The sequence below is a fragment of the Manis javanica genome, chromosome 16 (assembly GCF_040802235.1).
Source record: "Manis javanica isolate MJ-LG chromosome 16, MJ_LKY, whole genome shotgun sequence".
Classification (NCBI taxonomy): domain Eukaryota; kingdom Metazoa; phylum Chordata; class Mammalia; order Pholidota; family Manidae; genus Manis; species Manis javanica.
Window position 1 is genome coordinate 61906065 of NC_133171.1, and position 72089 is coordinate 61978153.

At 41.5% G+C, this 72089-nt stretch overlaps 1 long non-coding RNA gene and 2 other non-coding genes across 3 annotated transcripts; 2 read left to right on the forward strand and 1 right to left on the reverse strand.

Moving 5' to 3' along the window:
• The first annotated feature begins 3879 nt into the window (after window positions 1-3879).
• On the forward strand, window positions 3880-54664 carry LOC118966978 (uncharacterized). The gene is made up of 3 exons (XR_012126049.1): window positions 3880-6269; window positions 50474-50602; window positions 50699-54664. It is a non-coding gene; the product is annotated as an uncharacterized lncRNA (long non-coding RNA).
• On the reverse strand, window positions 4770-4842 carry TRNAR-CCG (transfer RNA arginine (anticodon CCG)). Its single transcript has one exon. It is a non-coding gene; the product is annotated as a tRNA-Arg (tRNA).
• TRNAA-AGC (transfer RNA alanine (anticodon AGC)) lies at window positions 32083-32154 on the forward strand. Its single transcript has one exon. It is a non-coding gene; the product is annotated as a tRNA-Ala (tRNA).
• Window positions 54665-72089: the final 17425 nt, after the last annotated feature.

Consider the following 72089-nt stretch of genomic DNA (forward strand, 5'->3'; position numbering starts at 1 on the left):
TCTGACAGATGTGGGCTTTCTTGGTGCTGGCTCGATATCCCAGTTCACCTAGTTCAGCCAGCAAGTTCCCCGTGGCTTCTTCGCACTCTTCACGGGTTTCTGTGGCCAGCAACAGGTCATCTACATACTGCAACAACGTCACGTGGGGGTGGCTTCTGCGAAAGGGCTCCAAGTCCTGGCTTAGGGCTTCATTGAATAAGGTGGGAGAGTTCTTGAAGCCCTGAGGCAGTCTAGTCCAGGTAAGCTGCCCTTTTCTTCCTCCCCCTGGCTCTTGCCACTCAAAGGCAAACAAAGGCTGACTAACTTCAGAGAGTGGAATACTAAAGAAGGCATCTTTCAGGTCCAGAGTAGTATACCACACATGCGTGGGTGGCAGGTGGCTGAGTAAGGTGTAAGGGTTGGGCACTGTAGAATGGATGTCTTCTACCCTCTTATTGACTTTCCGCAAGTCTTGCACTGGCCTATAATCTTTACTGCCAGGCTTCCTCACTGGAAGCAGAGGCGTATTCCATGCAGATTGGCAGGTCTTAAGGATTCCTGTCTCTAACAGTCTATGGATATGGGGTGCTATCCCTTTCCTAGCCTCTTCTGGCATTGGATATTGCCGGTCCCGGATGGGTAGAGCTGCGGCTTTGAGTTGAACAACAACCGGGGATAGGTGTTTAGCGAGACCAATTCCTCCGGTCTCGGCCCATGCAGAAGGGAACTTCTGTACCCAAGAGTCTATCTCTCCCTGGCTCCCCTTTTCTTGATCCGTCTGAAACAGACGATGTTCATCGGCCAGGAAAAGAGTTAACACATGCGCCGGTTGTAGGGGCTGCCCTTCTTTGTTCATGATTTTTATCCCTTCGGGTTCAAAATGAATGCGAGCCCCGACCTTGGTTAATAAGTCTCTGCCCAGCAACGGTGCGGGGCTTTCGGGTACGACCAGGAATGAGTGAGAGACCTGATGCCTTCCTAGGTCCACTTTTCTGTTAGTAGTCCAGGCACATTTCCTGGACCCTGTCGCTCCCTGGACTATACTTGTGCGTCCTGGGTTTAGGGGGCCGTGGGCCTGGTTGAGAACTGAATACTGTGCCCCAGTATCTACCATAAACCCAATGGGAGTCCCCTCCACGCACAGGGTTACCCAGGACTCGGGGAGGGGTGCCGAGCCCCGTCCCCGTCAATCCTCCTCTCCTAGGTGCAGGGTCTTAACAGGGTTCCCTCTCCCTTGTTCCCTCCTTTGGGGGCACTCCCTCTTCCAATGTCCATATTTCTTACACAGGGCGCACTGATCTTGTCCTAGTCGGGATTGACGGGGTCCTGTTCCTTGAGGTGGCCTAGGGCCTTCCTTCACCCCGGCCAGGAATATCCTGGCCATCTCTTCCCTCTGCTTCTTGTTCTCCCTTTTCTGAAATTCTCTGTCTTCCTTCCTATTTTTCTCCTGCATTGCCCATTTCTCTTTCCTCAGCCTTCCTTCTCTATCTTCCGGAGTTTCTCTAGCATTGAAGACCTTCTCTGCCTGCTGCAGCAGCTCTCTAATAGAGATCTCCCCTAGGTCCTCCCGCTTGTGGAGTTTTCTCTGGATATTGGGGGCTGCCTGGTTGATGAATGAGAGGACTACAGCTGACCTATGTTCCTCTGCTTCCGGGTTTATGGGGGTATACTGCCGGTAAGCATCAAACAGCCTTTCCAGATACGTGGCTGGGCTTTCCATTTCCCCCTAAACAATAGTTTTTACCTTAGCCAAGTTAGTGGCCCGTCTGGCGGCCGCCCGGAGACCGGTCATCAGAGTCTGGCGGTAGATCCGGAGACGCTCCCTACCTTCTGCAGTTCCGAAGTCCCAATCTGGGCGCGTAAGTGGGAACGCCTCGTCGATGATGGGCTGGAGGGTAGTGGGTCTCCCATTTTCTCCTAGGACATTTTTCCTGGCTTCATTGAGGATACGCTCTTGTTCTTCCGTTGTGAAGAGAGTGCGGAGTAATTGCTGGCAGTCGTCCCATGTGGGACGATGGGTAAACATAATGGACTCCATTAAACCTATAAGACACTTGGGGTCCTCTGAGAAGGGAGGATTCTGAGTCCTCCAATTATAAAGGTCACTAGATGAAAAGGGCCAATATTGATATTGCTGAGCAATGCCGGTACCGATGGCACGCACAGGCAGAACTGGCACTGCTAATTCTGAGGTGGAGGAGGGAGCCTCCCCTTCTTGTTCCCTGGCCCCTCGAGACCTTAGCTGCATTCCTCCAGTTCTACCTGGCGCCCAGCGTGGGACCAGGGAGGGGGAGTGTGAGGAAGCTCTTTCCGGCCTCCCGCCTCCCTCTGCTGAAGAATCTGGGGAAGCTGCAGCCGCCTGGTTCCTGCTGGGTTCCCTAGCCGCATTTTCTATCCCCCCGGCAGCTTCACCCCTCTCCTCTGCATACGGGGGTGGCTGCTCAATCGGCGGGAGGGGGTAAAGAGGAGAACTGTCGGGGAGGACAGGCAGCGCACTTGGGCGCACAGGATTTCTGGCCCTGCGATCAGAGGGCTTTGATTTTTCCTGGGCAACTAGGACGCAGGTCTTTTGTGGGTCAGTATGAGGTTTCTCCACCAAAAAGGGCTCCAACCAGAAGGGGGATTCTCGGCCAATTTTTCCCAGACAAGAATATTGGGAAGTTGGTCAGGGTGGCCCTCAGGACCTGGCCGGGAGATAATGGCTTTGATCTTGCCAATAAGGTCCAAATAAAGAGACCCCTGGGCCGGCCAGCCTACTCCGAAGGAAGGCCACTCAACTGAGCAAAAGGTGTCGAGCTTACCCTTCTTGATGCCAAGGCTCATACTTAAGGCCTGTTCCTTGACCTTGGGGAAATGGGAAAGGATCAGTCTCTTAGGAGTAGCCTGAGTCTGACCCATGGTGAGAAAGAAGAAGGAAAAAGAATATGAGGGAGACAAAGGCGAAGGATGAAGATGCCACTTCAAACAAAATGACTGTTGTATGTGCTTATAAACGAGTGCCTGTCGTTGCACAGTTTTTCTTCCGCGGGGGACGCGAATTTATCTGGGATTCGCGGCTGTGACCCCCTTATCCTGTCACGGGAGTCTTCTAGCGGCGGGCGCCCTAATGGCTCTTAATTGCCCCACCCGTGCCCGCGGGGAAAGATGTAGTGGCAGAAAGGAGGAACGGAGAGAGCAGGAGAACCTTGGAACAAGGAAAACAAGGCAACTTAAAATGAGAAGTGCAAAAAGAAATATAAACCAAAACCAAAACACAGTAAAACAATCAATGATAACACCAAACATACACACCACATCTGATCGCACTCGTTCGGACCGGTCCTTCTCTCACTCTGGTGCGCACCACACTCACCATTTTCAGGGTCCTCAAAAACTCTCGTAATTCTCCCGAAGGGCGTCCACTCGGACTGCCGCAGGGTGACGAGCTCGATTTTTTCCTCCTCGGGTGCCAGTTTTCTGCCGATCGGATTTGCCTTCCTAAGGCTGAGTCACTCGGACCCTAGGGCCAGGATTGGTTACCTGGACTTTTACCCAGGGTCACTAACCTGGGGGCTGGGACTACCAGCCCGGACTTCCTCACTCGGGACCACTAACCCGAGACCATACACGGGATGGCGACTCCCGCTTTATAATGGATTTATGCAGACACGAGGGGGGGACCCTCGAATTACAGTGCCCCGTCCTGACAATTAGACCTTGCCTCCAGCTGTCATTTGTTCTCAGGGAAGCCGCTCGAATCCCGGACGAGCCCCCAAATGTTAGGGTCCAGGCTTCCGAGGCTTCCCCAGAGAACAAACTACACAGGCATAGAGATGTAAATTCAAGCAAAGTCTTTATTCAGCTAGCTAGCTGAGGTCCAAGTCAGCCCGATGCAGCAGGTCTCAACAAGGACCTCGAGCACTCAGAGCCAAGGGTTTATATAGCAATTTCAAAGCACTTAACTCATAGCAATTTTCTATAACTATACATTATTCTTGCAAGACATATATCCTGGGGTTAAGCAAGGGCAGGGTAAGACTACTCCTCAATGGTTAGGGAGGTTCTGCACGATAAGCTTGGTATGTAAGATTTACTGACCAAGGTTAGCTGACCAAGGGTCACAGCTGCCCACCACCCGGTGCTCATGATTAACTTGTTTTTCAAGGCCTTACCCAGGCCCAGGGTTTGTTTTTTGTTTTTTGTCCTCTGAGTCACACTCTCAGAAAATGGTTTCTAGGTTTCTAAGATGGCTATGCTTATGCTAATTTACTAATCTTACTAATGCTTAGATTCTACATTTCCCCACTTTCCTTTGACCATTCCAATCATGGAATGTTTGTTTCTTCCTGCTGTGTGAGTGAATGATACTGCGGTCTCAGCATTAGCACCTGAACAGCACTCACTCTTTCCCTAACAAAGGCTATTAGCCTGTTTAAGATACAGGGACCTAAAGTGAGAAGCAGTATAAAAATAAGCAAGTGCCCTGCCAGGGTGGATATCAGGGTTGTAAACCATGGGGATTTAGTAAACTAGGATTCAAATAGCCCTTGGCTGGCCTCTCGCTCTCTCTTCCTTTGATCTGGTCTCTCTCTAAGTTTAGACATTGAATCTCTTACTATTCCGGAATGGTCTGCTGTTAAGGTTTAGCTAAGTTTTATTAGTTCTTTTTCCTGACTCTTAATGCTCTCTGCACTCCTTTACAAACTGACAGCTAGAGCACAGCAACAAGAAGGAAAAAGCTGCAACCCAAACTGCAAGTGTTTTTAAAATCATCTAGTGCAGCAGAGAAATTTGACCAGGAAGGAAAACAACGACCACGAAGGGACTCGAACCCTCAATCTTCTGATCCGGAATCAGACGCCTTATCCATTAGGCCACGCGGCCGACTGCTAAAATAGCGTTTTTAATGTAATATACCAAGATTATCTAGAGATGTGAAGGAGGAGCCTATACTACCGCGGATCTGAATATCCGAATATCCTTTTAGTGAAGTGTTCCTTGTTTGGGATGAAATTCACCAACAGTTAAAACTACTCGCAACACTGTAAAATTTGCAAAACCTAGTACATAGATGTCAGGAACTATTAGATCGTTCCTCAAAGTGAATCCTGTAGTCTTTGATTAATGACTGGGGACGGGGTAGGGAGGAACACTGAGTCCAGGGCTGATGCGACCCGCATGGAAAACAGCAAAGACGGGGAGAGAGCGTGATACCAGGGTGGGAGTCTGAGAGGAAGGTCGCCAGGCCTGGAGGAAGAGGGTGATGACCTGGAAGCGTGTAGAAGGTACTGCTGTAAGTGCAAGGTTGGCCTAAGCCTGGAAAAAAGGAAGTTAATCGGTTCATATACACTGTAGGTTTGAAAAGAGTGGAGTGAATGGATGCTGTCATGGAGCTTGGTAACTTCTACACTTGACTTGGAGATTTCCCAAGTTTGACTTGATCTTGACAAGATGTCCACTGGTTCATGTGTTGGTTAATCCACGGAGCGGTAGTGTCACTTTTTTTTTTTTTTAAAGAACCACACCAAAAGTGTGGGTGGAATAGGAAAGACATGAAATGTTCAGTCCTAGAAGTAAAGCACTTACACCTGCCTACCCATTCACTTAATGGTTTTGGTCCCTTGAAAATGACGCGTTATTTGAAACAAAACCACATGAAAGCAAAACTTCTCCCCTCCTGCAGCTTACACTCTCTCACAAAGGGAGTCTTTCCAACCAATGCCTTCCATTTCTCCCACTGTTTCTGACAGGGAAAAATTTACAAGGGCAGCAATCTAGTCCAGGTGGCTCCCTTCTGTCTCTCTCTCCTCAATACAAACAGAAACAAAACACTCCCTTGATTTCCTGCTCTGCCGAGCACCCACTCCCTAGGTTCACTCCCTAAGCTCCCTCCCCCTTGCCTGCTCGCTTGCTGTGCACATAGGAATGTTACAGATACGGAAGCAGAAAGATATATATTGCTCCCTTTCCTTTGTTCGGGGCTCAGACTTTTGGGAGATTACTCCCCTCTGAGCCCGCCGGTGTGAAATAAAGCCTCAACACTTTAAGACCTTCGAGTGCTGCTTGGTTCTTCTGTCAGTGATCCAGTCCAGGCTTTCCAGTATTTTCCGTAACTTTTGGGTCCCTAACCAGGAAACCCAACCGCGCTGGCCCTTTGTTGCCACTGGTTTGGGGAAACAGCGGAGCGGTGAGGGAAGAGGAGATCACAATGGAGAACGCGCGCCCTGCCTGACCTTTCGGTAGTCTCCCACCCGGTCTCTCTGGACGAGTCCCGCTCCGCTGTTCCCGCCGGACTCCTGGAGGCTTGGCAGGTGAGGAACTGGTTCTGCCGTCGAATCCGGTAAGGCCCTGGGGCCCCTGACCCAGTCAGTCCCACCCTTTGGGGTGGAAGGGGAGCCTGATCACCTCCCGGAGACTTCTTAGAAGTCTCACAGGTAGACATTCCCAGGGAGGGGAGTGCAGGGCAGCTGAAGCCATTCAGTCTGCACCGAATCTGTGATTTCACCGCCTGTGCTACGGAATCTAAGTGGGCCCTTCACCTCATTGGCAGTCAGCTGCCACGACATAACAGTGACTCAGCTTCGGCTGACCTGGCCCGGGACTTATACGGGTGCACCTTAGTCAAGGCTGACCAAAGTCTCCCCAAGGAGCACGAACGGACGGGCATCTGACTGGTCTTCTCTCAAGAGGACGCACCCCTCCCTTGTCTGTTGTCATAGCACCTTTACACGGACACATCATGGGATCAGGGCACAGTAAACCCACAGTCCTTGACACTATGATCAAGAATTTCAGGAAGGAATTTTCAGAAGACTACAGAATGAAATTAAGTCCTGACAGGTTGAAAGCCCTGTGTGAATCTGAATGGCCCACTTTCAGTGTAGGGTGGCCTCCGGAAGGGTCTCTAGATGTCCCAACAGTCTGCCAGGCCTGGCAGGTCATCGCTGGAGATCCAGGTCATCCTAATCAGTTCCCATACGTTGACTCATGGTTAGGAATTGCCCAGACTCTTCCCCCTTAGGTGCAATTTGCTTGCAACAGGCAGGGACAGGGTAGGGTCTTAGTTGCCTCAACAAAGAAGCCTGCAAAGAATCAACAGAACCTTGGGCCTCCATAAATTCTTGCTGGTGACCCAGAGGAAGAGGTAGTATTGCCCTCACCTTATGTGCCCCCAAAGCCATCAGCACCCAGCCCCCCCGTCCCAGACACCCCACCGCTGTTGGCCTCCCTGCCATCTCCAGAACCAGCGGATCCACTCTTTTCTGGACCAGCAGCCAGACTGTGCCCTCAGCCAGGAACAGGTGCTTTTCAGATCCTGGTGCAAGAGACACAGGAGCCTGAGAGGCGTGATGAAGACAGGACCATCCAGCCCGGCTGGTCCATGTTTTACTGTCAACCCTTCTCCACGACTAACCTCCTCAATTAAAAACACAACATCCCATCCAAAAAGCCACAAGCCCTCGTTGGTCTCATGAAATCCCTCTTCCAAACCCATCGGCCAACCTGGAAAGACTTCCAAGAGCTTCTATACACCCTGTTCACAATGGAAGAGAGGAGGCAGCTGGGGTCCTTGATTGGGGTACATGGGCTGAAATCGCTGTCCCCGAGTAGCACCCCGAGTGGGACTTCACCACCCCTGAGTGACAGCACCAGATCTACCGATATCAGGACACCCTCCTCCAGGGGATCAAAGTCTGGTCCAAAAAGCCTATGAACATGACCAAAGTATCTTCGGTCACTCAACAACTAGGAGAGTCTCCTGAGGATTACTATGAAGGACAGTTGTGAAGATTATCATATCTACACCCTCTTTAATCCTGAGTTACCAGGGAGCCAACAGATGGTAAACACCTTATTCATAGCTCAAGCCACCCCAGACATCAGACAAAGGCTCCAAAAACTTGAAGGCCTTGACAGGATAAATATCACTCAACTGATTAAAATTGCCCACAAAGTATATCTAAACAGAGAAGCCCAGGGTGACAGAGAGGCTGAAAGAAAAATGAAGTAAAGGTCCTGGCAGCTGCCCTAAAACAAAGAGAGATGACCAAAAGGCAGAGAAAAGTGGGCAGCCAAGAAGGGGAAGCCTAGTACGCCCTTAGCCAGGGACCAGTGTGCTTACTGTGAAGAGAAGGGGCACTGGAAGAACAAATGCCCTATTGGAGGCAAAGCCCCAAAGCCCAGTCGCTGCCAGGAGAAGCCTCACAGAGAAAGGCTCATTAGTCTGGCAAGAACAGACTCAGATTGACAAGGACCTGGCTCTCTCATGCTCAGCCCCCATGAGCCCATGGTAAAAATGAAAGTGGGGGAACAACAGATGACTTTTATCATTGACACGGGGGCAGAACACTCTGTGGTCACCCTCCCTGTAACTCTCTTCAGTAAAAAGACTGCAACTATTCTTGGAGCCACTGGAACATAGGAGTCCAGTAACACTTTTGCCAAGCCTGCCAATGTGAACTTGGAAGCCACAAAGCCCAACTTAAGTTTATCTACCTGCCCAAGTGCCCTGATCCCCTCCTCAGCCGAGATATACTCTCAAAGTTTGGAGCCCAATTAACTTTTGAACCAAGTGGATGCACCACCCTCAAACTAAACCCAGGCTAAGAAGAGTCAGGGTCCCTCATACTGGCAATAACTGCACCTAGGGAAGAGGAGAGGAGGCTATGATGTGCCCTCTCAAGTAGCCCACCTGAATTCAGAGCTGCCTTCCCCTCAGTATGAGCTGAAGACAACCCACCTGGACTTGCTCATAACCAAGCCCCTGTCACTGTAAAATTGACTCCGGGGGCCCAGCCTCAAAGAAGGCAGCAGTAACCCCTCTCACAAGAAGTGAGAGTGAGAATCCAGGAACACCTGATCAGACTCAAAGAGGTAGGCATTCTGACCGAGTGTCAGTAGCCCTGGAACATCCAGCTTCTACAAGTCAAAAAGCCAGGAGGAGGACACTGGCCTGTTCAAGACCTGCGAGCCATTAACAGAGTGACTGTTTCTTTACACCCAGTGGTCCCAAATCTCTACACCCTTCTCAGCCAGATTCCAGGGTCTGTCAAATGGTTCACTTGTTTAGACTTAAAAGATGCCTTTTTCTGCCTCCGGCTAGCCCCCCAAAGCCAGCTCTTGTTTGCCTTCAAATGGACTGAACCGGATATGGTGGCAGATGCGGTTAACATGGATGCAGCTTCTTCAAAGGTTCAAGAACTCACCCACTCTCTTTGAAGAGGTACTGGCCACAGACCTTGCCAGCTTTCCAAGGGAAGCCATGCGCTGCACCCTCCTGCAGTATGTAGATGATCTCTTCCTTGCCAGTGACATCAAGGAAAATTGTGGAAAAGGCACAAAGTCCCTCCTGCAACTCCTGTCATTCTCAGGATACAAGCCTCATTTAAAAAGGGCACAAATCTGCCAGCAGCAAGTCCAGTACTTGGGCTTCCTCCTCACCTAGGGAAAAAGGGCACAAGGGCTGAAGAGAAAAAAGGTCATTATCTCCTTAGCCCAACTCCAGATGAAGAAAGGCTTATGAAAGTTTCTGGGGGCTGCCGGGTTCTGCAAAATCTGGATTCCTGGATTCTCGGCAATGGCAAAACCCCTCTGCAGCCTCCTGTGGGGGCCATACCGAGAACCCCCTGTCTACACAGAAGAGGCAAGAGCCACCTTACTGGAAATAAAGGCTACTTCAGAACAGGCACCAGCCCTAGGCCTGGTAGATACAAAAAAGCCCTTCAGTATCTTCATACATGAAAAAAAAGTAGCCCTTGAAGTTCTCACATAAACTGTTAGGACCTGGCAAAGGCTGGTTGCATAGCTGTCAGAAAAAGAACCTAAACCCAATTGAGGCAGGATGGCCACCCTGCCTCAGGACACTGGCAGCCATAGTTCTATTCTATTCACTAAAAAAAGCAGATAAACTTACTCTGGGACAAAAAGTAAATGTCAAGGTCCCCCATACTGTTGTGTCCCTCTTAAACACAGGGACACTGATTCCTCTCCACCTCTCAGCTGGCACAATACTAAAACTCCTCAAGGCTGCCTGGCTCCAAAAAGAAAAGTAGCAATTCTGCATTGCAAAAAATACCAAAAGGAAAACTACCCTTTAACACAGGGGAACCAGCTGGCAAATAAGGCAGCTAAAACAGCAGCCAATAAAAACAGATAAAGCTCCTTCTCTCACCATGGCTCTAACGCCCCCAGTGGTGGCCCCTCCACCCAAGTACAGTGTAAAAGAGAAGGACTGAGCAATGGCTGAAGGAGCCACCCTAACTAAAAAAAAAAAAATAATGGTTGCTGCCTGACAGACACATCTTTGTCCCACCTGCAACCAGAAGGCATCTAGTCAGCAAATGCCATCAGCTCACCCAACCTAAGAAAAACTGCACTAGAAGCCCTCCTCAAAAAGCAATACTAACCTGCCTTTGTAGCAGATGCACTACAGATTTATTATTATTATTATTCTTATTATTTATTTATTTTAAAAATTCTTTTGAAGAACATTATGTATACTAGGCTTTCCCCTACCCCAAGTCCCCCCCACAAACCCCATTACAGTCACTGTCCATCAGCATAGTAAGATGTAGAATCACTACTTGTGTTCTCTGTGTTGCAAAGCCCTCCCCTTTCCCCCAGCCCCCACATTATACATGCTAATCATAATACTCCCTTTCTTCTTCCCCGCCCTTATCCCTCCCTACCCTCCCATTCTCCCCAGTCTCTTTCCCTTTGGTAACTGTTAGTCCATTCTTGGGTTCTGTGATTCTGCTGATGTTTTGTTCCTTCAGGTTTTCTTTTGTTCTTATGCTCCACAGATGAGTGAAATCATTTGGTATTTGTTTTTCTCTGCTTGGCTTATTTCACTGAGCATAATACCCTCTAGCTCCATCCATGTTGTTGCAAATGGTAGGATTTGTTTTCTTCTTACGGCTGAATAATATTCCATTGTGTATATGTACCACATCTTCTTTATCCATTCATCTACTGATGGACACTTAGGTTGCTTCCATTTCTTGGCTATTGTAAATAGAGCTGTGATAAACATAGGGTGCACTACAGATTTTAACTAAATCTCTCAACATTACCTGGAAACTCCATACTGCATACAGGCCACAAAGTTCAGAGAAAGTGGAGTGAATAAATTGTATCCTTAAAGGAACTCTAGCTAAGTTTTGCCAAGAAACTGGCCTTCCATGGCCAGACCTACCACCCCTGGCTGTCCTACATATTGCTGTACACCTGGGACTCAAGGCTTTTTCCCTTTTGAATTAGTGTATGGACACCCTCCCCCATGTCTAGGAATCCTCCCAGGGAACCTACACCAGATAGGAAATAAGAGAGTAAGAGAATAGCTCCAAGCCTTAAGAGCCACCCTAAATAAGCTGCAGCAATATACCATAGAAAGAGCCCTGATCTCCTTAGGGACCCCAGTACATTCCTTCCAGGCTGGAGACTCAGTCTGAGTCAAAAATTGAAAAAGGGACCCCCTCAAACCTCAGTTGACTGGGCCCCACATTGTTTTCTAACCACTCCTACTGCCCTCAAAGTTACAGGCATCACTCCATGGGTCCATCATTCCAGAGTGAAAAGAGCCCATATTCCAGACAAAGAAATATGCCAAGAGAAAGCCCAGCCAGATCTCCAGATCCTCTCCACCTCTGCATCTGACGATTACCCTCTGAATAATGAACACCTGCACACCATGGATCCTGGCCCTGGCCAGAATCTCTCATCCTGAGCATTAAACTCTCTGCTGCTGCCCCCTCTGACTAAACTGTTCCTTAAAAAGTTGCCCTTTCTATTGTCTATTGGGTAATTGTTAAGTTGTTTTGCTGTGCTTACCTGTCTCTCCTAGCTGAACTCAAGTCTCAGCCTGCATTTCCAAAGTATCTCTCTATAATATTTAACTGTACAAAAGTTAAAAAGTGCATAGTGGGCCTGAAGGGAGCTACTCCTTTCCCCCAGTGAGATTTCCCAGGTGAAATGGCTGCCCCTTTGCTGATCCCTGCCCTAGTTGGGCTCAGTGTAGCTGGATCAGCTGCAGTAGGCACAGCGGCCCTAATAAAGGGAGACTTAGGGCTTACTGCCCTAACAGAGGAAGTTGATCAAGATTTAGAGCAGCTTAAAACCACCATGATTCAGCTGCAAGATGAAATTGATTCACTGGCTGAAGTGGTGTTGCAAAATCGTAGAGGACTGGACCTTCTGTTCATGTCCCAGGGAGGCTTATGTGTAGACCTTGGAGAAGATTGTTGTTTTTATGCAAATCGGTCTGACATAGTTAGAAGCTCTCTAGCCAAAGTAAAAGAAAACATCCAGTGTAGGAATAACATGTTAGAAAACAAAAAATCTTGGTTCCAGGGTTGGTTTGAAAGGAATCCATGGCTAACAACTTTTCTAACTGGCCTTGCTGGGCCAGTGGTTTTGATGTTCTTTGGACTATTAGTGGAACCCTGTATATTTAACTGGCTCATTAACTTTATCAAGGAATGCATTTCCTCCATACATCTCATGTATATGCAGAGCCATTATGAACCTATCATAAACCAGGGAGATGATGCCTCCTAAAGCAAAGTGTTTGAAGGGGCATCAGAAGGGGGAGTGATAGGGAAAAATTTACAAGGACAGCAGTCTAGTCCAGGTGGCTTCCTTCTGTCTCTCTCTCCTCAACACAAAACAACAAAAACATTACCTTGATTTCCCACCCTGCTGAGCACCCACTCCCTAGGTTCACTCCCTAAACTCCCTCCCCTTTGCCTGCTCACTTGCTGTGCAGGTAGGAATGTTACAGATACAGAAACAGAAAGATATATATTTCTTCCTCTGCCTTTGTTCAGGGCTCAGACTTTTTGGGAGATTAATCCCGTCTGAGCCCACCGTTGTGAAATGAAGCCTCAACACTCCAAGACCTTTGAGTGCAGCTTGGTTCTTCCGTCAGTGATCCAGTCCAGGCTTTCCAATATTTTCCATAACATTCCCTCCTGCAGTAACTTCTCTTGTGGTTAAAGGAAAACAAATTATTGTGGAATCCTCCAGTCAACACTTTTGGAGTGCCTTCTGTAGACTTTTGATATCTAGCTCAGGGCTGGAATCTAGGACATTGATGAGGGAGAAACAAAGGGTTGGAGGGTGTCCAGAATAAGCACAGATTTGGAGTAATAACACATGTGCTTCTCCTTTATTCCAATCCACGATTATACAAACTGTTACAGAGCACAAAAAGGGACAAAAATATCCCAATTCATTTTAGGAAAGTAATGTAGGGAGGAAAAGTTTTCCTTTGATGCAGGGGTTCTTGTTCACAAAGCTGAAGAATGAGCTTCACAAACACTCAAAGTAGGAGAGCAAGGTACAGGCTTTTATTGAGAAATAAAGTGAGAGGAAAGAGCTCCTGGCTCATGCCCGGAGGGGACAAGAGAGCCCATAGTGGTGCGTTGTCTAGGGGGTTTTATAGGCAGTTGAGGATTTTTGGAGAACATGAAAAAACTTAGGGGTGTGGACTTGCATCACCAGCCCTATCCTCAAGGTGGGCTGGGTCATAGTTTGATTGCTAGGGCTGACAGCGGAGTCATGGGTTATGCTGATACCCTTGCGAAACAAACATTCCAGGCCAAGTTGCTCCTGGCCTTTTGACCTTTGCTCTCACTGAAGATGTCTATATTCTTAGATATCTTTCCCTAGAGAATTAGTGTGACCTTGACTTTGCATAATGCTTAACAGAGTTTCAATGGGGACTTCTTTGCCCAGAGACTTCTTTGCCCATTGTTATATTGCTCTGACTGTAAATAATCTGCTCTGCTTTTCCCAGGAGGTGCTCACCCTACTCTGAGTACACCCATGGTCCCTGTCTCACCTTGATCCACTTAGGTTATGCCAAAAATTAAAATAACAAAGAGAGATTAACAGGAGAATAGCATACACATTTAATACAATTGTTTTACATGACACAGGAGCCTTCATAAGGAAATACAAATCCCGAGAAATGGTTAAACCTGAATATTTTTATTTTGGGTTTGATGAAGAGTACATAGTGATGGAGAAATATGCTAGTGATGCCAGGGTTCTTGTTCACATAGTCAAAAAATGAACGTCACAAACACTCAAGGTAGGAGAGCAAGGCAGGGCTTTTATTTAGATAGAAAGCGGGAGGACAGAGCTCCTGCCTCAAGCCAGGAGGGGACAAGGGAGCCATGGGGTGGTGTGTTGTCTAGGGGTTTTATAGGCAGTTGAGAGACAAAGGGCTAAGGATGTACACCTGCTAAGTGGTCCCAAAATGTTTACCTTTGAAGAAACACTAAGTTTCTTATTAGTGTTCCTGGTTATTTACAAGAATTTTACTGCTCTGATTTCCTCCCAGGATAGCAGCTTCCTGGTCTGGGAGCATATCACTCAAGACTGCCTGGTTTGCTCCCAAGGTGGGCTTAGTTATTGACTATTTGTTAAGAAACTTACTTTTTAACTAATTGGGTTTTAAGATGCAATCTTATTTTCAAGATAGCATTCTTTCTGTTTTTACTATGTTGTTTTGGGCTTGCAAATCATTTGTTTAGGGCTGGAGGAAGAAAAGCAGCACCTGGGTAAAGTCAGGGGAACAAACTGGGCTCCCCCATTAGGCCAAAGCAAATCCCACAATGGATTATTTTGCTTTGTTTTTTCCAGAGGCCCTCACCCTACTCTAAGCCCATGGTCCCTGTCTCACTAGGTCAAAAAGAGGTAAATATAGTAAACTGGGAGAAACTTAGCAAGGTCTGTTTGTTAGGATTTTCCTGGTGTCCCTTTTTCTTCTGAGATAAGAATGCTCTTTTCCTCTGAGCATAGGGAAGACACATCTCACTTGAGGGTTTTATAACCTGTTTCAGGGAAGAAGAATGGGAGAAAGGTCAGAATGACCTTTGTTAACTGCCATTTTCTCAAACTCCTAAAATATTCAATATGCCAAGGCACTATATTTTGGGGTAGCATGTCCTGAACCCTATGATATTCTTTGGGTAAATAAGAAAGATTTACCATCCCTGTTCACCATGTGTTGTCATTCTTTCAGATTTATTTCTGCAAGGAGTGGGGATTTTTAGTCAAATTTCTTGTAGAAGAGTTGCTGGGGTTCTTGTTCGTGGAGTCAAAGAATGAATTCCTTTGTGAATAGCCAAGGCAGGAGATTTACAGAGAGTTATTATTCAGATACAGAGAGAGAGCTTTATTCAGGATAAGAGAAAGTATGGAACTCCCCACAGGTGCAGGGAGTGGCAAGGTTGCTGTTTGGAGTATTGGTGTCAAGGGTTTTATGTTTGTTGTGGTGGGAGCTTTCTATAGATCCAGCCAGAATGCTTGTGATATTTTAACCTATGTCTGTGAAGGTTTCCCAGATACTCTTTTGTAAGCTAATGGGCCTACACTACTATGAGCAATGAGCTGTTCTATACCACTGGGTCCCGATGGGGAATAAATTGTTACATTGTTTCAGTTTCAAGCACCCTGTTTTGTAAGTCTTTCTCCTTTCCCAGGGCCCACATCTACTCTAAATGGGCAGGAGTTATGCCCTGCTGCCTCCCTGTCTCAGTAGGGTTGATGTCAGGGTTCTTGTTCCTGGAGTTGAATGAACTTTGCAAACACTCAAAGTAGGAGAGCAAGGCAGAGGCTTTTATTTAGAGATAAAGTGTGAAGACAGAATTCGTAGCTCAGGCCAGGAGTGGACAAGAGAGCCCCACGGTGGCACATTCTCTAGGGGATTTATAGGCTGCTGAGAGACAAAGGGCTAGGGATGTATACATGCTAAGTCGTCCCAAAATGTTTATCTCTGAAGAGACATTATTAAGTTTCTTATTAGTCTTACTGGTTATTTACAAGAAATTTATTGCTCTGATTTCCTCCCAGGATAGCAGCTTCCTGGTCTGGGAGCATATCACTCAAGACTGCCTGTTATGTTCCTAAGGTGGGCTGAGTTATTATCTGTTTGTTAATGAGCATGTTAAACTTACTTTTTAACTAACTGGGTTTTAAAATGTAATCTTATTTTCAAGATGGAATCCTTTCTGTTTTCACTAGGTTATTTTGGGCTTGCTTATTAAACTGCCCAGGTTGCAAATCACTTGATTAGGGCTGGAGGAAGAAAAGCAGCAGCTGGGTAAAGTTAGAAAAATAAGATGGGCCCCCCAGCAGGCCAAAGCAAATCTCACAATGGATTATGTTGCTTTTCTTTTCTGGAGGCCCTCACCCTACACTGCCTAGGCCCATGGTCCCTGTCTCAGGGTCACAAGAAAATAATTTCAATTAAACCAAGATCTAATCATGGAGCCTAAAACCTTCAGCTCAACACTGCCAACTAAACTATTTTGGTTATTAAGAACATTTTACCAATCCTTTGAATAAGGTGATCTTTTGGCAGATGGGCTTCCCAAACTGCTAGTCATGATCAGGAAAAGCCACCTGAGGTCTGGTTAGAGCTGGAGAAGAATGAATGGATCTTTTGTTTCCAGGGACCTAGTTAATGTTTGGGCCCACTTCCCCAAACCTCATAGAAAAAGAATCTGCACACATTCTCTCTAAATTGACTGGACCTTAATTTCTCTGTTTCTGTCTTTCCTTCCCCTCCACTCTTCTTCTTCCCCTCCAGGTCCTACTGTAAACAGATCATAAGACTCCTTGGTGAGAGGTGTTCCCCCCACCCCTTCCCACAATACCAGAGGGAATGGGTTATCCTTACCTGATATCTCCTACAGATAAAATACTGATTTCTCTGCTCTTTCACTGTCATTTCCATATTTTTCATGGTGGTCCATTTTACCTAAAAAGTCTTTCCGTTTCAAGGACAGTTACACCTTTTGTTCTTCCAAATACATATCTTTTCTGTCATTTGCATGGTTCCTTAGAAGGAGGAGAGATAGTGCTGAGCTGCCAACTTTCTTCCCTTAGCCCATGCCTTACCTGCCCTTTTACTTTTCTCCATCCTTCACATTCCCAAATTTTAATTTCTTCAAAAATCAGAGCATCTTAAAGTATTATTCTGATAGTTTTTTGGCTGATGAATTCACAAGCACAACTGTTGGATAGAGCAGCAACTGTGAAAGTGAGACCCAGACCATGGGCTTAGACACACTGTGTAGGCTGCATCCTGCGCGTGTTTTGGGGAGGAAACACATGGACCAATGCTCAAGGAGAAAGCAATCTCAGAAAGATCAACATCTTTGAGGCAAGATTATGTCAGTTTACAAATGCTGTGATTGTCTTTCATGAAAAACCAAGAGAACTGACTTAGGAGCTCAGGTTCCAAAAGTTTAATATTGTCTCCTCTTGAATGTAACTATCAGCCTTCCAATTTTAGGCACTAAATGGTCATGTAAAACTCTTAGTTCTTTAGTCTGGCTGAAATTTTTGGAATTTGTTGTAAGAAAGGGTGTTAATAAACTCACTGATTCTAGTCAAATCTTGATCTTGCATTTTCTATTTAAAAGATTTGAGGCCTGGCATCATTTAATCTAACAGTCTGTAACAGTATGGAGAGAAAGGAATAACTTCTGTCTTGAAACAAGAGGAACCTAAAGAAACGAAGTCCTGTCTTCCACCTTCAAATAATCTAGCCATGCTCCTTATGCAGAGCTGCTGGACAGTTTTAAGTGATTAAATTAAAATGACTACCCAGCTTCAAATCATTTGGGGCAAAAAAGCCAAGTACTCCATGCTATCAGCCTGTACTAGGAAAATGAATATTCTAGAGCACTGAGAATAGGACTCCACAGTGACCATGTCCCACATGTAGCACATGCTTTTCATGCCAGGGTTTTTGTTGGCGTAGTCGAAGAACGAACTTCACAAACACTCAAGGTAGGAGAGCAAGGCAGAAGCTTTTATTTAGAGAGAAAGCAAAAGGAGGGGAGCCCCTGGCTCAGGCTGGAAATATTGCAATTTTACCCAATTGCTTCAAGGTGATATGAAGTTTAGACATTTCCAAATTTGAACACAGCATTCCTTTTAGATGCTTTCAAGTTCTTCCCGTATTTTCATTATGGCTCCTGCACCTAATTTGAAAATATCTATTTTTCTATCAGCTTTCTTTTATAGAGCCCCTTCCAAAACAACATAACATTACTCTTTTGGGGCACACTGCTAGTTATCAGTTTACCTAGTAAATAAGTAAATTGTATAATTTCCAACAGTAAGTACAACTAAAAGACAGAAGTTTGTTTTGGAAGCAATATGATAGGCTCTTGGTAAGCATACAACTAAATTCATGGAATAGGATTGGGGTGTGAATACATGAGCATTCAGGTTTTATAGGTGTCTATTAGCATCTTCACAGAGATAATAGAGATCCAGTCAGCTAAATGTGCATTACTCTACAGATTCTATTAGTACATAAATTAAAAATATAGACTGTAGATTGAATTTTTCTTAACTCCTTTTGCCATTGAGATCATTAATATTTCCTTCAAGCTATCAACTCATCTTAATAATGGATTTTTTTCTGATGCTAATTCATTCTTATGTTCCCTGGAAAAGTCATTGTTTAGGTCAATATGGTGTTTACTTTAACATACCAACATTTTATTAATAAATTTGCAACACTACACATGGATGAGATTGGTCTTTAGTTTCTTTTTCATTCACCTTTGGAAGCTTTTGGGGTCGAGATTACAGGTGTTTCCTTAAATGAATTGGGAAACATAGATTTTTTTTTCTGTGTTGCAAAACCATTTAAATAGTATTGCAAGTGTATTTAATGTTATTCCAAAGTCTGCTCTCATTTTAGGTCACCATGTTGTTTTCCTTTTACTGGCTGCTCAAGGATTTTTGGAAATTGTTACTAATATGCTCTGAATATGTTTTGGATTATGTAAAAGATTTGAAGACTGCTCAATGAAGGCATTCTAACTATAAACAATAATAAGCTGTTGACTGAATGAGTTGGAAACAATTAGGAGTGGCTCAAGTTCCCTGAAAACAAGTAATTTCAAACTTAATTTCTTCCTGGGTTATAGAGCTGTCCAACAAGAAATCATTTCAAGCTAAGAGTAACCAAGCCTTAAGAATTTTATTTTCTAGCAAGAAAAGAAAGTCAAGACTGAGGTCAGAATGCTGAGCTTCAAATTGACCTTATGTTTCTGTCTTGCTAAGCACTACCTGGCCCATGGAAGGGGTGTGTTTAAGTGGTACTATTATCTGTTCTAACATAGTGTGGGTAAAATTGCAATATTTCCAGAATCTCTCTCCCTGCCTTAGTGCATCTCCATATCAGTAGGTGTTTCCAAGGGGTGAAGAGAAATAGTCCATTTCCATATTAATAGATAATTACAAGGGTGAGCAGGACCAGAGAGGTTGAGTGCGGTTTCTTCTTCTGCAGCCAGGTCACGAGAGACACTGGAAAGCAGAAGTGGATGACTGCTTGTAAGAAATAGATAGGTTTCTCCAACTTTTTTTCTCACTTTGACTGTTTTCGGTTTCAAAGGTATTTTGCTCCCCATCCAGAGTTACACATAGAAAAACAATTAGTGGTATTTTGGCCACAAATTACCCTTAAAAGTAGGTGAAACTAGAAAGCAAAGCTATTGTGACAAGGTCCCAACATGCAAAGGGAAGTCCTGTTAAAGTTTAAATCCAACACCGTAACCACTTAGCCATCACGGTGTTTACCAGCTGAAATGCTGTTCTCCCAGGATCGTGTCTTGGAGGTGATGAAGAATGAAGCCAACAGACAAGAGTACAGAGCAACCAGCAAAGCTTTTAATGAGATATGGAGAGAAGAGAGCTTCCACTAATTGGGAGGGGCTCCAAGAGAGGAAGCCATTTAGGTGATGGTATCTAGGGGATTATAAGCACTGGAAAGGGGTAAGTCCCCCTGGTTGTCTAGGACTTGTTGCTAGGGCTGGACTGGCAAGTCCACATGGTTGCCTAGGACTTGATGCTATGGATGGGCTGAAATCAGAAACCCCCCTTCCTTTTCTCAGGCTGGCCGTTCTAGGGAGTGATCCAGGTGTCCTGCTTGGATGGTTGATCACAATGCCTGATGTCAGTGTGTTAGGGTCCAGGCTTCCGAGGCTTCTCCAGAGAACAAACTACACAGGCATAGAGATGTAAATACAGGCAAAGTCTTTATTCAGCCAGCAAGCTGGGGTCGACAGCACCTCCCCTGACACGCAGGCCGAGTCCGAGCTGCCGACCCCCAGGCAACTTTAGGTATTGCTTATATAGGATTTTCACAGCGTTACACCGAAGCCCACGCATTTCTACAACCAATAATTTTAAAACACATTCTATATTGTAATCTTTCAGGAAACACTCCAGCTGCTTGACCGCTTCAATTGTTATCTCTTGCTTACCCAAGCATGTCTATGTGACTTATCACGGATCACGCCCCCAGGCTGTTGCCCACTTCTAGTTATCTAACTTAGAGCAGGAGCATTTCTAAGCTTAGCCTCGGGTTGTTTATTTAAAACTGGATGGCCCATGCTGAGAACAAAGCACACAGGCAGTTAGGTTAAATGTTATTAGTCCTCTTTCCTGACTCTTGATGCCCTCTGCCCTCCTTTACAAGTGTCCCACTTGGCCAGTCTCCACCAAAACAATGTGCCCTGTTTTACCTATCCCACTGGCTACCTCCTGCCTCAATGACCCTACAAGTTTTAATTCCTTATTTAGCTATATCATTCAAAATATTTTGGCTCAACGTAGCAAAATTTGGGGTTTGTGGGTTTAAAAGTAATAGGCTACTAGATCTGAGAAACAGAAAATGTGGAGGAAATATAGTGTGTTCTGGGATGGACAACAGGACTGTCAGGTACAGAGAGAAGAAGGCCTCACTTCCCCATGTCTTTCTCTGCCAAGTTCTAAGAAACTGAGAATGTGTTGTTCAGCACTAGATTTGTACTGAAGGGGCAGGTTGCCCACTCTTGGAACTTCTTCAGAGTTCATTTTGCCTGTTCACTATCTTAAACCTGGGTGTGGATGGATGGGCTCTGCCTCTGGGAAAGACAGGGAAATAAAGGGATTATGACTCCTGAGCCCTTAAGCACAAAACTGAGTAGGATTTATGCATTTTAAAGGTAATGAAGATTCTACAGTTTTCCTTCAAGTACTTTGTAACTACTGGGGAAAAGTGCATTCCCATCCCATGCAAATAAACCTATGAAGCTGAAATCAGTCAAGGGGAAAAAACCTTTACTTTATCTAGGTTCATCTCTCTCCTTCTGGCCTCAGCTCTCACTCACCCACTATTTCTCTCTGTTCTGGCTGGGGAGGCCAAAAAAACCTCTCCTGTCCTGACACTCACTGGCTTCTTCATCTACCCCTTGTAGACACCTATTGATATGGAGATGGACAAAGGCCAGGTGAGAGATTCTGGAAATACTGCAATTTTACCCAGAATTTCAAGTTCTCAGCCTCAAAAAATAATGTTAATCACTGTATAACCAAACAAAATATGAAATAAAATATTTGTATTTCTTCTTAACTCTAGAGAAAATACTTTAGAAGAATACTTCAATATAATGAATCATAAGAAATATATATTTCCCAGGTATATTTGACCTTCATCCACATTTCCTGAAAACAATTCAGTCTTCAAGTGAAACAGGTGTTTTGTCATGTTAATAAGAGATGGTTGGACCCTCACCTAAGGGCGGGGCTGGAGGTTAAGTCAGCCAATGGTCAATAATTCAGTCAACCATGACTATGCAATGAAGCCCTCACAAAAGCCCCTGAGAAAAACTCTTTGCTCTGTTGGATCCTGCTTCTCAGTCAGGGAGGGCTTCTGTGCTTGGGGAACCAGAACTGCCTGCAAATGCCACTGAGCCGGGCCACCAGCTCTATGAGGATAGAAGCTCCTTTATTTGGGACCTTGTTTTATGTCTCTCTTCATCTGGCTATTAAGTTGTATCCTTTACAATATCCTTTATTAAACTGATAAATGTTAAGTGTTTTTCTTAGTTCTGTGAGCCACTCTAGCAAATTAATTGAACCTAAGGGGGAGGTTGTGGGAATCTCCAGTCTGTAGCTGGTATGTCAGAAGCACAGGGAACTGCCTGGGGCTTACAACCGGGGTCTGGAGTGGTGGGTGGAGGGCAGTCTTGCAGGATGGAGCCCGTAACCTGGGGAATCTGGTGCTATCTCCAGACAGACAGCATCAGCATTGAGTTGAGTTCTCCAATACCCTGCTGGTGTTCAAGAATTGCTTGGTGTCACGTATGGGAAGACCTCATATACTGACACACATTGGAATAGGGTCCAGGAACCTGAATGAAGTTATATTACTATTACTGCTGTGTATGATATTGTTATTTTTAATATGTATATGTAGGAAAACACCCCCCCACAGACACCTGGGAGGAAAGATAGACTTGGAGTGGTAAAAGAAAACCTGCTCTCTGTGGGGGAAAGTGGCAGTTGGACCCAAGAGAAGGTACTGTTGTTCTGTTTGTTGGTAATTCACCCAATTCAAGGAACATAACCACAGCATACACCATTGAGGACAGGTGTGATTTCCTTTTTTTTCCGTAATTCAGTGGCAGGGACAGATCCACTCTTTCTGGGGCCTAAACCTTATAGAACATTGGGGTTCATCTTTAAGAAAAAAATATGCAAGTATGAATACAAAATTAGATATAAAAGTAAATGTATATTTGGAACGAGAAAATAAAAACAAATTACAAATATAAAAAAGCTGAATACCACAAACATCACAAAAACATAATTAAAAACTTAATGATATGCCTCTGTAATAATACACTTCCCTGACATTATTCAATTGTATTATCTTCTATTATTTCATATGAAAATTTCATAATATTATTTTCTATGAGAGAAGTAGTTAATTCAGCCTTTCCTCTAATGTTGAATGATTTTTAAAAATATAATTTAGAAGTTTCTCTCAGCTTCAAACCATTATTGGCAATACCAAGCATATTTTTCAATTTGTTGTTCAATTTGAGATATCCTTGATGTTTTTTCATATGTAAACTGTAAGATTTCAGGCTCCAGCATTTTAAATATTATTTCCCCTCATTATTCACTTACAGGGTCAAGTATGGAAAGTAAATTGGCACAATGGGAAGTGTATATATAGTTGGAGGCCGTATCAGGTTGGTTGGGCCAGCAATTACTTAACCATATGTGGAAGAGGTCTTCAGGAACATATTATATCACTTTAAATGGAAACTAAATGTATTGCTGATTCAACATTTTCCCAGCTGGATCCCCAGAATGACTGATCCTACTCCAGTGCCACTGCATATGAGTAAAAATGGAACACTGGGGAAGTTGGAGTGGAAAAAAATAGCAATATTAACATATTAGTTGAAATATCTTATTTTGGAAACTTTACACAGGTATTGAACCATGTGAACACATCTTCAGCCTTGGAAAAGGCTGGGCCAAGCAAGAGACCAGATGTTTATGCTTCATTAGCAGCTTCATCCCTGCCATTTCATCCTCATTTTCCTTATTCAGCTTTCCCAGGTTCCAAATGCCCTTATCTCCTCCTCTGTCCCCTAACTCCATTTATATTCACAGCAGCCTCTCTGTGGCTTATGTCATCTATTGTACTAGCTACAAGTCTGGGCTTGCTTTTCTTCAGCATTGATTTCTTTGAGGGCAGTATGTTCTGGTGCTTAAGAGCATTGGCTTTGAAGAAAGTCACTACAGTTGGCATTAAGGTTTTACCCTTTACTAGTTGTTGGGGTCTTGGGAATATCACTTGAAGTCCTTAAGCCTCAGTTTCTTGCTTTATAACATAAGAATAATAATAGTACTTACTTACTTGCGTATCATGAGAGTTGAATGATGATACATATCTACATACAATCTTTAGCAAAGTGCTTCATTAAGTGATGAGCATATATTTTGTCCAATAACTTATAGTTATCATTACTATTGTTGCTATTTTTCTCAGATGTAGTACTTTGCAATGACTTCTCTTTCTTCAGCAAACTGCTTCTAACAGAAAGGAAGTCACAGTGTGTGATGAAAAATGTGGATATGTGCCCTGGGCTACCAGCATCATGAGCAAGCACTTTACATTTAAACTATTGAAACTAAAAAAAATTGAAGCCTCTGGAAGGTATCTTCTCATCATCCACAGCAGCACTGGGGCTCTCTGACTGTGGAAAAAACATGTGACTCAACTTTTTAATAAATTAGAATTGGTCTAACTGGGGCAATGTGATGAACATCACTGAACTTCTCATTCCATGCCTGTAAAGTAGGATCAGCCATGGTTGTACATGATGCTTTTTGTGAAGATCAAGGGGACTCTTATGTGAAACTGCCTCTGCAATCTTCAGAACATGAAATTAGTTCACTTACCTCCAAATCACATTCCCAGTACACCATCTTTCCTAAAGCATTGCCTGCTTGGCTTTCAACTTCCCTGAAGACTGGCTGCATAGCCTATACACTTCATATGCTTAGGTGTTTTCTTAATATGTTGTCTCCTGAGGTAAATGCTTCTGGTTGCCTATATCCTGAGTTTAAGCTTCAGGAGAATCCTATAACTTAAGAGCTCATTCCACCATTAATGCCTCACTGTTCACACATAAGTACCTGCATACCTTTGGTTGTGACACCTACCTAGTGCTCTTCCTTTGCAAGACCTGTCACTTTCTTGTTCTCTGTTATTAGTCCACCAGTCTGAGGATCCTTCTTCTGGGCCAGCTTCTGAGAAGTCTAAGGAGTTCTTCCATACTGGCAAAGGTTCTCTTAAGTACAGATAAGTTTCCATGTGATTCCTGTGCACATAAAATAGTCCCATATAAGCAGAAGGGAATCTGGAAAACAATACTGAATAGGAATCTTTTAGGATGAAATGGAGCTCGTTGGATCTTCTAAAGAAGTTTCTGGGGCATGATGGCAACCATTATGAATTCCAGAGTGCAAGATGAGCCCAGGAGCAAGTTCACTCCTCTGTTTCCAAGAATTTCATTAATGAATCTCCCCATCAACCCTAAATCCCAAAGGTCATTTTTTAGTCCTCTGTCCATTTTCATGGGCCCGCTCTTCCATAAACACATGAAATTCAAAACCTCTAGTTCTGAGTCCTCTGCAGAGATACAAATTCATGGATGATAGTGTTTATCAGACATTTCCATGAGGCCCTCCCACTAATATCTAAAAATATTTGTCCCAAACTGAACTTATCTTTATCTCTTTCTGGATCCCATCCCACTTACCACAAATAAAAACAAGTAAACAAGCAAAATCCTGCTCCTTCTCAAGACAATGAAATCTGTGTTAGTCAAGCCACATGTGTGTATGTCCACTTATTTCTTGAGTGCATCATATTTCTTTTTAAATCTGTTACCAGGCTGAGTTTATTCTCCTTGTCTCTTGTCTCTGCCGCAACAAAGAATTCAAAGGCAGACACACAATAGCGAAGCAGAGCAAAAGTTCTATTTGAATGCATTCCAAGGGAGGGGTGGGCCAGAGTCAAGGTAGACAAAGGTCCCTATCCATTAGGCAAGAGGCCTTTGTTACATTCTGGCTAGTCTAACTGACAAGGTGGGGTCATTTGACTTACAGGTCCATCTATATAGCCATACCTCTCAATGAGGATGTCCTTTCCCATGGCGAGGATTTGGGCAGTTCTTAGTTCTGTTCAATTGTGCCCATGATGGGATCTCATTGGGCTGAGTTTGACCTGGTCCCGGTAGGCAATGAAGTTATCTCCCTGCAAAGCCTTTGCTGTCTTTACATGGGACCCCTTACCTGGGCAGAGTTTGGCTGATTCTTTTTCTTTGAACCTTATATTCCCCTTCACTGGCTACTCATGTCTTTCTATCTAACATTCCTAACAAATATACCATGTCTCTAAATCCTGTTTAGCCAACTTTCTTATCCATGTCAAATGTATCCTATTCTTTCTATACCTAAAGCCTCTCTTAGTTTAGGCCTTAAGCATTGTTCCCTTGAGTAATTGTAGGAACCACCACCTCTAGAGAAGGACAGAACAGAACAGATGATTAACAAAATGTTGAGCTGGTGGCCCTTTAATTGTAATGGCAACCCTGGCTCTCCCTTCTCCCTCACAATTCTGCTCTTCAGACTTCTTTTTAGCCAACAGCAGTTGTGAGTACCACAAGAGCCAGCTGCAAATGTAACCAGTGTCTTCAGGAGCAAGCTGGTGTTGCTAGCTTTCTACCTGGAGGAGACAGACAATTTGTGTCCCCACAGGTTGAACCTTGGATCTTGTAAGAAAAAGTATACTTAGATGCCTACATTCAGAAACTTGATTTTTTTCTGAGAATATTGTAAAGCATATTCATTTGTCTACAGTGCTGGAGTCCAGCTCCAGTGAGTCTAGGAGTTTCTGAAGGATGAACAGTGTCGGTGATTAACTGAAATAAATGAAGACACAGACATTAGCAAAAGCTGAGCTTGGCCTTTAATGAAAAGTGGCATATTGATTATATACTCTTAGATTATATAAAGTACAGATATTAATCATTTAATTGACATATAGCACAGTTACATGAGTTTGGAGAATGAGATTACATCATTTGGCAGGTCTTAGCAGTTAACTTGTTTCTAAGTAAGCTTGGTTTTTAGTTATTACTGCCAGAAAATCTCACAAAGGTTAGGTAGGTGCCAGACTCTTGGTTTCTTTACAGATGACTATCTAAAGTTCACTACTCTATTATTTTTATGTAGGGCTCTCATTCTTTCATAGTTATACTCTTATTCTTCATCTCTGGTAGGAAAAAAAGAGGAAAGAACACAATGACTTTTTGGCAGGCAGGGACAAATTTTATGGACTGTGCCTCGGACTTATTTTTAGTAAGACTTACAATACAGATTTTTCTCATCTGGAGTTAGGTAATTGTTTTATAGTAAGCTAGCCAAAGAATATCATTTGTTCTCTGTACCCACCTGTTGCCATTAATTATTGAATATGTCATTTGGAAACCACATAGGGGTGGGGGAAAGAACTTCAACTCAGGTAAATTGTCCATATCTTTTTTCCCATAAACTTGGGTCTAATACTCATGGGGTCTCACTTTCCCATCATTGGGGGTAGTCACAGGGCAGTAGTGGTTTTTTCCAATTTCCTTTAAGGCCAGTACCTAAAATTTTCAGGGAGAATTGGATATGGCCTCTTCCCTGAAGGGGCAACTTGAATTGAAACTAAAATAAGCAAATTTATTAGGAGAGACATTTTAAGCAGGAGGGATATCGGGGTTGCTCCTCTGAGAAGGCTGCTGTGCCATCCCTTTCATCTGACTGCCTGGACTGGGCAGTTCGGACAGGCTCCTGACACTACAGTCTGTCTTTTCTAATCCTCTGAGATTCTCAACGAAACATGCCAAAAACAAGCAAGTAAGCTAAGTCAATGTTCCCCAGTGGCCCAAGCCTTAAGCAGGCATGAATACCATTTTGACTCCCAGTAGGGCTCCCCAACAACCACACAGGTTGACTTCCCTGCTACACTTTGGAAAGGTACCTATATATGGTTACAGAAAATAATTTTCCTCTACCTTCTAAGGTCTCCATAGGAGTCCCAGGTAACAAAAGTCAGATTAACAAGAGAAAAATAATCAAGTTTATTAATATGTAGATCTCGTGTACATGGGAGACACAAAGGGAAATGAATAACTCTCAAAGAAATGGTTTAAAATGTAGGCTTAAATACCACCTTCAGCTGAAAACAAAGAAAGGTGTGAGGAGGCCAGTGATAGGGAGTTGACACAGAAAAGCAAAGCACCATGAACAAGGATCAGGTTTGTTACACAGACTTAAGTCAGGGCCTTCTCCATTGATGAAATTCTGTTTTGATTTAGTGTCAATCTTCTTTACTTGGTACTAAGAGGAAAACATCCTTAAAAGTTACTTCATAAATAAAGTAACTTACAGAAGGATAACTTCTACTCTTCAGAGCTTCTCCTCTGTCCACCCTTTCTTAAAATAATCAGTGTAAAATAATCCTTTTGCCAGGGAGGTATTGGGGAAGAAGAAATTTCTTCTGCCCCTTGAGGTTTTTCTAGCTTATCTAAGAATCAGATTGACATGAAGCAGATTAGCAAGGGAAAAAATTGAAATTTAATTACATATATATGGGGAAGCTGTAGACATGGATTCCCAACAGTCAGGGAGAATGAGGTTTATATGTCATCCTGAACCAAGAAGTTTGTAGGTGTAGCTCTGAGCCAGAGGGGTTCCAGCTTCAGGCAAGTTCACTCCAGATTTGATGAGACCAAATAGCAACAATGGAACATTTTGGAGTAAAAGGTCTTACATCAAGCTTTAACCTTGTGATGGTGAGTTGAGTGCTAGAATCAACATTGGGCAAGTCAGCATACAGCAAGTCTGTCTCTCCATCTCTGCCTCCACTCCAGGCTCTGCACTGAGCACTGGGTGTAGCTCTTTATATAGCAGCACAGGCAATAATGTTTTATTGCCAACATGCAAGCATGCACCTTCACAGTAGGCCAAAAATTACATCATTACACGTGTACAGTGGGTGCGTAGATTAGGATCAGGTGAGGATCCTGGCCATAGAATGGAAGTAGGGGCCTGATACTGCAAAGGAAAAGGGAAGTAATTCAGAGAAATATTAAAAGAGTAAATGTTTAATAAAATACTCTGTGGTCCACTCAGAAGAAATGGAGCACAAAGAGAAATTTTATCAGACTTTGCACCTTTCTTCGTGTCTATCACCACTGGTTTACATTATAATATAGTTATCCAGGGTGTTAGCTCTCCTCCTGGAGTAGTTCTTCCACCTAACTTCTTTTTATGCAGTTGGGGGTGGGGAAAAGTCAAAGTTATCTTCCTGAGTCTTTTAGGCCTTGATGGTTTTCTGCTCAAAATAATCTGCACGTCAAAGTGGCACATATTGGGGCAGCCTGCCCTTGGTCCTTGCAGTTCCCTTCTGTGAAACTTCCCTGGAAGTTTCACATTAAATTGAGGCAATGAACCTTCCATCTCATTGAATCAGTCTAGGTCAGTTCTGCTGAGCCATGATGCAGGTGTGTTCCCAAAGTCAGGCTTTGGGAACTTTGAACAATGGTTCAAGTAATCAGGGATTAAATAAGAGACATTTCTATGGAAACAAGAGAAAAACAAAGGTTAATGGTTGGAGCAAATTATAAACTCAGTGTCTGAGTTCTAGGTGCTGCCAGTAAGGTTTCTAAATGTCAGGCTCGAAGCATCTTTAGTGAATGCAGGCAGTGGTAATTTGACAGATTTTCCGGGTTTGTGGTTCAAAAGTCTGGTGATCCTTTCGAGTGGCCCATACAGCAAGAGGCAGGAAGATACTCTAAACATGGGCTATTGTGGTGATTTCTCTAAAGTTCATATCAAGACATCTCACCTTCAGTTTGCACAGCTTCAGGAAAAAGGGCACTTTTATTTCTCAATGATTCCATGTCACAAGGATGGGAGAAAAATTGAAAACATTAGTTTGGTGATTAGGAGCCAGACATTGGAGGAAAGTAGAATTTAGGAGCCAGTGCAGTTTAAAATGAACAGTATTAGAATCCAATATCCATAAAGATGTACTACTGAAATATTTTTCTCTTTAAAAATCACCTTCAAATTTATGAATACACTTCGTAATTTCTAGAAACACGTGTTTCTTAGTGTTACTGGCAAACACCAGAACAAGGTTCTCAGTCCTTGTAAGTTCAGGGAGAGGAAATCGCGGGGCAAAATACCTCTAAAAACTGAAATCAGTCACAGGGAGAAATAAAGTTTAAAACCCGTTTATTGCTTACAAACTGCAGTCCAGCACTGGACTGAAGCATCTCTCTCTTCCCTGCTCCAGAAGAAGCAAGCAAGCAAGCAAGCAAGCAAACAAGCAAGCCCCTTCTGTTAAACTCCCAAGTTCTGACACGCCCTCAGTTGCCTAGGTCATTACCCACTGACATGATGAACTTCTCTCCACCCCTGAGGACATGCAAATGCACTAAAGCCAGGGAGATAATCTGGAAATGTTACAATTTTACCCACAGGCTACCCCTCCAGAAATCTCTCCTTACAATCTACTCCTTCCCCTTCTTCCACAATAGTCCCTGGGTGAGAAAACTCAGCATTATGACCAGACTAATGACATAACAATAGCAACAGCAATAAAATCATGACAATCCTCATGCCTGAGGATTCAGCTAGGTTCAAAGTCTTAGGCAGATTAAGTCCATAGCTCGTCCATTCCATAGACAGGCAGTAGCTGAGGGTTAAGAGCAATCATCACGTGGCAGCTGCAGCCAGGGGGTGCATTCAGGCCACAAGGACTGTAGGAGAAAATAACCTTAAGGGCAGTAAGATAATGTCTTAATGACACCAGCATAGGCAAATCTTGTCCCTCAGGTAAGATGCATGCAAGAGAGTGGTCTTGTGATAAAACAGTGGCAGGAATGGGATCTTGTATTGGTCTAGTATACCAGACTTAAACCGCCCTTCCTGTGGGAGTTACAGATAGGTCGATATATAGGGCTATGGGAGGTACATGCACTGGCCATAAAGATAAAACAAAACTTCCCCACAAGATGCTCTTACCTCCTGGACGTTTTGGGTACACTACCACAGCCTTTGGGGGCTATTCAGCTGTTACTCCAGGAATACACAGGAGGCCAGCTTCCAGGCCTTTCCCCCAAGGTGCCAGAGGGCCAGCCATCGCTGGTCCATGTGTCAAAATGTCCAGGGCCAGGTCCGTTCAACAGTGTCTCCAGGGCTTAATGCAGTAGGGGCTGGCAACAGGATGCTGCTCTGTTGGCCATATCCTGGCTTCAATAACTCTAGTTTGGGTACTTTACCCTAGACCAATTCTTCACTTTGGGTTTCCAACTTGAAATCCCCACAGCTGGGGGGATAATAACAGGTGAAGCGGTACCCTCTGCAGCTGCATCCACTGGGGCCTCCCCACCATCCGCAGGAGCAGCCCTCCCAAAGCTTGCACCCATTATGACAGAATTCGGATTCAGAGGCACCCTGCAGACTGTCGCCAGATGTAAGTCCGGGGAGAGGAAATCCTGGGGCAAAATACCTCTAAAAACAGAAATAAGTTACAGGGAGAAATAAAGTTTAAAACCCGTTTATTGCTTACAAATTGCAGTCCAGCGTTGCTCTCTTTCTCGCCTGGTCAGGAAGAAGCAAGCAAGGCCCTCCTGTTAAACTCTCAGGTTTAGACACGCCCTCGGTTGCCCAGGTAATTAATTACCCATTGACATGGAGATAACTCTCCACCCCTGAGGATGTGCAAATGCACTAAAGCCAGGCGAGATAATCTGGAAATGTTACAATTTTATCCACAGTCCTTGTCTTCGAATATTAAAGGCATTTAGCATCCAGATTTAGGACTATGCAAAGAAGAACTGCACTTTATTAGGGACGTGAGAAAACAGACCCTTGATAGACCAGGTGGGCTGCCCAAGAGTTGACCACGGTAAGAATCAGGGTAGCTCCTATTATGGAAAGTGAAAATGTTTATTCATTAGTTATTAGGTCACCGAGCTTGAGTAGGGAGCTTTTCAATTAGCACATGCGCAATTGGATTACATACATACATGTATGTTGCCGTATCATCTCATGTAGTAGCAACAGCATATAAAATCTCCACCCAGGGGTGGGAAATTTAGTATATAATGAGGAAAAAGCATCTGTGAAACACCAAATTTTCCCTATGAGCATGTCACAAATTGTTTCTTGGCCCCACCATCTGAGTCTCAGAGCCCAGCAGTCACAGCCGCTGGGCGGGTTCTAGACTTGGAGAATGGATCCGGAGCCCACTGCCCGGTTGCGCCGCTCAACCCCACAGCACAACCCTTGATCTCACTTAGGTCTGCAACACCCCTCCAGTCCTCTGCCATGGCAGCGTTTCGGATTTTTCTTCGGAAGTTCTCCTGCGTTACCCTCTCGGGTTTCTGGCAGCATTTTAAAGCGGAGAGGTCCTACCCCAGACCTCTCCCTGTGGGAGGACAGGCAGGACCACCCTGTCCCCACTGGTAGGGTCAGCGAGCTGGCGTCCCAGAGGGTGACCCATGGTGGGAGATCTTAGTAACAACTGGGGCTTTCTGTCTAATATTTAGTTTTCCTTTTCTCAGCTTAAGGGCAAGATAATATCTTACACAGAAAGTTCAAAAATAAACAAAAAGAAAAATTTTGCCTCTACCGAAAATGATGATAATGTGTCATGAATACATTTCTGCAGCTCTTACAGCGAGAGGGGGTGTAGCTCAGTGGTAGAGCGCGTGCTTAGCATGCACGAGGCCCCGGGTTCAATCCCCGGCACCTCCAAATTTTCCTTACAATCCATTTTGCTCCAAATTTTCCCCGGCTTCGTCAGTTGCTGAGACTAGTCCACCGCTCACCTGTTTTCTGGTTCTTTCCTTCTCTTCCAGTTCATTTGAATCATAGAAAACAAGGAAAACAAACCGATTCTATTTTGCTTTCAGTATGGACGGTTATTTGCTCCAGGGCTTTGTCTGGGGACCTGTGTCAACAGGGTAAAGACAGGATAGAAGAGGCTGAAGGAGCGCCCGCTCGCTCAGGTTTCCAGAACCGGAGAAACACACCAGGCAGCAAATTAAGAAGCCCGATCACAATACTACATTTCACAGTATTATCGAAGAGCAAGAATCACAAAAAAGATAAAAAACAAATGCAAAGTCCTGAGGACTTTTTAGATCCTTGGTTCTCTGCGCTGTTGCTGAACCAAGGAATAGAGGAGAGGAAAGCTTTCCTGAGGATTTCCCCAAATACTCCTTCCCATTACAGCCTCCCTTTCTTCCTTTACCCATCCCTTTTCCTTATCTCCTCCCGCTGTTTTTATGCTTTATGTACCTGTCTTAACTTTGTTCCTGATTTTAATTAGAGTAACTTTTAAAGTACAATTTAAGCCTCAGACCTAGTCACACGTTCTTTTCTTTTTATAGTTTTATTTTTATTACAAATTTTTTTATTAAGGTATTATTGATATACACTCTTATGAAGGTTTCACATGAAAAAACAATGTGGTTACTACGTTTACCCATATTATCAAGTCCCCACCCATACCCTATTGCAGTCACTGTCCATCAGTGTAGTAAGGTGCCACAGATTCACTATTTGCCTACTCTGTCTTTCCCAACTAGACACACATTCTTTATTGTGTTAAGTAAGTTCTGGTCTTACCTGACTGACTCGAAGCAGCACTTGATTGGCTAATTTTTAAAGATGAGTTAAGGAGGGGAATCAGAAAATAAAGGTACAATCCTTACCCTTTTTTCATACCAGCCCTGGCTCCATCCCCTCAGGAGTGACGGAAAGGTCTCAGATATGCATGTGTGAACATCTCAAAGCCTCAAGACGCAGCCAAACTTCCTACACTGTAAGGGCTGAAAAGCCATTTCCTGAGTACATGACTCGGGGGGAGGAACTGGGTAAGGCTTGATTAACAGGTTTTGAGTAACAAATTAATCATGGACACCGGGTTTCCGGTCAGCTTATCTCACAAAACCACTCTGTCTAATTGAGGAGTGGTCTTATCTTGCTCTTGCTTAACCCCCAGGATGTGTGACTTGCAAAAATAATATGTAACTGTGGAAAATTACTGTGAGTAAGTGCTTTTGAAAATGCTATATAAACCTTTGGCTTTGAGTGCTCTGAGTCCTTGTTGAAAGCCGCTGCGTCCAGCAGACACTTGGACCCCAGCTAGCTGGAAATAAACCTCGCTGTGTGACTTGCATTATCGTGTGTCTTCTGTCTATTTGAGAGGTGGTCGACTCTGGACCCTAACAACACATCCCTGGGAAAGGGCCATTCCAGGGCCGCCTCCTAGACCTAGGAATCTGCACACTAATGGCAAAGTCTGCTTTCAGAAGGTTGGGTCAGGAAAAGGCCTATGCAGGCCCTGGAAGAGTGGAGGATCAGAGCTGTTTGGGCAGAAAATTCTAGGAGCCCTGGTAACTAGTGTGGACTCCATATCCATAGGACATACATGGCTAGGAGAGGCCCCAGAGCAAAAGCACCTCATGTCTTGGGTTAAGAGCAATACTGAGTGTATGTTTCAGAGTTGAAGGGGGTATTTGTGTTTAATAATACCTTATATTAGTCCTGTCCAATGTGCTTCTAAGGTTAACCTGCCATGCTGTCTTTTCCAAAATAACCAGTGTCCTGACTTGTATGTGTGGGTCTGGTAGGTTTTTTTGGAAAGACAGCATGTGCATCCTGGACATAGAACTTTATACTTGACATTAGATTTTGACAAATCAAAAATTAGAATGCAATGTGGGGGAAGAAAAAAGTTTTCCTTGGCCCTCTTAGAGTCTCTGACTGGGTCTGAAAATTAAAACCATAAAGAAAGACTAACAGGAGAATAACATACACATTTGTTTAATATAAGTTTTACATGATACAGGAGCCTTCATAAGGAATGAAGACCCAAAGAAACATACCTGCATTTATGCTAGATTTGATTCAGAGCGAACAGTCACGGAGGAATATGATAGGTTAAGGAGTATGAGGTAATTGTAGTAAATTGGGGGAAACGTGGCAAGGCTTGTTTTTTGGAGGTCTTCCCGGCATCCCTTTGTCTTTGGGGACAAGGTTGCCCCTTTTCCCCATAGGTAGGGCACCACTCACAGGTCAACTTTTATGACCTGTTTCAGGGAAAAAGGGCAATGAAGGGAGGTCAGAGCGACATTTCTGCTTCTGCTGTTTTCTGGAATTCCTTCAGCTTAAAAATATTCAATGTGCCAAAGTGCCATATTTTGGAGTAGCATGTCCTCAATCCCATTAGTAACAAGGTAGAATCTGTCAGAGGAAGAATCAATCTAAATTTTATAGGTTTCTCTAGCAATGACATGTGGTAAGAGTTTATGGGGATTTTGTGGCATAGTGCATATTATCTTAGGTTTGTTAAAATTAAGCCAGGAGGCCAATATACTGAAGTGGCTCTAATGCATACATAAGCAAACTGAAATGAGCCTATAAAAGCCTCAAGGTTACAGCTAGAAATGATATGCACAACCAATCACAAATAGCCATCTGGCTTTAAGCTATAGCCAGATTATCTCCTTTCTTTTCTTCTGCACCTTCTCTATATAAGTCTTTCCCCTAGCTTTTGTCAGAGTATGGCTAACCACTTCTTGTTTGACATTGCCTGATTTAAATCAATTTTTTCTCGAATAAACTCTTCAATATTTAATTTCATTTTATCTTGTAATTTGTAAAAAAAAAACAATAACATTGAATTTGTACTAGTTTCTCAGGGTTTTGAGAGTGATAAGGACAATAAAATGTATGCTTTAATCGGGGAATCTTAAGAATTTCACCTCTAAAGTGGTTCTATCTAAAGATATTTACCAAATAGAGAAATAAAATCTCTAAACTTTAAAAAATAACAGAACTGTTGCCCTAGTCACATTTCAAGTGCTCTCAGCACAGATACAGAACTTTTCTATTGTAAAAAGTTATATTGGACAACACTAAGTTAAAGTAGTAGCCTTTTGGGAGAGAAAACTTCAATCGAGTCAAAAATTTTACATTTTTGCCTTTGAAGATATTATTGAAACGTATTTTATTTTTTAAAATTTGGACAACTGAATGAAATCCATTTGTAAAAGTCCAAATGGTCCTTGAGGTAGAGGATTGAATCCTTGCCATGGCTTGAGTGTTTTTGGGGTTATGATAAATACAGATATAAAAGATTCAGCCACCTGGAGTTTTCTGGGTAGAAATTTCCTACCAGTGACTTTGAAAAGCTTGGAGGAATTTGTCCCTGCTATTATGAATGGTTTCATGTAATGTAAGCATCTAAGGTCTGGAGAATGACTTAGGCGCCACCAAATGGCCATCTTAGGAATACCAGAGGTCCTTGACAGTTTTGGGATGGCTAATGTGTTACTTTACTGTTATGTTGTTGTTTTTGAGTATGTCCTTCTGGATTCTCAAAATCATATTGAGGAAAAACTATTCTTATGAGGATGAGGAGAGTCGTTGTCTAGCTCATTTTCTTTAGTTTTAGAAGTTCTAACTTTAGAATAGGCTTCAATGTTCATAACTGAGCTATTTTTCCGATGTTGATTTTCTTCTACTAAATCATTTCCATTTTCCAGTTTTTCATTGAAGTTCCCAAGACAGTTAAAATCTACATGTTTCATATGTGGAATATAACAAAACAAAACAAATGAACAAAACAGAAATAGACTTACAAACCCAGAGAAAAGACTGGTGGTTATATCGGGGAGAGGTTAGGTTGGGTGGGTGAAATAGGTGAAGGGATAAAGAGGCACAAAATCTCAATTATAATATAAATTAGTCATGGGGATGAAAGTACAGCATATAGTACTATAGTCTCTATGTTGACAGTAGCTATACTTATTGGAGTGAGCACTTAATAATGTAGGTAACTAGAATCACATGTTGTACACTTGTGTAACAACTGTACTTCAATTAAAAAAAGAATGAAATAATGACACATGCTATAATATGGATGAACCTCGAAAACACACTAACTGAAAGAACCCAGAAACAAAAAACACATGTTGTATAATTCCATTTATATGATATATTCAGAATATGAAAGTCCATAGAGACAGAAAGTAGATTAGTGATTGTCCAACACTGGAGGTGGAGGTGGGAGAAATCAAGAGTAATGGTTAACAGGCTTGTATAAGATAATAGATTTGTAATAAAAGCTAATAAATTTTAATAAAAATGTTCTCATTGATTGTGGTGATGGTTGCACAACTCTATGACTATACTAAAAACCACTTAATTACATACTCTAAATGGGTGAATTGCATGGTGTTAATTATATCTCAGTAAAGCTGTTTTTTAAAATTTTTTATTAAGATATTATTGATATACACTCTTATGAAGGTTTCCCATGAACAATGTGGTTACTACATTTACCCATATTATCAAGTCACCACCCACACCCCATTGAAGTCACTGTCCATCAGTGTAGTAAGATGCCACAGATTCACTGTTTGCCTTCTCTGTGCTACACTGTCTTCCCCATGACCCCCACACACCATGTGTACTAAACATAATACCTCTCAATCCCCTTCTCCCTCCCTCCAGGCCAGCCCTCCCACACACCTCCCCTTTGATAACCACTAGTCCCTTCTTGGAGTCTGTGAGTGCTGCTATTTTGTTCCTTCAGTTGTGCTTCATTGTTATACTTCACAAATGAGGGAAATCATTTGGCACTTGTCTTTCTCCACCTGGCTTACTTCACTGAGCATAATATCCTCCAGCTCCATCCATGTTGTTGCAAATGGTAGGATTTGTTTCTTTCTTATGGCTGAATAGTACTGCATTGGGTATATGTACCACTTCTTTATCCATTTATCTACTGATGGACACTTAGGTTGCTTCCATATCTTGGCTATTGTAAATAGTGCTGTGATAAACATAGGGGTGCATACATCTTTTTGAATCTGAGAAGTTGTATTCTTTGGGTAAATTCCAATGAGTGGGATTCCCGGGTCAAATGGTATTTCTATTTTTAGTTTTTTGAGGAACCTCCATATTGCTTTCCACAATGGTTGAACTAGCTTACATTCCCACCAGCAGAGTAGGATGGTTCCCCTTTCTCTGCATCCTCGCCAGCATTTGTCGTTCTTAGTCTTTTCGATGCTGGCCATCCTTACTGGTGTGAGGTGATATCTCATTGTGGTTTTAATTTGCATTTCCCTGATGATTAGTGACATGGAGCATCTTTTTATGTGTCTGTTGGCCATCTGAATTTCTTCTTTGGAGAATTGTATCTTCATATCCTCTGTAGTCTTTGGGTTTCGCAGCATTCAAGGTGGTTCCGTAAGCACAAGGGGGAGAAGGTGAAACAAGAGGGCAAAGGCCCCGCTTCTTCAGCCGCTAGAGATTCTGAAACAAGCCGGACACCAAGGGGAAGAGCCTGGTCACGTTTGGCCTGTTTTTCAGTAATTATAGTTCTCATCCTACTCGGTCTATATATACAGTACCTTTGGATCACTCCCACCCCAAAGTATTCAGATCAGAGCACGGGGCTGAGTTCACTCTGCTACACTGATGGGCACGATCCTATCGATGGATATGTTAAATCCAAAATCAAACTTATCTGCTCCTCCTTAAGTTTCTTCCAATCTTCTAAAGAAAAACAATAACAAATCTCTCTTTGCTTCCCTCCTGTTTATTGAATGATGGGGCTTTTATGTGTCCCCCAATTTCTTTCTTGTTCTGTAAACCCAAATTTTTGTCTCCATCTCATCTCTAACTTTCTATTGCTTTCGAAATTCCACACTTGCTGCAAATAGTGACTCTGTGGTATTTCACTACACTCACAGGCAGTGACTGCAATGCGTTATGGGGGGGAACACGATAATATGGATGAATGTAGCAACCACATTTTTTCATGTGAAACCTTCATAAGAGTATATATTAATATTGCCTTAATAAAAAGAAATTTCACACTTCTTTCAATTTCTGAATCTGCTGTTTAGTTCACGCCTTTAGCATTATAATCCAGGACTATTCTACAAAACTTCTTAGTTGCTTTAGGACTGTAATAAAAATGAGTAGACTCTTGGTAATGAACCACTGAACAAATTGCCTGTGATTCTTGTTCTCACTTGGAGTTTTCTCATCAAAACCTTGCCCTTAACGTTCCTGTGATGCAAATAGCAAGACATGTTTTATCCAGAGAAAAGCTGTTTAATTTTGTGATGCATGCTTTCAGTATTTTGTGTTCCATTCCAAATTTTCTTTTCTTAAAAAGCGGTATCCTCCATAGCTCCCTGTAGTCCTTTGTCTTAAAGCAGTTGCAAATCCTGCTCTTAGACTGAACGCTGCTGAAACAAGGAACACAGGAATTACCGGGTGAGATTCACAGAATATAGTGAGATATTCCTTGAAGGATATGGCAGCTATCATTAGAGGGAGGGGGCGTAACTCAGTGGTAGAGTGTGTGCCTCGAATTGCATGCGTGAGGCCTCGGGTTCAATCCCCAGCATCTCCAGGTGGTAAATGGCTTTTCTACACCAATTTCCAAGACAGAGTTTCTTTTATTTACTGCCTGCTAACAGGAAAGGTAATATGACCCAAGATATTCATTTTAATGCTATACCATTTGTACTTCATGAACCTTAAAACCTTTTGAGGCAAACAGCAGAGAAGTTTACAAAGTCTAGTAGTTTTCTATGGGGGCTATAACAAATTATCATAAACTGGGTAACTTAAAACAACAGAAATTTATTCTTTCTACCGTCTGGAGGCCAGAAGTCTGAAATTAGTATTATTAGACCGAAATCAAGGTGTTGGCAGAATGTTGCTCCCTCAGGAGGCTCTAGGGGAGAATCCTTCCTTGCCTCTTCCAGCTCTAGGGGCTGCCAGCACTCCTGGCTTGCCGCAGTGTCACTCCAATTTCTGCTGCTATGGTCACATTGGTTTTTTCTCTCTGTATGTGAAATCTTCTTGTGCTTCTCTTTTAGAAGGACACTTTTGATTACCTTGGGCATATCCGGATAATTCAAGGTAATCTTCCCATTTCAAGGTCATTAATGTAATCACACTTGCAAAGACACTTTTTCCATATAAGATAACATTTACAGGTTCCAGGGACTGGGGCCTGATATCTTTGGGAGTCGTTACTCATCCTACTAACAGAGGCTATTCTAAATCCAAGACAAGTGTGCCACCATGTTAACAAGCTTGTCATCTTGGCTTCTATTTTGCATTATTATTCAGAGGAGGAAAAACAGAAAAAAAAAGGGAAGAAAATAAGAAGCCTGAGGGAAAATGGTTGTAGTTTCCTTTGTTTTCTGTGAAATTGTAAGAGAAGGAACCAAAAGTCTTAGGCTCTTATTTCACTACTTATTACCTCTCTCCGTTGTCAAAAGTTTTTGGTTTGACAATAAATAAGTCAGAGTTTACTGCATAAATGAGTAGGTGGATGCTACCACAAAATGACAGCTGTCAGGAAGCTAGAGTCCTGCCAAACATGGGGAAAAAATCTGCTTTAAATGTACTCAGATAGCCTACATGTGCTGAATTGCTATTTCATATGATCCAACTTCCTTTTATTTTATTATTCATCCTATTTTCCTTTCTTTTAAAATCTCTAAGAAGAAAAATTATGCCTGGAAATATCAGTTAACATCAAACATGCTACTACGAATAAATGGCAAAAAAAATTTTTAGTAAATGTGTCAAAATAGAAATTGCTAGCTACCAGACTAAGAGGACAAATAGCTCACAGATATCTAAGATATTTTCACTGTGGTGAAAGAACAGCCATTTTCTCTACTGTTTCCTGTCCATAAATAACTACTTTGTATTTTCCAGGCAGTCCTCAAAATTTCTAGTTCACTGATGGCCCCATTAAAGAGCTGTTATGGTTTCAAATCCATCACTATCTGTGCCCATCTTTACTGCTGAATAATAGAGAGGGGAGGGAGTTCTGTCTCCTAATTTCTCTCTTGCTTTCCCTACCAGGGCAGCCCCTCTTCACCTCCCAGAAATTCAATCTCTTCCAGCTGTCCTTAGTCAATTAACTCACAAGCAAGGAGGGTAAAAGGGAAATAGAGCAGATACCTGCTAAATTCTAATATTAATTGGGAAATTTGCATCTTTGTAACTGCTTAGCAATATTTTAAATAAGATGAGAAGCACCTAAAGGCACAGGCTGTCCAAATCTTGGGATCATTTGTTGCCTACCCCTCAATAACCAATAACCAAAAGCCATATATTTATGTATATATTTATAGGAGAGAGAAACATTATTATTATTATTTTTTTTTGTTTTTTTTTTGAGAGGGCATCTCTCATATTTATTGATCAAATGGTTGTTAACAACAATAAAATTCAGTATAGGGGGGTCAATGCTCAATGTACAATCATTAATCCATCTCAAGCCTAATTCTCGTCAGTCTCCAATCTTCTGAAGCATAACGAACAAGTTCTTACATGGTGAACGAATTCTTACAGAGTGAATAAATTCTTACATGGTGAACAGTACAAGGGCATTCATCACAGAAACTTTCGGTTTTGATCATGCAATAAGACCTATAAACCATCAGGTCAAATATGAATATTCATTTGATTTTTGTACTTGATTTATATGTTGATCCCACATTTCTCCTATTATTATTATTATTTTTATTTTTAATAAAATGCTGAAGTGGTAGGTAGATGCAAGATAAAAGTAGAAAACATAGTTTAGTGCTGTAAGAGGGCAAATGTAGATGATCAGATGATCAGGTGTGTGCCTATGGACTAAGTATTAATCCAGGCTAGACAAGGGCAGCAAGACATCCACGGATGCAGAAGATTTCTCTCAAAGCAGGGGGGGTGAGGTTCTGAGCCTCACCTCTGTTGATCCCCAAATTCTCACCTGATGGCCCCCCTGCGACTGTGCCTGTCTTAGGTTGTTCCTCCCTTGAGGAATCTTACCCGTCTCTGGCTAACCAGTCATCTTCCGGGGCCATACAGGGAAATGTAAAGTTGGTAAGTGAGAGAGAAGCCATATTGTTTGCAAAGGTTAGCTTTTTACTTCTTTGCAGATTTATGCCCTGTGGCTTCTATGCCTAGCACTTGTCTCGAGGTATCTTTACCACCTGGAGGAATTATGATACTCGGTAAATTCGATATGAGGCACGAATTCTATTTAAGGTTTGTAATTAGGAAGGAAGAAGAAAAGCTATAGATGTAGCATATGAAGGAAACTTGGGAGGATTGATTATTTCTTTGACATATCTTCTTGAATAGTACCTTAAGTATGTATAGGTTTTAAACTACTAACTAATTTGCACACACATATTAACATAATAGGAATACGGTGACATAAACAAAGCAAATCTATAATTACCAGCCATCTCCAGTGAAGCCAAGAAAACCATTTAGGCACCCTAGGCATTTGTGAAAATTTATCTATGATATGATGGATATTGTCCAACTGTACTTGAACCATCAGACAAATTAAAGCAGCCCATTTCTGGGATCTGTTCACATCCCATATGTTCTTTTAACCATAGATAGTCTATAGTCATGAGATTTTGGGGTGCTACAACTTGCACCCCTCCCAACTCCTGGTTGAGTTCCAACAGTACAGATCCAGTCAAATTCGTTGTCTCACTGTATGCACATGCCAGCCTAGACATCTCCCTCCTCCTTCTTATGGCAAGTCCAGGAGACGGTGGGCTGGATGCAGCCACAACCGCAGCATCGTCCGGATCCCTGTGGAGGCTTTTTGATGATCATCCCCCGGCACAAGTCCTCCAGAGAGTGCTGATGCCGGAAGCTCCTCCTCATATCATATCTTAGTTCATTTTCTGGGTATCCAAGCTAGGCCTTGATCTTCTGCGTAGAAACAAACAGACCCTTTGCCCACACTTTGACATGCCCTCTATACCACTGTGCAGAACTCATTGAAGGTCAGCACACAGTAACTGCTTTTTTTTTTTTTTAATTAAGAGAAAGGAATATTATCAGAAAAGAGTACCTCCATAGCTGATCATCTGACACCCTTTAAGTGATCAACATTAAGGATATTTAAAGCATGCGTTGATCTTTGATTTACCAATAGTTTTATCCTGTTAAGGAGTAATCCCCCTTTTCTTTCTTTCTTTCTTTTTTTTTTAAATTTTTAATCTACACTTACCTGAAGAATACTATGTTTACTATGCTCTCCCCTATATCAGGTCCCCCCTAACAACCACATTACGGTTACTGTCCATCAGCTTAGCAAAATGTGGTAGAGTCACTACTTGTCCTCTCTGTGTTGTGCAGCCCACCCTCCCCTTTCTCCCTCCCCCCCATGCATGCTAATCTTAATACCCCCCTTCTTCTTCCCCCCCCTTATCCCTCCCTGCCCACCCATCCTCCCCAGTTCCTTTCCCTTTGGTACCTGTTAGTCCATTTTTGGGTTCTGTAATTCTGCTGCTGTTTTGTTCCTTCAGTTTTTCCTTTGTTCCTATACTCCTCAGATGAGTGAAATCATTTGGTATTTCTCTTTCTCCGCTTGGCTTATTTCACTGAGCATAATACTCTCCAGCTCCATCCATGTTGCTGCAAATGGTTGGATTTTTCCACTTCTTATGGCTGAGTAGTATTCCATTGTGTATATGTACCACATCTTCTTTATCCATTCATCTACAGATGGACATTTAGGTTGCTTCCAATTCTTGGCTATTGTAAATAGTGCTGCGATAAACATAGGAGTGCATCTGTCTTTCTCAAACTTGATTGCTGCGTTCTTAGGGTAAATTCCTAGGAGTGGAATTCCTGGGTCAAATGGTAGGTCTGTTTTGAGCATTTTGATGCACCTCCATACTGCTTTCCACAATGGTTGAACTAATTTACATTCCCACCAGCAGTGTAGGAGGGTTCCCCTTTCTCCACAGCCTCGCCAACATTTCTTGTTGTTTGTCTTTTGGATGGCAGCTATCCTTACTGGTGTGAGGTGATACCTCATTGTAGTTTTAATTTGCATTTCTCTGATAATTAGCGATGTGGAGCATCTTTTCATGTGTCTCTTGGCCATCTGTATTTCTTTTTTAGAGAACTGTCTGTTCAGTTCCTCTGCCCATTTTTTAATTGGGTTATTTGTTTTTTGTTTGTTGAGGCGTGTGAGCTCTTTATATATTCTGGACGTCAAGCCTTTGTCAGATCTGTCATTTTCAAATATATTCTCCCATACTGTAGGGTTCCTTTTTGTTCTATTGATGGTGTGTTTCGCTGTACAGAAGCTTTTCAGCTTAATGTAGTCCCACTTGCTCATTTTTGCTGTTGTTTTCCTTGCCCGGGGAGATATGTTCAAGAAGAGATCACTCATGTTTATGTCTAAGAGGTTTTTGCCTATGTTTTTTTCCAAGAGTTTAATGGTTTCATGACTTACATTCAGGTCTTTGATCCATTTTGAGTTTACCTTTGTATATGGGGTTAGACAATGGTCCAGTTTCATTCTCCTACATGTAGCTGTCCAGTTTTGCCAGCACCATCTGTTGAAGAGACTGTCATTTTGTCATTGTATGTCCATGGCTCCTTTATCAAATATTAATTGACCATATATGTTTGGGTTAATTTCTGGGGTCTCTAATCTGTTCCACTGGTCTGTGGCTCTGTTCTTGTGCCAGTACCAAATTGTCTTGATTACTATGGCTTTGTAGTAGAGCTTGAAGTTGGGGAGTGAGATCCCCCCTACTTTATTCTTCTTTTTCAGGATTGCTTTGGCTATTCGGGGTCTTTGGTGTTTCCATATGAATTTTTGAATTATTTGTTCCAATTCATTGAAGAATGTTGCTGGTAATTTGAGAGGGATTGCATCAAATTTGTATATTGCTTTCGGCAGGATGGCCATTTTGACGATATTAATTCTTCCTAGCCATGAGCATAGGATGAGTTTCCATTTATTAGTGTCCCCTTTAATTTCTCTTAAGAGTGACTTGTAGTTTTCAGAGTATAAGTCTTTCACTTCCTTGGTTAGGTTTATTCCTAGGTATTTTATTCTTTTTGATGCAATGGTGAATGGAATTGTTTTCCTGATTTCTCTTTCTATTGATTCGTTGTTAGTGTATAGGAAAGCTACAGATTTCTGTGTGTTGATTTTGTATCCTGCAACTTTGCTGTATTCCGATATCAGTTCTAGTAGTTTTGGAGTGGAGTCTTTAGGGTTTTTTATGTACAGTATCATATCATCTGCAAATAGTGACAGTTTAACTTCTTCTTTACCAATCTGGATTCCTTGTATTTCTTTGTTTTGTCTGATTGCCGTGGCTAGGACCTCCAGTACTATGTTAAATAACAGTGGGGAGAGTGGGCATCCCTGTCTGGTTCCCGATCTCAGTGGAAATGCTTTCAGCTTCTCGCTGTTCAGTATAATGCTGGCTGTGGGTTTATCATATATGGCCTTTATTATGTTGAGGTACTTGCCCTCTATTCCCATTTTGCTGAGAGTTTTTATCATGAATGGATGTTGAATTTTGTCAAATGCTTTTTCAGCATCTATGGAGATGATCATGTGGTTTTTGTCTTTCTTTTTGTTGATGTGGTGGATGATGTTGATGGATTTTCGAATGTTGTACCATCCTTGCATCCCTGGGATGAACCCCACTTGGTCATGGTGTATGATCCTTTTGATATACTGTTGAATTCTGTTTGCTAATATTTTATTGAGTATTTTTGCATCTACATTCATCAGGGATATTGGTCTGTAATTTTCTTTTTTGGTGGGGTCTTTTCCTGGTTTTGGTATTAGGGTGATGTTGGCTTCATAGAATGAGTTTGGGAGTATTCCCTCTTCTTCTATTTTGTGGAACACTTTAAGGAGAATGGGTATTATGTCTTCTCTGTGTGTCTGATAAAATTCCGAGGTAAACCCATCTGGCCCCGGGGTTTTGTTCTTGGGTAGTTTTTTGATTACTGTTTCAATTTCTTTGTAATTGGTTTGTTTAACTTTTGTGTTTCTTCCTTGGTCAGTCTTGGGAGGTTGTATTTTTCTAGGAAGTTGTCCATTTCTTCTAGGTTTTCCAGCTTGTTGGCATATAGGTTTTCATAGTAGTCTTTAATAATTCTTTGTATTTCTGTGGAGTCTGTCGTGATTTTTCCATTCTCATTTCTGATTATGTTGATTTGTGTTGACTCTCTTTTTCTCTTAATAAGTTGGGCTAGAGGCTTATCTATTTTGTTTATTTTCTCAAAGAACCAGCTCTTGGTTTCGTTGATTTTTGCTATTGTTTTATTCTTCTCAATTTTGTTTATTTCTTCTCTGATCTTTATTATGTCCCTCCTTCTGCTGACTTTAGGCCTCATTTGTTCTTCTTTTTCCAGTTTTAATAATTGTGATGTTAGACTATTCATTTGGGATTGTTCTTCCTTCTTCAAGTGTGCCTGGATTGCTATATACTTTCCTCTTAAGACTGCTTTCGCTGCATCCCACAGAAGTTGGGGCTTAGTGTTGTTGTTGTCATTTGTTTCTATATATTCCTTGATCTCTATTTTGATTTGTTCATTGATCCATTGATTATTTAGTAGCATGTTGTTAAGCCTCCATGTGTTTGTGAGCCTTTTTGTATTCTTTGTAGAATTTATTTCTACTTTCATACCTTTGTGGTCTGAAAAATTGGTTGTTAGAATTTCAATATTGTGGAATTTACTGAGGCTCTTTTTGTGAACTAGTATGTGGTCTATTCTGGAGAATGTTCCATGTGCACTTGAGAAGAATGTATATCCTGTTGCTTTTGGATGTAAAGTTCCATAGATGTCTATTAGGTCCATCTGTTCTAGTGTGTTGTTCAGTGCCTGTGTGTCTTTACTTATTTTCTGCCCGGTGGATCTATCCTTTGGGGTGAGTGGTGTGTTGAAGTCTCCTACAATGAATGCATTGCAGTCTATTTCCCTCTTTAGTTCTGTTAGTATTTGCTTCACATATGCTGGTGCTCCTGTATTGGGTGCATATATATTTAGAATGGTTATATCCTCTTGTTGGACTAAGCCCTTTATCATTATGTAGTGGCCTTCTTTATCTCTTGTTACTTTCTTTGTTTTGAAGTCTATTTTGTCTGATATTAGTACTGCAACCCCTGCTTTCTTCTCACTGTTGTTTGCCTGAAATATGTTTTTCCATCCCTTGACTTTTAGTCTATGCTTATCTTTGGGTTTAAGGTGAGTTTCTTGTAAGCAGCATATAGATGGGTCTTGCTTTTTTATCCATTCTATTACTCTATGTCTTTTGATTGGTGCATTAAGTCCATTTACATTTAGGGTGACTATTGAAAGATATGTACTTATTGCCATTGCAGGCTTTAGATTCGTGGTTACCAAAGGTTCAAGGTTAGCTTCTTTAGTATCTTACTGCCTAACTTAGCTCGCTTATTGAGCTGTTATATACACTGTCTGGAGATTCTTTTCTTCTCTCCCTTCTTATTCCTCCTCCTCCATTCTTCATATGTTGTGTGTTTTGTTCTGTGCTCTTTTTAGGGGTGCTCCCATCTAGAGCAGTCCCTGTAGGATGCCCTGTAGAGGTGGTTTGTGGGAAGCAAATTCCCTCAGCTTTTGCTTGTCTGGGAATTGTTTGATCCCACCATCATATTTAAATGATAGTCGTGCTGGATACAGTATCCTTGGTTCAAGGCCCTTCTGTTTCATTGCATTAAGTATATCATGCCATTCTCTTCTGGCCTGTAGGGTTTCTGTTGAGAAGTCTGATGTTAGCCTGATTGGTTTTCCTTTATAGGTGACCTTTTTCTCTCTAGCTGCCTTTAAAACTCTTTCCTTGTCCTTGATCCTTGCCATTTTAATTATTATGTGTCTTGGTGTTGTCCTCCTTGGATCCTTTCTGTTGGGGGTTCTGTATAATTCCATGGTCTGTTCGATTATTTCCTCCCCCAGTTTGGGGAAGTTTTCAGCAATTATTTCTTCAAAGACACTTTCTATCCCTTTTCCTCTTTCTTCCTCTTCTGGTATCCCTATAATACGAATGTTTTTCCTTTTGTATTGGTCACATATTTCTCTTAGTGTTGTTTCATTCCTGGAGATCCTTTTATGTCTCTCTATGTCAGCTTCTATACGTTCCTGTTCTCTGGCTTCTATTCCTTCAATGGCCTCTTGCATCTTATCCATTCTGCTTATGAATCCTTCCAGGGATTGTTTCACTTCTGTGATCTCTTTCCTGACATCTGTGATCTCCTTCCGGACTTCATCCCACTGCTCTTGCATTTTTCTCTGCATCTCATCCCATTGCTCTTGCATTTTTTTCTGCATCTCTGTCAGCATGTTCATGATTTTTATTTTGAATTCTTTCTCAGGAGGACTAGTTAGGTCTGTCTCCTTCTCAGGTGTTGTCTCTGTGATCTTTGTCTGCCTGTAGTTTTGCCTTTTCATGGTGATAGAGATAGTTTGCAGAGCTGGTACAAGTGACCGCTGGAAGAGCTTCCATTCTTGTTGGTTTGTAGCCTTTTCCTGGGAGAATAGCGACCTCTAGTGGCTTGTGCTGGGCAGCTGTGCGCAGACAGGGCTTCTGCTTCCTGCCCAGTTGCTTTGGGGTTTATCTCCGCTGTTGCTGTGGGCTTGGCCTGGCTGGGGCTGTTCCTCCAAAATGGTGGAGCCCCGTTGGAGGGGGAGCAGGCAGGAGACTATTTATCTCCGTAAGGGGCCTCTGTGCTCCCTGCTGCCCTAGGGGTTAGAGTGCCCAGAGATCCCCAGATTCCCTGCTTCTGGTCTAAGTGACCTGTCCTGCCCCTTTAAGATTTCCAAAAAGCACTCTCCAAACCAAAACAACAGCAGCAACAATGAGAGAGGGAACAGAAAGAAAGAGAAAAAAAAAAGGAACAAAAAGGAAAAAACAAGCGATTTTTTTTTTTTTTTTTTGTCCTCAGGTGCCAGTCCCAGGCACCCGCTCACTGGTCCTGCTGCCCTGTCTCCCTAGCACCAGGGTCCCTGTCCTTTCAAGGCTTCCAAAAAGCACCCACCCACCGGTCCCGCAGGGAAGGAACGCTCAATATTCTTTGTCCTCAGGCACTGGTCCCACGCACCCGCTCACCAGTCCCGCCGCCCTGCCTCCCTAGCACCGGGGTCCCTGTCCCTTCAAGGCTTCCAAAAAGCACTCAGCAAAAAGAGAGAAAAAAAAGGGGAAAAACGCGCGATTTCTTCCGTCCTCAGGTGCTGGTCTCAGGCACCCACCCACCGGTCCCACAGGGAAAAATGCGGGATATTCTTTGTCCTCAGGTGCCGGTCCCAGGCACCCGCTCACCAGTCCCGCCGCCCTGCCTCCCTAGCACCGGGGTCCCTGTCCCTTTTAGGCTTCCAAAAAGCACTCGCAGAAAAGAGAAAAAAAAAAGGGGAAAAACGCGCGATTTCCTCTGTCCTCAAGTGCCGGTCTCAGGCACCCGCCCACCGGTCCCGCAGGGAAAAACGGGGGATATTCTTTGTCCTCAGGCGCCGGTCCCAGCCACCCGCTCACCAGTCCCGCCACCGTGCCTCCCTAGCACTGGGGTCCCCGTCCCTTCAAGGCTTCCAAAAAGCGCTCGCCAAAAAGAGAGAGAAAAAAAAAGGGGAAAAACGCGCGACCCCCTCCGTCCTCAGGCACCAGTCTCAGGCACCCGCCCCCAGGTCTCGCAGGGAGAAACGCGGGATATTCTTTGTCCTCCGGCGCCATTCCCAGGCACCTCCTCACCGGTCCCGCCACCCTGCCTCCCCAGCAACGGGGGCCCGTCCCTCTAAGGCTTCCAAAAAGCGCTCGCCAAAAAAAAAAAAAAAAAAAAAAAAAAACCGCTCCGGTTTCTCTCCACCTGCCGGGAGCCGGGGGGAGGGGCGCTCGGGTCCCGCTGGGCTGGGGCTTGTATCTTACCCCCTTCACAAGGCGCTGGGTTCTTGCAGGTGTGGATGTGGTCTGGATGTTGTCCTGTGTCCTGTGGTCTCTATTTTAGGAAGATTTTTCTTTGTCATATTTTCATAGCTCTATGTGTTTTTGGGAGGAGATTTCCACTGCTCTACTCACGCCGCCATCTTGGCTCCGCCTCCGAAACATTATTATTTTTCTAAACTATTTGAGAACGATTTTCAGACATTATGTCTTTTTATTTACAATCTTTTAGTTATATATTTCCATCATAATCTTTTTGTTATACACTTCAGTATTTATTTCTTAAAAGCAAGGGCATTTCCTTACCACAGCACAATTATCGAATTCAGGAAATTTAACACTGGTAAGATAGTTTTATCTAATAGAGTCTATATTAACTTTAAATAATGTTACCAATAAAATCCTTTATAGAAATTTCTCTCTTAAACTAAGGTCCATTCCAGGATCACATACGAATTTTATTTCTCTTTAGTTTCCTTTAATCTGGAGCAGTTTCTCAATCTTCTTGTCTTTCATGAGATTGATATGTTTTTGAAGAGCACATGCCAATGATTTTGTAGAATGTTCCTCAGTTTGTGATTAGACTATATTCAGGTTATGAATATTTGGGAGGAATATTACAGAAATGATGCTTCCCTTTATCACACCAGGATGTTTCCCTCTATTACATGCACTATCATTTGATACAGTTTTCCCCATTATTAGTTATGTTAGCTTTGATCACTTGATTAGGATTAGGTCTACCAGGTTTCTTTCCCTGTAAAATTATCATTTCCCCATTTGTATTTAATAAGTAATCTTTAAGGGAATACTTTGAGACTATATAAACATCCTGATTCTCATAAAAAATTTACTTATGTCCTTAACATTGGTTTCTGAGTTTTGCCTTGAGTCTATCATTCTGATGGTGGCCAAATGGTGATTTTCTAACTTTACTGTTTCTTCTACATTTATTAGTTGGCATACCATCGTAAGGAAAAATTTCACTTTTTCCATAATTTATTCATGTAAGTATCCAATGATTATAATAGTTTATTGTAGCTATTCATGCTCAAAATATCCCAGATTTGATCAGTGAAAGGCCCTTCAAGTTGGCTTCTGGATTCCTTTGAATTGTCCCCATCTAAGGAAGTTTCCGGTCTGAAAGGGCAAACAATCTGAACTCTGGCCTCCAAGATCGTCTAGGGGAAACTTTATTTCAATATGTCCTCCCCCACCCCCGTTACTTACTCTCTAGGGATTCCCCTCCGTTCAAACTACTGAACAATCCGTATCTCCAGATCAGCATTTTTGCAGTTTCAGGTTCTGATATCACAGTGCGGAAGCAGAAAACCACAACAGGATGCACCGCAAGCATCTTAAAACCATTCTGTTTAAAAAGAAAATCGACTCTTTTTTCAGTCGCCAAAGGAGAAAACAATTAAGGTACTTATTTTTCAGAGAGCAGGAAAATAGCCTCTTTATCCTCTTTGACCTGGAGGTCTGCCGTAATGTAATGCATGCCCTTTTCTTACTCTCCAGAAGCCATAACCGTCCACCAGGCTGTCACAAACCATTCCATTTGAGGCCATCCACTTGACCTTGAGGGACTCACCTGTATCGCCTCTGCTAGGACTGAGGAGACTGTGGCTGCGTTTGTAGGTACCACGGACTGTTCGGTCACTCTCGCTTTCCACAGCCACGGTCCCTCTCTCCAGGCTCCTCTTTGAGCCAAAAGCAGGATGTGAGGGAGTAAAGCAGAGCGTTGCAAATGCCGGACGAATTTCTTCAGGAGACAGTCGGGTTTTATATAAGCTTCTTTCCAAGAGTTAGAAATCTGTGGCGCAAACAGGAACTTTTTCATATTTTGCATTTCAGCAAAACCTTGTGACATCAAACACTGCACGGTTCTCAGTTGTGCTCAATCCCAAAGCTGCTGGCTGCCACTCGTCTCCACGGGGCCCTAGCCCGCTCGCAGAGGCAGAAAATCCTTGCGGCTCTCTGTGAAGTCAGTGGGGCCCTGAACCTCCGACGAAAACTCAACCTCACCGGCGACCCCGAAGAGCTCAGCCAGTCTGTCCAACGACGGAGAGAGCAGAGAGGCCCTCTGAGGCCATGACAGTCCTGGGTAAAGTGAGCCAGTTCTCTTCTGGGACAGGCCTACCTCTCTGGAGAGAACTGGAATTCTGTTTCCTGATACCTGAAGGAAGCAACGGAAACATGTGGACGTAGACTCACCCTACACACCTCCTTTCTAGTCCCATTTTTCTTGAGGATGCTTCTTGCCTCTTCCCCTCCTTTTCCTCTCGTTCTTTCTCCACCTTACCTCACCAGCCTCTTGCCTCTCCCACGAGCTGGCACACTGCTCTTCCCAAACCGTGTATGCCGCAGTGACGTTTTCCCAGGAGCTCAGTGCACTCCGAGTCACTTCCATTTTAATCTGGGTTATTGAATTCACGCGTAGCTGATATTTTAACTTGCACATCACCTTTCCTTCCCTGTGCTCCCTGTTCAGCTTTTCCCCAGCACAGGCTGAGGCCTGGTTTGGTTGGGGCAGCTGCATGGCTGCCGGTAAACTGTGAATAAATGCATGCTGTTCCCTGAGCCAGAGAAGAATCTGTAAGAGAATCTAAAATATTTTTGGAGGAAACCATCCAGAAACTCAAATCCAAATTTACTATTGGACCAATTTTGGCTAATTGTTAAAAGCCTCGACTCTTTCCTAATCGGAGAGTGAGCTTTGAGAACCTGTCCAGTCATACGCAAGTTTTATTAAAATTCATGTTGAAGGTGATCCTCTGTTGCCATTTCCTCATTCCAGAGATAACTGTTTCTAAAATTCTGAAAACCCTTGAAATTGATTCTACCTTACTTAACAAAAGGAGTCCAATGTCCTGGCACTGCCGAGTTGTTACAAACGTTTCTTATGACCACAGATGGGTAAAAAACAGTTCTTGGGCACCAGTCTGTAGAGGACAATTTGAAAAGAACTAATGAAGAGAGTATGTACTGGAGGCCAGGAGGTATCCAAGGATATCCTTTTCTGGTTATTTAAGTTGAGATTTAATTATTATAAGGTAAAATACATAAAACTTAACTCTTAAAAGAAAACTTAATTCTTCAGCTTGATGGGTTAATTCCATATGCATACATTTGTGTAATCAACACTCCAGACAGAGGTACACAATATTTCTGCTCCCTGCAGCTTCCTTGTGCCTCATCACAATACCACTCTCGGACCTCTACCATCATAGATTAGTTTTTCTTGTGTTTTGAAATAATACAAATAAAATCATATAATTGTTAAATTAACGTAAGACAGATTAACAGGAGAAAAACTAATTGTGTATGTATAGGAGCCCCATAAAATATGAGACCCAAAGAAGTGACCAAAGTAGGAAGCTTTAAGTCTTTCAGACAAAGAAACAATAAATCTGTGAAGAACTGAGAAGACAAAGTAGTTTGGGTTTGGGGTAATAAATTAGTGAAGAAATTTCAAAGGATCATGATGTTTCTGCAATGAGAGACGTGGCTCAGTGACAGTGTGCCCTTTCCTTGTGAAAGTGTTTGAAAGCACACACAGGCATCTGCCTTTCAAGATCTCTAACAAGCATGTTCTTTTATTCTTTTAAAAATATGTTTTGCATACTCGCATGGAAATAAACACGTTATCCGATAGATTGCCTTTAAATGCTTCCCGTATCTACTTCCTGGGTCTGCAACACCTTCGACTTTCTTCAGTCCTAAGTAAGAAGCACATTAACATGCCCAACAAATCTCTGTTCCATTTAGCCTTGCCATTGAAGATCAAGAGAGAAAAACAACCGAAAGAAGAGCCTCGATAATTTCATTTTGAATCCTCTTAGTTTTCTGAACAGTGTTTGCGTATCTTTCTGTTTTTATCAACTCTTTTGCTCTCTTTCTTCCTCTTCTACCAACCCGTCGACTGCCTCTCAAGATTGGATTCTATTTTCACATATGGATTTCAGCTGAGCCCATGTCTTTTGGTTGAGTAAGTGGGTGATAGTGGACAAGATTAGACACTAATAACCTGGCCACACAAATGAAAACTAATATTTTGAAAGTATGACTAAAGTAAGGGTGTTTAACTCACTGAAATAGCTCAGTTTGGAAAGCGTTAGACTGAAGATCTGAGGGTCCCTGGTTTGAACCTGGGTTTTCACAATTTGGTATTTTATCAACCCTATACACAACAGGTGTGCCCTAATCTCGAAAGAGTATATAAAAATGAACAACTTTTACTGCTTTTTGCAAATCCGATCAAGGAGTGTACACACATATATACTCACACTGGTTAAAGTGTTATCTAACAGTGAACGACTACTCTGTTAAGTGTATATATGTGGATGTGGTATAAGCAAGGACAATTTTCCAATCAGAAAAACCTTAGTTTGTATCTTGAGTCCACACCATTATTAAACTGCTGGAATAAGTTGAACATCATTGAACTTTTAAACAATTACAAGATTACCCTGAGTTTTCTTGTTGATCCTTCAGCCTTGCACCTTTGTCTAGAATTTGCACATCTTAAGTTATTTTCTGTTTGGGTATTCAGGAAAGAATGAAAACTAGCATTTCTATAAGAATTCTTCCGTTGAACATTCACACGAGGATCTAGAATACTGAAAAATGAAAAGAAATGGATGATAACTGTATCTCAAGACTAAATACAAAACCCCATTCTCCCCCTTTAACTTCAACGTCTCTCTTGACCTTCTTTGTTAGGGATAATAGGTCATTCTTGAACTATTGTCATTTTGAACTGTTTTCTTCTTTTCAAATTACTGTTTTCAGTTCCACAATGTCTGTTTTCCACTGACAACTCCTCGACACTGTCAGGAGACAATAATCTACAGTACTTTAATGTTAGAACTGCATCAAGTTACAAATGGAAAATTGGTACAAAATGAGAAGGAACATCAGGGGAGGGACATCAGCTGTACTGAAATTTGGAATTAGACTCTTTATCCATTGGTCACCTAGTCTCAACTCAGTAGCTTGCATTTTATTTCATTGAGAAATATCTGATTGGACAAAGAGCATCACTGTGTGTTTTATTGCCTAAAACAATTGCTGATCCCTTAGATTCTATGGAAGTGGAAGATCTATCGTAATTCCCAAAACATCATAAATCTCCCATTCAGTATCAAAAAAATGAGGCCAGTGATGCCTATATAAAAAAAAGGGGTTCTGTAAAGCTCAAAGGAGGTCATGTACATGAATGCATTCTGTCCAGTGTATACATAGTGAAACTGTCAGACCATGCTCTGTATTCTCTAGCTCTTGGATTCTCCCAGAACAGCACCTGAACACCTAAACAGCACCAAATGATAATGTCTTCTGTAGCCTGATCAGCCCAATAGCAACATAATAAAGCCATAAATGAGAGTCATTTTTGTTATTTTACATTTTCTTGTACTTACATTAAGAAATAAAAATAAAAAAGTGATATTAATTTAAAAACATATTTAAATAAGGTGGCATTTCCCAAACCATAATTTAACAAATAATTAATCTTAAAATTATTAGTGATATATTTTACATTTTAAATGTTATAGCAAGTCTTTGAGATCTAGCATGTATTTTACACTTAAAGTATATCCCAATATTTGAAGTGTTAAGTACTTAATATGGCTCATGGACATTTTGGACAGTGTAGGGTTAAACATGTACTTTGTATTTTCAGATTTTCTGAATGCAGCACACGAATGTGTTCTATCTCTAAATTTAGATGTTCAATTTCTTAGAAGAATTCTGTAATAAATAACTCAATAGGTTGAAGATGGCTATAGATATTTAATTTTTTAAAAGTTCCCACTTTGATCACTGGGCAAACAGAAAAATAAAGCACATCTTCTTTTATGAATTTCTAAGAATCCAATAAATATCCACTTTTCTCCAGGTAATACATCATGACCAGCGTTCTTCAAACTTTCCTAATATTGGAAAGCATCAAAAACCTTATATTTATGACAAAAACAGCCAAGATAATCCTCCTCAGCATTTACGCACACACACACACGTACACACCATCGGTTTTGTGTGTGACACTTCTCTAATCCCTCCCTCAGTGAAAACTATAATTTATTGTTTTTGATTTTATTCTAAAAGTTCCATGAACCAAGTAAATAAAAAACTCTTCCAGATAAATCATATATTTTTCCAATTTCAAAAAGGGATTGGTGCCATTTTATGAATATTGACCAAAATTCATCTATGGGCAAACCAGAATGAGAAAGAATTAACTACTAGAAATCTAGTATCAGGAAATGGGTTTTCTTGTAGCCTTTTGTAGTTCAATGAACACAGTCTTCACCATACCAGGATTTAAGAAAGTCTAGGAGCAAAGTTATTTTCCTATGAATATCACTAATGAGTACATCAATTTTCATTTACCCTCCACATACTTTTGTTTAGCAATTACAAATTCCACGCTGGAGACCAGGACGCTGGCCTGAGTTCTCTGTGTAACATCCTCACAAGGTTGTGACACATATACTTTGAATTTAATATAAGCAAAGCTAGCTCATCTTCTTCATCTTCCAATCTTCCTGTTCCTAAAAGAATTTTAAAAATCTTCCCCTTTCTGCATTTCCCTCTGTTTGATAATGGTGGTTCCCCCAACCCAAAGAAACATTTTTTCCCTTTAACCCTTAAGTCTTGCGGCTCTTTACCTTCTATATCGTTCTCGTAATTCAACACATCTCCCCATTCCTGAAGCAGTTATTTCATTCGTGCCTTATGAAATAGAGATTTGGGACTGTTGGCAGGGTCTCCTAAATTAGCTGGGTGCTTAGATGAGATCTTTACAATGAAATGCCGAATGCATCGCCCTAGGGTTTTTCTTCTGATCATGGCTTTCCTCCGTCAAATCCGGTCCTTGATGTTCCGACGGAGCAAATAACAAATTACCATGAAGCGTTTTAGGCAGGAAAAAAAACTGAATCCCAATATTGTGTCTCAGGTTAAGATATCTGGAGGAAATTAAAAGGGCTGAAAACTGGGACATGATTGATTCCTTGCCAAGCGTTAATAGGAGACCCTAACCAGTTTTAAAGCCACAATGGAAAATTTCTGTGGTTATTAACGTGACACGTTTCCAATCTTTTGCCTTCTATTTCTAGTTCTGTACTTTAAAGATTCAGTATAATTCTTTGATTCCTAAAGGTCTCCTGCCCAAAATACCCCTTATCACTCACTGAACACACTTACCACCACTTATTGTCAAATAAGTATAAAACTGACACTTTCAGGCAAGGAGGTGTGGCTCAGTGGTAGAGCTATACTTTGCGTGTGTGAGACTCCGCGTTCAACCCCCGGCTCCTCCAAGTTTTTAGTAGGTGTGTTCTTTTTCTTCTGACTGACCCCCTTTCAAACTCCCACTTTTTTCTGTTCTATCTCTGCACATAGAGAAAATAAAAACATAACCCAATGGACTCCCTTGAATTCTCTTACCTTTTGCTCTGACACTCGACACCACCTAAGGCGACTGCGAGAGCCGAAGGGAGACAAAAAGGAAGAAGGAGAAAGAACCAGGTCCTAACGGCATCTCTTGAATGCGAACAAAAGCGGACATGGTAGCAGGCAGTTCACAAAATAGGTCGCTCCTATTTTGTACTGTTGTTAAAGAGACGGAAAGACGACGACGACGATGACAACAGAACAACGCCTCCCTATGTACATTTCCCTCGAATTATTTTTTTGGGTGGGGCTGAGCCTAGATGACATTTATCTAACGTACAATTGTTAAATAAATGAAAAGACGGTCATAAGAATATGAAGACCTTTGCCCTATAGAGACAACCCCAACTGACCTAGGGGGTCATGGACAATCGGGACAACCTGAGGGTCATAACTAGGTTGTTCTCAAGGTAAGCCTCAGCAGCCAGCTGTCTTTCTTTACTTCTCCACATCTAGTCTTTCACCAAGTCTTCCTTCTAAATGTATCTTGCTTCTGCCTGCCTCTCTCCTCTCCTCTGCCACTACTCTTTCCCAAGCCACCATCACCTCTCACTGGAGTACAGAAGCCTTCTAACTAGGTTTCCACTCTTCCCCAGTCCTTACCACAGTCCATTAGTCATTCTGTAGCCACAGTGATCGTCTTTGAACATAAATCAGATCTAGTCAGATTACAGGGGGAAAAAAAAAGTAGGCACTCAGGAGAGTGACTGGCTTCAGAAATCTGCTTGGCTGCTGACTGGTAGTGTGCCCTGGGATCAATTATTTGTTTCAGGATGCTTTTTTTTTTGAGGGAGGTAATGTCAATCCATGTATTTTCTATTATCCACTTGTTCTCTCCAGGCACTTATGAAAACATTGAGTGGTATGTTAGTCAGAAAGGACACTGAACAAGAGACTAAGGGGCAGAAGGATGACTGAGAATTTAGGAGTGTAGTGAGCAGACTCCAAATTCTAGGTCCAAGTGCAAAGCAGTATTTCAGGAGACTTTGGGAGTTACACAAAAGAGCCCTTGATTTTTCTGTGGATGAAGTAATAATGGGCACCAGGAAATTTATTCTACCAAAACACCTGAGGTCCCATCAAGCTATTTGGATCTTTGAATGAGAAACCCAAGCTTGAAGTCTCCAGGCCCTATGACAAAGACTGCAACCATTTCTCTCCACCCTCAAGGTTAGGACTCTGGCTGCCTCTCCAGCCCTACCACTTTGGCCAATTCTCTTGTTTAGGATCAAGTAGTTTAAATCTATAATATGAGTGAATTGTAATTAAAGTGTCTTCTCAGGTTAAGTCAAGCTTGTGCTACTGACAGAGACTTCTTTGTGGCTTTCTCCTTGGAAGAAACCCTGCATCTACCCACCTTCTGTTCTCCCATTTGTACCCTCTGCTCCAAGCCTAAGCCATTGCATTTTTTGCCCTTAACTCTTATAAACCTTTTATTGGGCGGTGACGTTGGCTTTTCCCACTCTTTGTGCTTCCAAGAATCGGATGTGAATAATACAGTAGCCCACTGCAAGTGTGGCTGAAACTCTCCAAAAAGAAACGCAAATTTCAGAGGTTTGCTTCTGTGGGAGAAAGTCTAAGGCACTGAAGCTCACATAGTCTCCAACCCTTGACCGTGAGATCGAAGTCCTGACACCCGAAGCACTGAACTGTTTAAGGACAAGGTAACTGCACTTCTGAAAACCATTTAAGGTAAAAATACTTGATTACTGTCTTACTTTCTCTCTTTTTTCTGTCTTGTAGTACAAGCTCAGCACACTAAAAAACACTCACTCCGACCTACACCTGAAGTGCTGAAGCCCAGAGACAAGATGATCCCGTTTCCACAGGGATCGCTCTCCTACCGCAACCGCATGGGGATCCCAACTCTGCGGCTCCCCTCCGCGGCCAGGGAGGGCCCTGCACCCCCAACGCCCGAAAATAAGCTCGCCCCCAGGCGGCCTCCCAAGTCCCAGCGCCAGGAACCCCGGGGCTCTCTGACAACCGCGGCAGCCTCGGGCGCAACAGACCGCATCTTCCTGCGGTAAAGCGCTCTCAGCCGCCTTCCTGCACCGGGAGCCGGTCAGCTCGCTTCGCCCTCCCACCGAGGAAGCGCAGCGCCACCGATACCCGGATGCTGGCCGGGTCCGCGCACGCACGTCTTGTGCCCGCGCCGTGCCGTCGCCCACTTTCAGCTCAGCCTCCTCGGGTGCCGCGGCAGCCGCGCCGGCCACGTCTCCGCGTCCCTTTTCCTGGGCACTGCCTGCCCATTTTCTACTCCTCCTACTCGCTCCCTCCGGCTGTTAACTTATCCTAGTAGTTTAGCTCACTCATTTCCTCCCTGAATCAGAATCCAGCCACTTACCAAGCACTCACGCTTCTATTTTTGTATCTGCCCATGCTACTTTTTGTATGCTCCTGACAGCCTTTGTGGACAAAGGAAGTTGTAAGAAGGGAGAATGAAAATGAAAAACAAAACAAAACTTTCTTACCCACAGAAAAGTTGCAAAAATAATACAAAGAATTACCATGACCATACACACATTACCCAGATTTACCAATTTCAATTATTTTGCGACATTTGTTCCTCCTCTCTCTCAAACTGTAAGCACACATAGATTATTTTTTCTAACCAATTTCAGAACAACTTGCATACCTTTATATCTTATCTCTAATAATTCAGTATGTATTTCTTAAGGGAAGGGATACGGACCACATTCAAATTTCACCAATCATTCAAAAAATGTCCTTTAGAGCAACTTTTCCCCCAGTCCGGGATGTGGGCAGGATCTTAAGAGTTCATTTAGTGTTTTTGTTTGTCTAGTGTCCTTTAATCTGAAATGTTTCTTAACTTTTCTTTATTCAGGGCATTGACAGATTTTGAAGAATTCAGGCCCGCTGTTGAATAGAATGCCCTTCATTTTGGGTTTATCTGATGTTTCCTCATGATTAGATTGAGGTTATGCACTTTTGGCAAAAATATAAATAATGTTGTGTTCTCAGTGTATCACACAAGGTTTTTTCCTTAATTGGTGGTGTTAACTAAATGCAGTCTTCCCACATTCAGTTAGTTTATAATCTGTAGGGACATAATTGGGGCCATATAAATGTCCTATTGCTCATTTAAATTTTATCCATAGTTTTAGAATTGATTAAAGAATTTTTCCCTCAATCAGTCATTGCTATTATGTAGCACAATGGTGATATTATTCTTTAAATCTAGTCTCCCACGTTTATTTTTCATTCTTTTTAAAATTGAGATACAATTGACATGTAACACTATATAGAGTTTCAGGTGTACAACATAATGATGTTATTTGTCTATATTACAAAGTGATCACCAAAATAAACCTAGTAAACACCCATCACCACACAGTTACATATTTTTTCTTGTGATGAGAACTTTTAACCATACAGTATTACTAACTATAGTCACCATGCTGTCCCATACATCTCTAGGGCTTATTTTCTTCCACATTTATTCATTAGTATATTACTGTTAAAAAGAAACCAAAACAAAGGCTACAGTTTGAATATACCCCTCTGCCAAACATTCAATACCATAACCAAATTTACCACAACCAATCACATAACCAAAACTTAAAACTGTCCTGATTTCTCCAAAATGCTGACTCTGAACTTAAAGTTTAAGATTTCTTCATGTCAGTGTGACTGTATAGCTAGCTTCCTAGTCAATCAGCTACAAACAAGCTTATGCAGTAATACTACCATAAATGAAATGTCAGTTTCTAGTAGCCAATCATAACAGAAAAAAAATGTACTTCCTCATTTATGCTTTACAAACCGAGCTGTTACAGCTGAGAGTCAAGCTTCTATGACTTCTGATTTTGAAATCTCCCTGCTCATGAAGAATTTCTTACTCAATAAAATATTCATATCAAGTAAAGCTCTCTGAATTATCTTTTGATTCTGTAAAGTAACAAGTTCTGTCTTATTTATTTACTTACTTGCAATAGTTATGAGATAAAATAATCTTATTTTATTCAGTGGGTTAAATCCTTTTTCTTTATTAATTTGTCCTATACTCAATATGTCCTAGATTTTGCTAGGGTGAGCCCCTTTGGGCTGGCTCATGCATCTTTTTAAGACAAGTCCACATCTTTTTATTGTTTAAATCATTTCCTAACCTTTTAGCACAGCAAGCTATTCCAGACTCATCTTGTACTTTCTCTAGCTCAGCCCTGGAACCAGTGATTCCTCCAAAAACATTTGATTTCTTTTAGTAAAGAATGGTGCTAAGAAATCAAGACACAAGACTAAGTTTGCTAATTTTAGCTGGGATGCCACTGCTTCCAGGGAAAAAACAGCAGAAGTGACAATTTCATACTGTTTAATCATGAATTTATGCTGGCACTTCTGATAGTTTCAAGGTGCTCTGATGCTGTCAGTCCAATCATCCATGTGGTAGGCATAAAATGTAAAAAAAAAATTTGTTCAACACATCATTTTAGTTATGCTGAAAATCAAGAGGAACCAAATGATTTAAATGACAGTCTGTCCCTTAAATTGGTAAGAGGCTGACAGAGTGAATGTACACACCACCAACAATCGAATTCAGAAGCTGGTACCTGTTTAACGAGTTTGAATCTGTCTGAAACCGAAAGAGTTTTAGAGGATAAATAATAGCATGACTTGGCAATTGCCGCACTGGAATCTGAGCTCTTTGTCAATTCACTCAGATTTTCATGGAAAGCAAGAATATCAGGTTCAAATAATGGCCACATTTCTCCCTTGCTCCAATTTTCATACTTCTTATTTCTTTCTTTTGTTTCACTGTTGTTAATCCTTGGGTAATTATAGGGAAAGAAGAGGTCATCTTTATCAAAGAAATAAGTTGCTTTCTTGCTTTCTTGCCTATTTCTTCTCTAGTCCTAAAAAGTTGAGAAGTGGATGTAATGGTCAAGTTCAAGCTGAGGAGGCAGGAGCGACTCAGGTTGGTGGGCTTTTGTGTCAAAGATGTACTGCTCTGTCCTGTCTTTTTCTTATTCACTGGGTATGGATTCTGAACCAATAGAAGCAATTGGAGGACTGAGCAACTTCTTTGTTCTATTTGTGCTGAACTCACACTCCGGTTGCTCCTATGTCTCCCTCTATATTTACTCCCAAGAAGGTCACCAGCAGCTCTGATAAAAGCTCAGTGTTCTAATTTCAGAGTTCCTCTTTGTTGTGTAATCCACTGCATGTGAAGGCAAATATGTGGCCTTCTCGTGTTGCCCTGTGGGAAAAGTTGGGCATAAGGGGCCAACACAAAATATTGTGGGGTTTCTGCTTTTTGCTGTAAGTAATATACTATCTATGGATCTTTTATTCTTCTGTTCTTATATAGAACTGTGACAGGTGAACCTGTTAGCTTTCTAGTAGGAAAGCTTTTGGACTTAACAGGGAAAGGAGCAATTCCTAAAGTATAAATGAGCCATCTTTTCCAAATGCACAAGTGAGGCCAACAATGACTATGTAACATAGTGTTGAAAAGGTCAAATGAGATATACATATCAATGCATTTGGTAAACTCAAGGGCATAACACAAAAGTTAATTACTGGCAAATCATGACCCCAAATTCATCCAAAAATAGCATCTAATCACATACCATCTCTCTCATATTCTAGAAGGGTTAAGCATACATGTGACATATCGTTAGAATTTCTGAATTAAGTATAATGTGCATGAGTGTGTTCTGTATCTTGAAAAACCATGCTTGAATCCCTAAAAATATTCTGTACTGAAAAACTGTCTAACATCTTCTACACAAGTGAATGTTCCAAATGGTGCTGTAGGTTTATAGACTGGCTATTATCACAGATAATTAATAAACAATTCCAATGGTGTTTATAAGGCAAGCAGAAGAACAAAAACTCCTTAATATGAATCCACGAATCCAACAGATATCCACATTCAGCTAGGTGGATTGCAAAGAAATGTCCCCTGGTAACTTACAATTAACTTTGTGATTGTGTTTTTATAAGATCAAAGAGCTAAGTACATTTTCCTCCTTCCACCAGCATTTTTATACATGCACATACACAAACTCATTCATCAGAGCTTGAAGATCTTTGTGTTTGATACTTTTCTAGTCTCTTCTCCAGTGAAGCCCATCCCTTCTCTCTTTCTTATTATCCTATTCTACCAGTCCTATAAGTCAACTGAGAAAAATTCTGCCAGGCTAATCAGTTTCTGTCAGTTACAAATACTATTTTGTAGACTCAATGGTATTTTTGCAAAAATAGTAAGAGCTCACAGTTAGGCAAAGTAGGATGAGAAAAGGAAAACAGCCACTAGAAATGTGGTACCATAAATGGAACTTCTCTTATTTTTCAGGAGCGTAAGATTAACCAGTATAGACACCAGGGCTCAAAAACAGTCTAGCCATGAGCTCATTTATTTATAGTATCATTAATGAATTCCTAACCCCAAAGTTTCATTTCTGGTAGTATATCTGAAGGAAATGAAAACATGATGTTGAAGAGATGGCTGCACACCCATGTTCAAGCAACATTATTTACAATACCCAAGGCATGGGAACAGCTTGTATCCTTAGATGGCTGAGTGGACAAAAAAGTTGTGGTGTACGTATGTATATTAAAATACTAATCAACAATAAGAAAAGAAGGAAATCTTGTAATTTGTGATGACATGGATGGACCTTGAGGACAATATGCTAAGTGAGGTAAGTCAGAGAAACACAGATTCCACATGATCACACTTGAATGTGGAATCTAAATAACAACAAAAACTAACAGAAATAAGGAACAGATCTGTGACTACCAGAGGTGGGGAGTGGATGTGGAGGGATTGGATGAAGGTGGTCAAAAGGTACAAATTTCCAGTTATAAAATAAATAAGTACTGATGATGTAATGTACAATATGTTGACTATAGTTAACACTGCTGTGTGGTATATTTGACAGCTGTTAAGAGAATAACTCCCAAGAGTTCTCATCACAAGAAGAAAGAACATGTAAAAAAAATTTTCTTTTCTTGTATCTATATGAGATGATGGATGTTAACTATTATTGTGGTAATAATTTTATAATATATGTAAACCAAGTCATTATGCTGTACACCTTAAACTTATACAGTATGATATGTCAATTATATCTCAATAAAACTGGAAAACAAAACAAAACTTGTTGAGTTTGTTTATGGCTCAAGATACATTTTATCTTGTTATATGTTCTGGTGAACTTGAAAAAAATGTGTATTCTGCTCTTGTTGGGAAAATGTTCTGTGTTGATTGGATTCTGTTGGCTAATGGTATTTTTGAGTTCTTCTATATCCTTGATCATTTTCTGTTTAGATGTCCTATTAATTATTCTGAGAGAGGTTTTGAAATTTTAAACTACAATTGTGGGTTTGTCTATTTTTCCTTTCAGTTCTATTAATTTTTTTCTTCACATATTTTGTACTCTTGCTCGGTGCATATGTATTTGGGATTGCTATGCCATCTTAGTGGATGGACACTTTTTGTCATTATATGATATAAATCATTATATGATTTCTGTTTCTGTTAATTTTCTTTGTTCTGAAGTTTATCTGAAATTGATATAGCTACTCCTTTCTTTATGTTAATGTTTGCTTGATATGTTTTTTCCATTCTCTTGATTTCAACCTGCTAATGGAGTTATATTTGAAGTGCGTTTCTTGCAGACAACATAGAGTTGGGTCATATTTTCTAATCCACCCTGTCAATATCTTTTAGTTGATGTATGTGGGCTATTTACATTTAATATAATTATTGATAAGTTAGGGCTTAAATCTGTATTTTATTTTTTGTTTTCTGCTTGTTCTCTATTATTTTCTTCTTGACTACTTCTTCCTGAACTACTTGTATATTTATTAGTTTCATATTCTTTTAGCTATAGCTTTAAACAAAAAACTGTATCTCTTTGTATAGATGTTTTAGTAGTTGCTCTAGGAATTACATTATATATTTAACTTAACAGTGTATTGCCAATACCATTTTACAAGTTCAAGTGAAGTATAACCAGTTCAAGTGAAGTTGCTGTTATCCCCCTTTTTACCACTGTACCATTCTCATTTGTAATATAATTGTCTTAACCATTTCTTTTATATACATTTAGAAACATGACAGTGTTATTCTTTTGGCTTCAACTGTCAAGCTTAATTTAGAAAGCTCAAAAGAGGGAATATTTATTGTATGTACCATATTTTTTCTAACAATATTCCTTCTTCCTTTCTGATGTTCAAGATTCCTTCTTTTATCATTTCTTTTCTTTTCTTTATTTATTTTTTACAAATAATTTTTTACAAATATATTATTAATATACACTCACATGAGCAATATTGTGGTTACTAGAATCCCCCCATTATCAAGTCCCCACATATACCCCATTACAGTCACTGTCAGCAAAGTAAGATGCTATAGAGTCACTATTGTCTTCTCTGTGCCATACTGCCTTCCCCGTGCCCTCCCCCCCATGTTTTGTGTGCTAATCATAATGCCCCTTATTCCCTTCTCCCTCCCTTCCCACACACCCTCCCCAGTCCCTTTCCTTTTGGTAACTGTTAGTCCGTTCTTGGGTTCTGTGACTCTGCTGCTGTTTTGTTCCTTCAGTTTTTGCTTTGTTCTTATGTTCCACAGATGAGTGAAATCATTTGGTACTTGTCTTTCTCCGCCTGGCTTATTTCACCAGCTAGAGCATAATACCCTCTAGCTCCATCCATGTTGTTGGAAATGGTAGAATTTGTTTTCTTCTTATGGCTGAATAATTCCACTGTGTATATGTACCCCATCTTATTTATCTATTCATCTACTGATGGATACTTAGGTTGCTTCCATTTCTTGGCTATTGTAAATAGTGCTGCCATAAACATAGGGGTGCATATGTCTTTTTGAAACTAGGATCCTGCATTCTTAGGGTAAATTCCTGGGTCAAATGGTATTTCTACTTTTAGTTTTTTGAGGAACCTCCATGCTGCTTTCCACAATGGTTGAACTAGCTTACATTCCCACCAGCAGTTTAGGAGGGTTCCCCTTTCTCCACATCCTCGCCAGCATTTGTGGTTCCTATTCTTTTCCATGTTGGCCATCCTAACTGGTATGAGGTGATATCTCATTGCAGTTTTAATTTACATTTCCCTGATAATTAGTGATGTGGAGCATCTTTTCATGTGCCTGTTGCCCATCTGAATTTCTTCTTTGGAGAAGTATCTGTTCATATCCTCAGCCCATTTATTAATAGGGTTATTTGCTTTTTGGAAGTTGAAGCATGTGAGTTCTTTATATATTTTGGATGTTAACCCCTTGTCCTTTATGTCATTTACATATATATTCTCCCATACTGTAGGATGCCTTTTTGTTCTGCTGATGGTGTCTTTTGCTGCACAAAAGCTTTTTACCATGATGTAGCCCCATTTGTTCATTTTTCATTTTGTTTCCCTTGCCCGAGGAGATGCATTTATGAAAAAGTTGCTTATGTGTGTATTCAAGAGATTTTTGCCTTTGTTTTCTTCTAACAGTTTTATGGTTTCATGACTTACATTCAGGTCTTTGATCCATTTTGTGTTTACTTTTGTGTATGGGGTTAGACAATAATCCATTTTCATTCTCTCGCATGTAGCTGTCTAGTTTTGCCAACAGCAGTTGTTGAAGAGGCTGTCATTTCCCCATTGTATATTCATGGCTCCTTTATCATATATTAATTGACCATTTATGCTTGGGTTTATATTTGAGCTCTCTAGTCTTTTCCACTGGACTATTGTTCTGTTCTTGTTCCAGTACCAAATTGTCTTATATACTGTGGCTTTGTTGTAGAGCTTGAAGTTGGGGAGCGTAATCCCCCCAGCTTTATTCTTTCTTCTCATTATTGCTTTGGCTATTCAGCGTCTTTTGTGGTTCCATATGAATTTTTGAACTATTTGCTCTAGTTCATTGAAGAAATACTGTTGGTATTTTGATAGGGATTGCATTGAATCTGTTAATTGCTTTAGGCAGGATGGCCATTTTGACAATATCAATTCTTCCTATCCATGAGCATGGTATGTGTTTCCATTTCCTGTTATCTTCTTTAATTTCTGTCATGAATGTCTTGTAGTTTTCAGAGTATAGGTCTTTCACTTTCTTCATTAGGTTTATTCCTAGGTATTTAATTTTTTTTGATGCAATTGTGAATGCAATTGTTTTACTGATTTCTCTCTCTGCTAGCTCATCATTGGTATATAGGAATGCAACAGATTTCTGTGTATTAATTTTGTATCCTGCATCTTTGCTGAATTCAGATATTAGATCTAGTAGTTTTGGAGTGGATTCTTTAGGGATTTTTTAATGTAAAATATCATATCATCTGCAAACAGTGACAGTTTAACTTCTTCTTTACCAATCTGGATGCCTTGTATTCCTTTGTGTTGTCTGATTGCCATGGCAAGGACCTCCAGAACTGTGTTGAAAAAAAGTGAGGAGAGTGGGGCATGCTCGTCTTGTCTCCAATCTTTAAAGGAGAAGCTTTCAGCTTCTCCCTGTTAAGTATGATGTTGCCTTTGGGTTTGTCATATATGGACTTTATTATTTTGAGGTACTTGCCCTCTGTACCCATTTTGTTGAGAGTTTTTATCATGAATGGATGTTGAGTTTTGTTGAATGCTTTTTCAGCATCTATGTATATGATCATGTGGTTTTTGTCCTTCTTTTTGTTGATGTGATGGATGATGCATTCCATCAATTCTTTTTGTACTTCATTTTCTATGGATTTTCGAATGTTGTACCATTCTTGCATCCCTGGAATAAATCCTACTTGATTACAATGGATGATCTTTTTGATGTATTTTTGAATTCGGTTTGCTAATATTTTGTTCAGTATTTTTGCACCTATGTTCATCAGGGATATTTGTCTGTAATTTTCTTTTTTTGTTGGGTCTTTCCCTGGTTTTTGTATTAGAGTGATGCTGGCCTCATAGAATGAGTTTGGAAGTATTCCCTCTTCTTCTACTCTTTGGAAAACTTTAAGGAGGCTGGATAGTAGGTCTTCACTAAATGTTTCATAAAATTCAGTGGTGAAGCCATCTGGTCCAGGTGTTTTGTTGTTAGGTAGGTTTTTTATTACCAGTTCAATTTTGTTGCTGGTAATTGGTCTGTTCAGATTTTCTGTTTCTTTCTGGGTCAGCTTTGGAAGGTTGTATTTTTCTAGAAATTTGTCCATTTCTTCTAGGTTATCCAGTTTATTAGCATATATTTTTTCATAGTATTCTCTAATAATTCTTTGTATTTCTGTGGTGTCCATAGTGATATTTCCTTTCTCATTTCTGATTCTGTTTATGTGAGTAGACTCTCTTTTCTTCTTGATAAGTCTGGATAAGGGTTTATGTATTTTGTTTATTTTCCCAAAGAATCAGCTTTCATTGATTCCATTGTTTTATTCTTCTCAATTTCATTTATTTCTGCTGTAATCTTCACTGTGTCACTCCTACTGACTTTCGGCCTCGTTTTTTCTTCTTTTTCTAGTTTTGTTAATTGTGAGTTTAGACTGTTCATTTGGGATTGTTCTTTCCTGAGGTAGGCCTGTATTGAAGTATACTTCCCTCTTAGCATGGCTTTTGCTGAATCCCACGGACTTTGTGGTGTTGAATTATTATTGTCATTTGTCTCTATATATTACATGATCTCTGTTTTTATTTGGTCATTGATCCATTGGTTATTAGGAGCATGTTATTAAGCCTCCATGTGTTTGTGAACCTTTTCATTTTCTTTGTGTGATTTATTTCTAGTTTCATACCTTTGTGGTCTGAGTGCTGGTTGGTACAATTTCCATCTTTTTGAATTTACTGAGGCTCTTTTTGTTGCCTAGTATGTGATCTCTTCTTGAAAGTGTTCCTTGTGCACTTGTGAAGAATGTGTATTCTGTTGCTTTTGGTGTAGGATTCTGTAGATGTCTATTAGGTCCATCTGTTCTAATGTGTTGTTCAATGTCTTTGTCTCCTTGTTTATTTTCTGTCTGGTTGATCTGTCTGTTGGAGAGGGTGGTATTTGAAGTCTCCTAAAATGAATGCATTGCATTCTATTTCCCTTTTTAATTCTGTTAGTAATTGTTTCACATATGTAGGTGCTCCTGAGTAGGGTGCATAGATATTTAGAATGGTTATATCCTCTTGTTGGATTGACCCCTTTATCATTATGTAATGTCCTTCTCTGTCTCTTGTGACATTCTTTGTTTTGAAGTCTATTTTGTCTGATACAAATACTGCAACTCCTACTTTTCCCCCCCTATCATTTGCATGAAATATCATTTTCCATCCCTTCCCTTTTAGTCTGTGTATGTCTTGGCTTGTAGGCAGTATGAAGTTGGATCTTGTTTTTTCATCCATTCGTTAACTCTATGTCTTTTGATTAGTGCATTCAGACCATTTACATTAAGGGTGATTATCGATAGGTATGTACTTATTGCCATTGCAGCCTTTAGGTTCGTTGTTACCAAAGGTTCAAGAGTAACTTTCTTACTATCTAAGAGTGTCAGTTAACTCAATGAATATGCTACTACAAACACAATCTGAAGGTTCATTTTTTTCCTCCATTTTCTTTCTCCTCCATTCTTTGTATATTATATATCATATTCTGTATTCTTTGTGTATCCCTTGATTGACTTTGTGGGTAGTTGATTTGCTGCATCTGCTTAGTAATTAATTGTTTTACTTTGTTGTGGTTTTGTTTTCCCTGGTGACATCTATTTAGCCTTAGGAATACTTCCATCTATAGCAATCCCTCCAAAATGCACTGTAGTTGTCATTTGAGGGAGGTAAATTCTCTCAGCTTTTGCTTATCTGAGGATTCTTTGATTTCTCCTTCAAATTTAAATGATAACCTTGCCAAGTAGAGTATTCTTGGTTTGTGGCCCTTCAATTTTATTGCTTTAAATGCATCATGCCTCTCCCTTCTGGACTGTAAGCTTTATGTTGAGGAGTCTGATGATAGCCTAATAGGTTTTCCTTTGTATGATCTTTTTTCTCTCCCTAGCTGCTTTTAAAAGTCTGTCCTTATCCTTGATTTAGCCATTGTAATTACTGTATGTCTTGGTGTTGTCTTTCTTACATCCCTTGTGTTCACAGATCTGGGCACCTCCATGGCCTGAGAGATTATCTCCTTCTCCAGATTGGGGAAGTTTTCAGCAATTACCTCCTCAAAGACAATTCCTATCCCTTTTTCTCCCTCTTCTTCTTGTGGTATCCCTATAATGTGAATATTGTTCCATTTGGATTGGTCACACAGTTCTCTCAATATTCTTTCATTCCTAGAGATCCTTTATTCTCTGCATGCTTCACCTTTTTTGTGTTCTTCTTGCCTAGTTTCTATTCCATTTACTCTTTCTTCTACTAAATCCAATCTGTTTTTAAATCCCTCCATTGTATGTTTCATTTGAGATACGGAATTTCTTAATGACTGAATCTCCATCCCAAATTCATCCCTGAGTTCTTGAATATTTTTCTGTACCTCCATGAGCATGCTTATGATTTTTATTTTGAATTCTCTTTCAGGACGATTGGTTGGTTCTGTTTCATTTGAGCCTTTTTCTGGTGTTTGGGAGATTTTGTTTGAACCAGTTCCTTTGATGTTTCATATTTGTATGTGTCTCCCTCTAGTGCCCAGAAGCTCTAGTCTCTGGAGCTGCTCAGCCCCTGGAGTGATGTTGGGGGTCACAGGGGAGTGGGTGCTGGTTCCTAGGGGGAGGAAAGAATTGTTTCCTGCTTCCCAGCTGCAGTGTCTGTCTCCACTGTCAGAACCAGTGGGCCAGCACAGAGGTGTAAGCCTCTGTGACTTGCATCTGTACCTGCCATATAAAGGGCCTCCATCTGGCTGGCCTGACACCAGGGCAGAGACTGCTGGTTTGCCAGCTGGTGCCAGCAGGCCAGGAGGAAGGTGCTGCAGGCTGTATATCACAGTGAGGAGCCTCTGAGCCAAGTAGCCAGCCAGGGGGATGCAGTGCCTGAAGCTCCTGAACATTCCCAACCTGCCCAGCAGAGCATGCCCAGACAACCTTGTCCACCTATCCCTTCTCCATGCAGCAAGGTCCGTGCAAACTCTGCCCCTTCAGCAGCACTCTTGCTCCTAGGAAGTCTCTCAGACCATCCCATTTCATTTGTCCCAGAGTAGCTGGATGTGGATCTGTGTCCTCCACAAATGGTTGGAATCTCAGTGTTCCCAAGTATTCCACCTATCTTAGCTTTCCAACCCCACTAATCTCCAGAGCACCATGCAATGTTGGTCTGTGCTCCCATAGCATATCTCCAGGGCTGGTGTTTGGCAGTCCTAGGCTTCCACCCCCTCCCAGCTCCATTTCCCTTCCTCCCACTGGTGAGCTGGGGTTGGGGAAGGGCTTGGGTCCTGCTCGATCAAGGCTTTGGTACGTTACCCTGTTTCATGAGGTCTGCTCTATTCTCCAAGTGTATGCAGTCTGGTTTAGTCTTCTTTCCTGTTGCTCTTTTAGGACCAGTTGTATTAACTATATTTTCATAATTTGATTTTGGGAGGAGTTCTCTCATGCCATCATCTTGAATTGCCTCTATCATTTCCTTTTTATCATTTTATCATTTCAAATCTAGACAACTTACTTTATCCATTCTTTTAGGGTAGTTCTGTTGGCAGCAAATTATCTTAGTTTTCCTTGACCTTTGATATATTAATTCCTAAAGGACATTTTCAGTGGATATAGTATTCTGGATTGATAATTTTTTTTAACACTTGAAAAATGTGCCTTTTTTTTCTGACCTTTGTGATTTCTGATGAGATAACCATTGCCATTCAAACTGTTTTTCTATAAAGTAAGGTCTTATGTCTCTCTGGTTTCAGGATTTTTTTTCTTTGTTTTTAAAGTTAAGAACTTTGATTTTTCCCCAGTCAACTGATGAGGGACTCTTCTCTAAAACCACACAAAAATTCAATTATCCAGGTCAGTAATCTTTGTAACTCTAACCATGTCAAGAGTCTAGTGTTTGGAAAACAATTTCAAATGACTTTCCATTAGGGTTTTTTAATTTATCAAGTAATTATTCTAAACCTGTAAAGCAAAAGGTAAGCAAAGTTTCTTTTAATGTATAGGCATAACTATCCTTTCCCAAATTCATGCTAGTACTGGGAATATTGTCCAGGATAAAAGGCTACATACTCCTGAACATGGAGTTGAACACTAGACCCTCAGACTAACGACCTTATGCTTCACCAACTGAGCTACTGAAGCTCATAATTTCAAATGCTTCCTTGAGTAGGTAATCTAATTTAGGTATATGCATTCTATCAATTCTTTTTGTACTTCATTTTCTATTTCCCAAACTGCATCCTTTTTAATACTCCTCATTGCAAAGAATTCTATTTGAGAGAGAGATGATAATCTCTAGGAGCATTTTCTGTCTCTCTTCTTTGTCTGCCCTGTTTGGGTTTTCAGAACTATGGCAACAGTCCCCTAAACAAAGCCCAGCCAGGTATCAGACCACATTACAAAGGGCTTCATTT